Raw genomic sequence first — 60525 nt, forward strand, 5'->3', positions numbered from 1 at the left:
ATGGAGGGCCGCCACCGCCTCCTCTGCATGGAGCACCACCCCGGCACTCTGACTGGAGCATGACCCTGCCTCCAGGGTCAATCGCTCTGACCCGGACCTGAGACCTGCGGTGTAGTTAGGTGGCGGGGGGCAGGATGGACTGCTGCCCATGTGAATCTGGTGGAGGGGCACCTGGTAGACCACAGACAGGCTCTCAGCTGCTGCTTCCTCCCTCAGGGCAGCACCTCTGTCAGTGGACCTGTAGGGCGGGGGCAGAGGAAACAGGCTGGGGCTGGTGGAGACCGCCCGGCTGCACACGTTAGCCACTGCTTGGACCTCCACGTCTTGGCCCTGCTTGCTATGGGTGGGGGTGGCGGTGGGGGTGCGGGTCATGGTGGAGGCCTCCCGGTATAGTTTGCAGTGGGCTTTCTGTTGCATCTCCTCCGAGACCGAGGCAGTCTGGACGGCTTCATCTGTCACCTGTGCTGCATGGTGGGCAGGCTGCTGGTTCTGGCCCTGTTGGGCCTCAGGCTGTTGGTTCTGGCCCTGTTGGGCCTCAGGCTGTTGGTTCAGGCTCTGTTGGGCCTCAGGCTGTTGGTTCCTGTTGGGCCTCGTTGGGTGACGAGGGAGAATCCTTCTGTGATGAAGACTCTGACGATGCCGCCTGCAGGTGTTTATCTAAGCAGATCTCTGTCTTTGCTACTGGAGTAGGTTTTAAATCCTTCTTCCCGGGGGATGCCGGACTTGAGGCCTTATTCCTAAGCCCTACGTTTTCCTTGCTGTCTGAAGATGGAGGCGTGATGGTGATGGCAGCATTGACAGGAGCTACTGCAGTCTCCTTGGTCTGTTCCTGCTGCGATGTAGCTGCCGTTTTGTTATATTCCGTTTGGGAAGGAGGGTTCTGAGAGTTTGTCTTGGGCGTATTTTCTTTAGAGGCCTGTAGAGGACGTTCTGATGGAGTAGGGTTGGTGGCGGTGGCGGTGGCGGTGGCGGTGGCGGTGGCGGGGCTAGGTAAATGTGAGAGACTCTGTGTTGTAGCACTATTATCAGCCTCTTTTGATTTGTAAGGAGGCGGAGCAACCTTGTTTGTAGTCACTGCAGCTCCCTCTGCCTTACCTTGTTTGGGAGTTGTCAGAGACGTCAGCACTTCAGAGGCCGAGGTATGCTTTGGATCACAGGTCTGAGGGGGATGTTGATTTGGTGTGGTTGCGTTTTTGTTGTCCCCTGCTAGTAGTGACTCCTCTTTAGCTACTGCAGAAACTCTGGCTGTAGCACTCTGTACTGCTGTGGGCTCTGGTGATGGTTTGGCTGCACACCCCTCCCCCGCCCCTGCTCCACCAGGCTCTTTCTCTCTGCAGTAATTTGTATGCACGTCAACCTTTGATGATGTAACGGCGGACGACAGGCCGGCCTTACAGATATGCTTCTCCTTCTCCTCGGCGGCGGCTGTGGGGATTAACGCTGTCAAATTGGCGTTGCCGTCCCTACGGCCCTCTGCCGTCGCCTCGGTTACACTCACACCTCCTCGGCATGTCAATACCATCTGCTGCTCTATTCCAATCACATGCTCCGATGGCGATTTCCCTCCATCGCCATTGGTCGAGAAAGGTGTATTGGTGTTGGACCCCACCCCGCCGCCAACCGGTTGTCCATGGCCAGTTGATTGGATCCTGGAGGTTGTGTTGGGGGTTGTCAGACACAGGTTATCCTGTGTGTGTTCTGTAAGGACAGGGTCAGGGGTAGTGGTGGGGGCAGGGCAACCCTGGGTGAGGTTCAGGTTAGGTTCTTTAGCCCAGTTGGCGTTAGACTCCTGGTTTCCCAGAGCTTCCACTCCAGCCAGCTGAGGGACCATTTGGACTGTCACTGTCCTTTTTGGGTTGGTTCCCATCCTGTCTTGAGACAGTCCTCTTAGCCACTTCTACTGTAGGGATCCAAAGTCAACCAGGTGTCCACAATCCTATCCCTGTCTATTTGTGTAATTCCCTATAAAGTAGGAAAATAGAATAGTTTTAGTTTCAGAGAAGAAGTATGAACAATACATTAGATCATTCCATGTAGATAATGATATTATACTATACTTATATAGTATAATATCCTCTAATATAATATAGAATGATGATCTTGGTAATGTCTTTCTCACTCTTGCATTTTACATTCTGACCTCAAAGCTGATATCGAAACACCAAAAAGCTGATATCGAAACACCAAAAAAGACGTGAGACTTTATTACAATTTTTTTTAAACAGAAAGACATTTTAACTTGAAATTAGAAAACTAACACGATGAGCGATGAGGAACAGTTGTACCGCAGTGTAGAGCACTCCAAAAAACATTTATGGATATTTTTCAAACTAGATTTTCATCCTCGAGACCAGACGTCTGATGGAGAAGTGACCAACGAGGCAATACATTAAAACAATGGGAGTTGACACCTTCATTATTTCTGACTCCTAGTATCCATCACAATACAGACTGTGTGCCAACTACCGCATCAGAACTGAATGAATTAACTGAATCTGTAAACAAAGCAACAGATAATAGCAATAACTCCAAATTACTAACAATAAGCCCAAGACAATGCTGCTTCAAAACTGACCTAAACTGTTTTGCTGCTCAGAGGTTGTTGGCCTTTCCGCTTTTCATTCCAGTAAGTACATTTCATTTTAATGTGTCTCTGATGACTGCAAACTGATTTGAAATGATGGACCATGAGCACTCCGAGTCCCTTTGGAGCAGAGAAGATAAAGCAATGCCAAAACTAAGATTAACTATGCCACAAATGATTTTTGCTCAAAAACTGATGGAATTTGAAAGACTACAGCAATCACAAGCACTTACCACACACTTCAACAAGCTTGAGTGAATTAAATAATTCATCTTAACCCTGGAGCAAATCTATTGAATTATCCTTAAGTGGGGACAGAGGCATTGACCTTTGCAATCGCAACAAGTGAAAGCAATAGTGTAGCTTTAGTTCCACGTTTGATTTTACCATTAGAAAAAAATATATATCCCAATGCCCCAGGGCAGTGATTGGGGACATTGCCCTGTGTAGGATGCCGTCTTCCGATGGGACGTTAAACAGTGTCCTGACTCTCTGTGGTTACTAAAGATCCCATGGAACTTATCGTAAGAGTAGGGGTGTTAACCCTGGTGTCCTGGCTAATTCCCAATCTGGCTCTCATACCATCAGGGCCACCTAATCATCCCCAGTTTACAATGGTCTCAATCATCCCCCTCCTCTCCCCTGTAACTATTCCCCAGGTCGTTGCTGTAAATGATCATGTTTTGTAAGTTAATTGACCTGATAAAATAAGGGTTAAATAAAGAGATATCAACACTGCAGCCTACAGATGTAGGATCTTAATTTGAGGCAGTTTCCTACAGTAGGAAAATAGTCCTGCAGTAACAGGAAATGTGAATTATTATGTGGACTAATAAATGGACAGTTTTGTAGGAGTTTTCTCAGCAACAAAAGAGTGGATCAAATTAAGATCCTATATCTGTATGACATAAATCCTTTAAAAAGGTCTGAAATTAGCCATCTGCTAGCCTCAAACACAGACCTCTGTGTGTTTGTTGGTCTCATCTGTTGCAACATCTCCCCTGAAGCTACAGCAACAGAGCTGTTTATTGTGGACATAGATAAGACATTGAACCATTTTGGGGAGATTTCAAATGCACTTCAATTAGCCCATTGGATTTTTCCAATAGCTTCATTCATTATAGAGTCTGTTCATTTTCGACTCTGTGATCTTATTTTCCTCGTCATCATTCTACAGGTTATGGCAATTAAAAAGCAGGCCTATTGTCATTAATAACAAAGTAAATGTCTCAACGGGTTATCCTTATCCTTCTAAATCAGACACTTCTAGTTACTGAATGTCCTAGCCAGGCTACTAAATATTCCATTTGGAATTGTAGGCTCAAATACATCAGAGTGTATTGGCTTATATGTAGGCCAAACGCACACACCCATCCGAAAATAAATCTCAAGCAGTGTCTAAGCCTGCAGCTGCAGACTCCAGACAGAGAGAAATAGAAAGAGTGAGTGAGCAGCGGCCCACTCAAAAAGAAATCCGATTTCTGAAAGGTACGAACTAAATGGCTTTGCCATGGTATTTTTAGTACAGAAGGAAAATAGGATCGCTTGTATAGTCCTGAGTGCTTGAGTTGTGATTTGTCAGATTGGATTTTCCATGCCACACAGTTGGCAAACGTGTACAGTATATTCACACTATAAGAAAAGTGGCCTATTACTACGGCACCACTCTCTGGCTGCCTTGACAAGTGGCTCTGCTGTCGGACGAGATCACATCCAAACCCCTTGGAGGTGTGAAGTGAAACGATGGTTCCCTATGAAATTGTTCTTCAGTGGCCAACCGAGCTTTCAGCAATCAACTCTCCCGCAATAATTGAACCAGGAGTACAGGGGCAAAATGAAGAATCAGAGCAACTCAGCACTCACACAGACACACTGTGTGTGGACTCCTTGAACTGTCATCCGAGGACATTCACATCCTATAAAATGATGTGTTTCCTATGTAGTTAATCTCAATCAAAATTAGATGCTGACTTCCAAGCATCTGTTGTTCTGGAACTTTGTGTCCTAGGGTGTTGTTTTTGGGCCTCACTATTAATCATCCTCATCATTAAGTTTGTTCTCAGCCAAGGAAAGGTTAGTCTTCTTTTTGGGCATATCCAAATAGCCAGAACCTGTGACATTTTATTTTCTGCACAAAACAATGAATAGGCCCAAATTCATAAAGAGTAAGAATGCTGACCTAGGATCAGTTTAGGATCAATATTCCATATAATAGAAATGTGGGTTTAAGTTACTCTGTCAGAGTACATTTTGAGGGGAGAGGCAGAGGGATAGACTAGTCACTCCTTTATTCAGGGCCCGTATTGATTCATAACGCCCCTCAGAATAGGAGTGCTGATCTAGGATCAGGTCCCCTCAGTCCATGTAATCTTATTCATTATGATCTTAAAGACTAAACTGATCCTAGATCAGTTTACTTTCACGCTTACTCTTTATGAATAAAGGGCCTTGGTTACTTGAAGCAGGAGGTGACTGTATCCTACAGGAAGGGGTCAGTGTGTCCTCTGCCTCATGTAGAGTAGCTGTGGGGTCTCCCATCAGGAGTTCCATCACCCCATGCTAATATCGAAGATGAGCGAGAGGCCCCCAAGCTGTTCATTTGAGACACGGGAGCATATAAATACGACTTTGTAATTAGACTTGTCTTGATTCTTACTTCGATGGGAATTCAGTGGAATAAACCAAGCAGATGAATCAACAAGGTGGTAAATAAGATCCAGCGGAGGTACACTATATGTGGACACCTGCTCGTCAAACATCTCATTCCAAAATCATAGGTATTAATATGGAATTGGCCCCCACCTTTGCTGCTATAACAGCCTCCACTCTTCTAGGAAGGATTTCCACTAGATGTTGGAACATTGCTGCGGCGTCTTGCTTCCATTTAGCCACAAGAGCATTAGTGAGTTCGGGCACTCCAATTCATCCCAAAGGTGTTCGATGGGGTTGAGGTCAGGGCTCTGTGCAGGCCAGTCAAGCCTTTCCACACTGATCTCGACAAACCATTTCTGTATGGACCTCGCTTTGTGCACTGTCGTGTTGTCGTGCTGAAACAGGAGGGCCTTCCCCAAACTGTTGCCACAATGTTGGAAGCACAGAATCGTCTGGAATGCCATTGTATGCTGTAGCATTAAGATTTCTCTTCACTGGAACTAAGGGGCCTTGCCCAAATCATGAAAAGCAGCCACAGACCATTATTCCTTCTCCACCAAACTTTACAGTTGGCGCTATGCATTGGGGCAGGTAGCGTTCTCCTGGCATCCGCCAAACCGAGATGGTGAAGCGTGATTCATCACTCCAGAGAACGCGTTTCCACTGCTGCAGAGTCCAATGGCGGTGAGCTTTCCACTACCCCAGCCAATGCGCATGGTGATCTTAGGCTTGTGTGCGGCATCTCGGCCATGGAAACCCATTTCATGAAGCTCCCGACTAACAATTCTTGTGCTGACATTGCGTCCAGAGGTAGTTTGGAATTCTGTAGTGAGTGTTGCAACCGAGGACAGACAATTTTTGTGCACTTCGCACTTCAGCACTCAGCGGTCCCGTTCTGTGAGCTTGTGTGGACTATCACTTCGCGGCTGAGCCATTGTTGCTCCTATACGTTTCCACTTCACAATAACTGCACTTTCAGTTGACCGGGGCAGCTCTAGCAGGGCAGAAATTTGTTGGAAAGGTGGCATCCTATGACGGTGCCTTGTTGAAAGTCACTGAGCTCTTGAGTAAGGCCATTCTACTGCCATTGTTTGTGTATAGAGATTGCATGGCTGTATGTTCGATTTTATACACCTGTCAGCAACGGCTGAGGCTGAAATAGGCAAATCCGTTAATTTGAAGGGGTGTCCACATACTTTTGTATATAGTGTATATTATTGCTAATCAATACAATATAGCGGTCCAAACAGGACATAGATTGTGTGAACACCCGACAACATCATTCATTGGTAATAAATTAGGCTAATACTGATAAAACAGGAGAAATACTGCTTTAAAATCCCAATGCAGTAAAGAAAAGTGACGTTCGTGTGTTTTATATATATTTCCACACTATGAGGTTGGAATAATACTGTGAAATTGCGAAAATTATGATAATGCAATTTTAGTGTAAGAGGTGTTTGAAAAGTCCGCCTGAAATTTCTGCCTGCCTGGTGACATCACCATGGCTAAATTAGTTAATAGACCAATAAGAAAGAGAGTTCCAAACCTCTCTGCCAATAATAGCTAGATTTAAATTTTCCCCTCCCAACTCAGACCACTCCCAGACAGTCCTAACAAAATTATTGCTTTAGAAATGTATCTTTGCTAAGAAGCAATATTTTGTTTATTTTTTACAATTAGAATTGAAGACAATTACAGTGAGGTACTTAAATTATTACCCAGAAATGATTTGATAATTAAATAAAAACTGCATTGGACCTTTATCACAAAATAATTGCACATTCTACATTTGCAAAATAAATACATTAAATAGTTTGAAAACCATTTTCAAAAAGCGTATCGTACAGTAGGATCAAATATATCTAGGAAGTCTGAGGTTTCCCCCCTCTTGAATTGACTGACATATTACATACATATCACAACGAATCACATGATACAATAGGTGAGTTGGGGGAATGGACCCTGACAATTCAATGGTCATATCATATCTCATTCTGAAATAGTCATTCGTAGGTCTGTGTGTTTCCCTGGAGATACCATATATTTAAAATACAATTTTATACAGTCAGTGACCGGTGACTAGAATGCATGGACTTAGCGATGGAGATAATGTAGCCGAGACATACATCTACTTTACCATTATGACATGAATTCCTTTAGACGCATCACATAGTAGAGAATATCCTTCTTTCTCATCTATCTCACGTTTCACTTCTACTACACATTTAGTAGGCCTATAGGCTACCCAATCCGTCTGTAGCTTTGAACGTGTCTATGCATTCGTCATATTAGGGTCTCCTCTCTCGAAAAAAATATCCCCACTGCAATTAGTTTCAACCACAGACAATCATCTTATGCTGTAGCCTACATTGATATAGAAAATACAACAATATCGTAGCCATGACAAAACAAAGGGAAGTGCGGATGAATGCGATGAAAAGATACAGTCAGGTGAGAGAAACAACATCATAACCATGTCAATTGACGATGCACATCCGAACCCCACTCCTAATAACCAACACATCAACACAGAGGAATTTCAGGACCCCCCCTGCGGCTTTACAGTCATATTTGACCTTGCGGAGGAATTCATTATTTGTACACATATTATCTTAACGACACTTTATTCAGACAAAGAGGAGACAGCTTACCTGGTGCGGTGTAGTCCCCGTATCATATCATATTCGGGGGTTGATTACTGCGCTATTTAGCCACTGTTTGTTCCCACAGTGCGGCTGAAGCCCCCGGCTGAATATCAATGAAAGAATTTCAAGCAGGTCTCGGTGACATAAAGCCGCGCCTTCGATCGGAGCGGTTCGGAATACAGGTCTGATCAGAGGTAGCCTAAATGATAATTGGGTCAAGCATGTAATATCGATTTTCTTCCGAGGGTCTAGCGAAGATGTGGCTGTGCGCTATGACTCATGCTTGTTCGGTTGGGTCCTCCTATACAAACAGTTATCATATCAAACTTGCTTTACGCTTCATCGAGCAATAGGCTACATTGTCATTGGAGCTAACAAATCGTGGTGTCACCTCTCTCTTTCTGCGAGATCGTGCTGTCCCGGGGGATGTCCACACTGCATTGTTTTCGGGATGCTCAATGACTGTAAAAGAGAAAAAGAAAAAAGAATGGGGGAAAAAATGGTATGAAAGAGAGGAGGACACAGAATTGCAGGGACATCAAACATAGAGAAAGCAGCATTTAATTACATATGATAGGCTAGTTATTTCCTGCTCTGGTATCATCCATGTTCCACATAAAAAATAAATGATGTTAAGCATTTGGAGCATTGGGCACTATATATCTAATCCCTGTAGACTACATACGGCATTGCTTGCTGAATGGGAACAACAATCTATAGGCTACATAGTGTCACTGCAACCCTGTCTGTAGTGTTGTGTTGAGGCAGTGGCAATACACTATCCATTTCCATCACTGTATGTGGATGTGACTGTGCATGCACTTGCACTGAAGGGGAAAAGCACCATAATTATGCCCTGTACTCAGTGGTGGTTCTAGCTTGTATGGCTCCCTGGGCAAACCCCCCCAACAACAAAAAGCACCATTCTGCACTAACTGTAATTTTTATTCAGACATTTGGAACACAAATAAATAATCATAACATTTAAAACTATATAAATATAAATATATATACAAAAATAAGACTCATAAATATCAAAAAGAAGTAACAAAGACAAATAGAAACAAATTGAAATATATAAATACAAATAAAAAGATAATCGAATTACACTATTACCCTATTCCTAACAAAAAACACACAAATTAAATTAAATTGCACAAATCCGTAAATCACACAAATAGAATAACACACTTATAAAGAAGAGAACCTGATTATTACACTATTGCACTTCAAACAAGAAACACACCAACTAAATTGCACAACTAATTGCATTGCTAATTGCATTAGTACTGTACAAAGTTAGAGGTCCGCTATTTGATAGATTCCCCCGCTCCCCCTACCTTGGGCTTCCAGTGGGGAGACCTGAGGTCCACCTACACCCGCCCCCTCTTGTACTTCTGAGTGGGAGACCTTCCCAGGCAGTAGCCTGCCTAGCTCACAAACTAGAATCAGGACGACCACTCCGACAAGGTTAATTGACCCACAGTCCCACACGGTTGATATCATGATATCATTGACGTGACGTGCAAATGAGCGATAGAAAACCAATCACGCAAATGTCACCATTTTGGAAAAAAACATTTGTGCGCGCCCCCGGCAAGATGCCGCCCCTGTCGGCTTCCCATGTCGCCTAGGCCTAAATCTGCCACTGCCTGTACTGTATGCAGTGGAGATGTGATGTTTCACTGTGACAGTACAGTACATGTGGTGCTGTTCGACAGCAGTGCACTCAGGGGGACAATGACTTTAGTCTAGATTTCCAGGTCAAATTAATCTGATTCAGTATCTCCATGTGTTGTCCCCCCTGTCATGTCCCCAATCCTCACCGCCAAGACACTGTGTTATGGATCATTGCTCCCTGGGAAGTCCAACTATGACATCACCCTGTTGAAGTTGAAATGTAAAATGGTTAAGGTAAGGGTTATTGTAATGAACACGAGGGGAGACAGAGAGCTGGTATCAAGCGCAGGGCGCAGCAGGTGTTTATTGTAAAGGGCCACAGTAGGAGGCAGGTAGCTGGGTCCAGGGGCAGGCAGAAGGTCATACACAAGGGGTCCAAAAGGGCAACAGTACAGGCAGGGAAAAGGCTAGTAACATAGTCCGGGAGATCAGGCAATAGGTTGATAACAGGAAATCCGATAGGCTAAAGTACAGGCAGGGAATAGGCAAAAGGCGTCGTTAGTGAGGCAGGCAAAAACTATCATACACAGGAGGAGTAAGTCACAGGGAAACCCAGTGCTCTGAAAGACATGTGTCAAAAAACAAACAATACCTCACAATGATGGGGTGCAAAGAACTGAACTAAATAGTGTGTTCCTCCTGCAGGCAGAGGAGGGTCGTTAGTGATTGGCACCACCTGGGCTCAGGGTATTTAAGCTGCTTCACTAACCACTTTTGTCTCTCTCTCTCTGCTCCTCCAGGTATGATCCTGTTTTGTTTGTTCCTTTGTAGTTTTACATAGTTTTAACTCAGTCATATTCACACACAGAAGTCTAGGACCAAAAGGCTCCTCAACAGCTTCTACCCCCAAGCCATAAGACTTCTGAACAATTAATAAAATTGCCACCGGACTATTTACATTGACCACCCCTCCCTTTTGTACACTGCTGCTACTCGTTGTTTATTATCTATGCATAGTCACTCCACCCCTATCTACATGTACAAATTATCTCAAATAACCTGTACCCCCACACACTGACTCAGTACCGGTACCCCCTGTATATAGGCTCGTTATTTGTATTCTTATTGTGTTACTTTTTATTCTTATTTTTTACTTTAGTCTATTTGGTAAATATTTTATTAACTCTTCTTGAACTGCACTATTGGTTAAGGGCTTAAGGGCTTGTACGTAAGCATTTCATGGTAAAGTCTACACTTGTTGTATTCGGCACATGTGACAAATAAAGTTGAATTTGATTGATGTGGTCAAATGTGCTATCGGAATCTATTGACATATATAGATACCATATAGATATAGATAAATATATAAAAATATATAATGTATAGATACATTATTGATTAAAATATATAGATAAATAGTTGAAGATACCTAGATTGATAAAGCTATATCATAGGTAAAGTAAAGTATCCATACATGCAATGTTTTTTTTTGCCAAAACATTAGTGTTTAAAAATGGGAGATTGACATGTCTAATTCCATACTTCAATCAAATATGAACACATTACTAATTCAAGGAATTTGTCTAGCTGTTACAATTAATACCTATGAACAGTGACCATGGTGGCTTTAGGGAAGTATTTTCACCATACATCCTATGCAACATCCGCACCTTCGTGTGGCAAGTATAGGAAATGCAGCTATTATAATAGGTTAGTGCCCTCAAATTCAACTCTGGACCTCGAAGCCAGTTCCACTGTTTTTTTCATTGTTCCCATCTAATCGGGGACTGATTTAGACCTGGGACACCAGATGGGTACAATTAATTAGCAGGTAAAGAAGTTTACTCCAAATGTTGTTGAGTTCCGTTTTGTTCTTAAATAGAAGTTGTAGTTCAGTCGTGTCACTCTTAAAAATAAAAATAAGCGTCTGGAAGAAGTTGGAAGGAACCCCACAAACTTCAGTTCACTTTAGAGCAGAATGTATCATTTATAGATGTGCAGCTTGTGCCAAACCCTTAGCAGACTATTCAGATTGAAATGGCAATACGTGGAAACCATACAATTAAAAGGAACTACAACTTCCGTTTAAGAACCCAACAACTTGTATGTCACGTTGAAGAGCGTTTGGAGTACGCGGTTTCTGTTCTGTTGCAAAACATTTTGCAACATAATCTTCGTATTGAATACAACCCAGGATTCCACCAACTCACCATACCCCAACCCAACAGGTGGCGCCAAAGGTAAAGTGGTACACTTGTGCGTCGAGATCCTATTAATCAAAGAAGAGGTTAGCCAAAAGACTTGTCAACATCACTACCTCAGTGGACACATCTCTTTCAGTTTAATCTGAGGAATTTGGCATTGCTAAAGTAAATAACGCTCACCACTAGGTCTATTTCTTGCTATCTTCACTCAAATCAAGGAGAAATTGCTGACATAATCCACCTAATTACTCGAGGTAAATATTGACAACCTGTTGTGATTGTGTAGCTAAGCTAGCTAACGTTAGGTAGCTAGCTAACGCTTCAAAGCCAGGTATAGCTAACTGTTTATTAACATGTAAACTTTCTTTCTGGGGTTAATTATCTAAATCTCTAACTGCAAGTATTTCACAATCATTGCTTTGCTAGCAAGCTATCCGTTGAATGCTGTTCCAGGACAGTCAGTTTGTTTGTTATAGCTAGGCTAGTTAGTGTTGTACCGGTCAATGAAATTACTGTACATTTTTAGTACCCCAACAACTAACTTAGAAACCTGAAGCTACTGTGCTGAAGCTTTACGGTGGAGGCACAGTGGCTGAAATGAGACGATCTACTACGAGTTGACTAGCTAGCTGTTAGTTAGCAGCTAACTAGCTGCTAAACAAAAGACAAGCTGTCAGTCGGCTAACAAAAGCAGTTATTTTGCCAAGCAAAAACCATTTGTGTAAATACACCTGTTAAAATAGGAGCTCAAATTACAATAGAGCCGTTCTGTTCATGTTGCAACGTGATCTCTCATTTCACCTCTACTCACTGGCAATCCTGGTTCAGCAGTGCCACAGCCTGCACCTGATTTCTAGGCTGTACTACTCACTAATTGGCTAAATGAATCACGCCTGGTCTCCTAACTAAGTAAATGACTGTCCTGGAACTGCATTCAACAGATGGCTTGCTAGCAAATCAATGATTGTGAAATACTTGCAGTTAGATTTAGATCATTTAGGATGGGGACACCGTGGAAAGTTACTGCTACGGTAACTTTCCAGTGATTGACTTGACATGACCAACTAGGCCTATCTGATGACATGCCATTTTAAGATTAGCTACGTATCAACCGTTCCTATTGAATATGGGGTTTTGTACAGAGTAGCCAATGATTGTTTTTGGGGAGGTCCTGCAGTACTTTAAAGACTGATAGCTTGAAGGTATCAATAGCTAACTCCTACTACAGAGACATTACCATCGCTGGAAGAAAAAAAAAATCAGCCATTAATTCCATTGCACGGCGTACAACTAAAGGATAAATCGATAGGCTTGTCTGGAGTACACAGGAATCTTTTTGGGTGCTCATTTGTCAATGTCTCGAAGAAGAGGCACGGCTCGCCATTGCAGTCCTACCAGTATGTGTCTTGGTTGACTCTTATGATTATGGTGTTATTCACTTGCCTTGTTGTATTTGGAACTCTTGCTGACATGTTTGTGTTGTAGACCATGTTCGGCAGCATCTGGGGATACTTCTACACGTCCTTCCTTAGATACTGGCTGAAGTGGTTCATCAGACAGGTGACAGGGAAATGCGAGCTGCAAAGGATTTGTGCCGGCTACAAGCCTGGGGCGCCCAGGACAATGAAAGCAGGTGAGGTTACATTCTAGAGCTAAATAGTGTTCATTAGGGTAACAGAACATGTTTTAAAACGTTTTGTTACGGAAAAACAACAATTGGCGTCTCTAATTGGACAAGTCCAGATAGTCCTCCCCGTTTTGCCTCCATTCGACGCCCAATGAACACTACCCAACCCTTACGAAAAGCAAGTTGTCAGTTGTGCTATTCATTATCATTTTGAACTGTTTTTAACCTGTCATTTGATTTTTCTTCATTCAGAATACTCACTCAATAACTCCAAATCTAAGGTAAATGTTGGAAATCATTCCTTTCACTTGATTTTTACTGAAGCAGGAATGCATGGTTGACTAGTTATCATACAGACAACCACAATCAACTGTTACATTTAACCCACTTAAGAAATCCATTGATCAGTACCGCGACGGTTGTTATTCTTGTTATGTTAAGCACATTCTTATCAACAGTTCATGGGCATTTCCATGGTAACAGAGATATGCGGAGACTCTGATTTTTCACTTTTAAAATGAATGGCAAACAAATACCAATGATTGCAAAGTTAAACAAACCATACAACTCTATGCACATGAATACTTTTAACAATTTCCACTGAATATTTTACAAAAACGCATTTAGTTGAACATTGCAGATGCAAAGTTTGTTAATAAAATGGCGGTTTGTGCTGTTGGTGTCGTCATTCACTTACCAAACCTTTGCATCTGCACTGTTGGAAGTCGTCGTTGTGCATAGTTGTATGGTTTTGCTTTACTTTGCAAATATTCGTTTTTGTTTGGCATCCATTTTAAAGGGGACAATGCTGAGTCTCAGCATCACTCTGTTACTATGGCATTTCCCCCATACATAGTCAAGGCAGTAGGTAATACATAATTGGTTGTTCCATCCTCTGACCTCATCGTGCGTGCTCATCGTGCGTGTTATGACAGCATAGTCTGTAGGAGAAGTACTAACACAAACTCTGAGCTATTACCATGGATGAGATAACTAATCACACCATCTCTCTCCTCTGTCCCTCTCTCTTCCTCTCTCCTTCCCTCTCTCCAGCTATTAAGAGCTGCTGTGGACGTGGAGGAGGATGGTTTGGAGAAGTATCTGGATCTTATCATGAGGGAAAAGAATGTCAAAACGCAGAGGGATCCCACGTCAGTCTTGTTACCCTTTACTATTTTATATATATTATTTAATATGATATGTATTGATGACTAATGTGTGTGTCTCTTTGGTCCTAGGTTTAAGGTGAATCTGAAGCTGTGTCTCTTACAAATAACGGGATACAGGAACTTATTCACGTCCGTGGAAGAGTTGAGGAAGGAGACTTTTGACTCGGATAAAGTCCAACACGAGGAAATGCTTTTGAAGGTACTGCGGCCGTTATTTTTTTTATGTCAATGACTAGCATGGAGCAATGGAGTGTTTCTGGATGAGATGGTTCAACATGACTGTTTCAAACTTTTTAATATCATCTCTATTTAAAGGTAAGTGTAAAGTATTAACAGGAATGGACTTGTCTGACTCTACAGTTATGGGACCTGTTGATGCCCGAGGTCAAACTGGAGTCCAGAGTTACCAAACAGTGGGGCGACATTGGTTTCCAAGGCGATGACCCCAAGACTGACTTCCGAGGAATGGGCATGTTGGGCCTAACCAACCTTGTGTGAGTTATGCTGTCTGAATGACTGTCCAGTCCTTAACAATCTAACCTTGCTCATCAGTATTCTGAAAAGTTGTATATTTTTTTTCTCAAGTTTAAGCTAGATTTCGTAACTTTTTTTAAATTCGTTATCTTGTTTATTACAGGTTCTTTAGTGAGAACTACACTGAAGAGGCTCGGCAAGTGCTGTCCCACGCAAGCCATCCCAAACTGGGGTAAGGATTACGTAATTGAACTCTGTTCTTTATATGTCAGCTATGGTTCTGTTGCATATTTCAGTATATTCACTCATCTATCAATAGTTGTGTTTTATTTAGCTTGCCCAATTACTGGGTGGGTGGAGTTTACACATTTGAGACTTTTCCATTATTCCTGAAGTGAAACCTCTGCCCGCCTGGGCACCAAACAAGATAAAACAAGCACACCCAAAGTAAGCCTACTTTGACAACATTTATAGCCTTTTAATGATTATCATATGTGTGTCATGTTTCAGGTACTCCTATGCCATAGTGGGTATCAACCTGACGGAGATGGCGTACAGTTTACTGAAGAGTGGTGCTCTCAAACCCCACTTCTACAACACTGTGTCTGGGAGACCCCAACTGCAGCACCTCCATCAGCTGTTCTGTAAGTGTATGCTAATCGCGCTCAACTCTGTTTGTCAGTAGCATAGGGGATAACTCCCTGCTTCAGGTTACCTAAACCCCTAACTCTGTCTTGGCCTCCCTGCTTTAGGTTACCTGGTGTACAAGTTTGATAAGTTCTGGGTGGAGGAGCAGCCCGAGAGCATCATGGAGTTCAACCACTACAGGGAAAAGTTCCACGACAATATCAAGATTCAACTACTGGACCCTGCCGTGGCCCTCACCATGACGGATAGTCCAAGAAGTAACTGACCAACCGACTGAACGGGTCTCGCTTGGACTTAATTGGGACCACCAGAACCTCGATACACTACAGCGTACTTCCAAATCTATAAGGGACATTTTGAGCTAGCTATCCCTTCGATCTTAGTTTAGACCCAATCTACACACCTTTTCTTTTTTTGTATAAATTAGTGACTTTAGTAGCTTTTAGAAATAAGTAAGACCAGGAGACTGGAATTCAACCCTCTGCCTCAAATAATGACCATTCCAATGCTTAAAATATTAAAAAAGATGAAATAAAATAGTAGGGCACTCGTTCTATGTAGTTGATTGGCTGTGTACTTTTCAGTGGACATGGAAAGGAATTACACAATAGTTTTAGAGGAAATGGAGATTGGTGAATAATATTAACTTGCTGGTAACTAGGTTTGAATTTATTTAACGAAGTCAACAAGTGCCATCTCGCATGTATTCATAATAACTTTGCCTACTCATTCTCGCATTTGTCCTTCTTGCTCAGGAATCAAATATGTGTCCAGAGAGGGAATTTATATCGTAGTAGACTTAAAACTAAGGAATAATTTGTTTACCTAATGCTCAATGGTTGTACTACATACTCAGACACTGAAAGCTCTGTGCATGTTTTAATGCGTTTGAATTGATACCGTCATTGTTGTCAATACATTTCAATAGGTGGTGCTGAGATTACTGGTTATTACGCCGCCGCCTATTCCACACATTCGTACAATATTGTCTTTGTATGGTATTTTGTCTGTTATTTATAGGCTGTGGGCCCTGATTTTTTTTTGAAGATGATTTTACATTTTGTAGACCCAGTATGGATCTTTGTAACGACTGACACATGCCCAGTGTTAATAAATTAAACTTCTAATGTGATGTTTTCGGATGAGTGTGTGATGACTGTCAGGCTGAGATTGAGATTAAATGGAGCGTGTAATGAACAATACAATGAACACAGACAAACAAAATAAGTATATTTATAAAGTTCAATATATTGCAAATTACCAACATCTAATTATTAAACTATAACTTATTAAATGTTTTTTGGGGGGAATGAAGGGAAACGGGGATACCTAGTCAGTTCCACAACTGAATGCATTCAACTGAAATGTGTCTTCCGCATTTAACCCAACCCCTCTAAATCAGAGCGTTGCGGAGGGGGCTGCCTTAACCGACATCCACGTCATCGGCGACCGGGGAGCAGTTCTTGTTGGGGCTTAAATTTAAGCACACAATACAAGGGAAGCCTTTTTCTACCCAGTCCTGGTAGCCTAGCAGTCGTTCCTAGAGTACTGTATCCTAACCCTAGTACACCTGATTTAAAGGAACGGCGGCTTGCTGATTAGTTCACATTTGGCAGGTGTGCTAAATACACTATAGAGAATGGCTAGAGGTCCCCAAGGACTGGTTTGAGACCGTAGGAGAAGTATAGGTCAAAATAAATAAAAATAGAGAAAATAAAACTATTCTCCAAGGTAGATGCACTTCAAATGCACTTTCATAACTCCTTTTTTAACAAAGGATTCCTCATTATTCATACATGCTGACAGTCGAACACATAAGAATCTTAACGTTATGGATCGTGGTCCATAGTATTCCTGTAGTCTACACTACATTGTTGGTCCAACTCAATATGGCTAGGGTTTGTGCGCTTGTCAATCCATCATTGCAAAGGGCTCTTTGCACGTAGGAATGAAGTTAACTTTTGTCCTCCATCTTCTTCTTTCCTACCATCATGACTCTCTTGAGCTGCTCAAACGACACAAACATCACAACGTTCCATGAGCCCAGCCTTAGAAATGAGGGCACAAATCTACAGGGAACAAGAGAGGACAAATGAAACATTAGTTGGCCTGTCTGGGAGAGACTTTCAACTAAAGATCCCTGCGAATGCTCCAAAGTTTTGCTTAGTAGAGTTCAGAGGTGGCTGCTGGGAGGAGCTATAGGAGGACGGGCTCATTGTAACTGCTAGAATGTTATAAATGGAACGTAGTCAAATGTGGTTTAAATATGTTTGATTCCATTCAACATCCAACTGCCTTGTTCTATCAACAGACTGAAGGACACCGGTCTGTTTGTACAGTGTGTGTGACTGTCTGTGAGCTCACCCTTTGTAGAAGGCCGTGGGTCCCTCTTTGGTGGCCATGGTCCAGGCACAGTTGATGGCACTCTTATACTGGCCCGGCGGAGAGTTCATGTATCGTGTCTTCACCACGTCCACCGGAGAGGCAATGCAGGTGGTAACGAAGCCGGCGCCAAACGCAGAAGCAAAATGGCACGGGAGGTTATCTGTGGGAAAACGGTCATCACAAGCCCTTTTGAAACACTCACAAAGATATCAATGGGCACCTATTTTCAGTATGATTAACGATGTTAGATTTTGTGGATACCATGTTTGTAAAAGTTGACTAGCCAGCTAACTAATTCGACCAAAAAGTGCAATTCGTTTCAATAGCCTGTATTTCAAACTCAACTTGCTAGCAAGCTAGCAATGACCAGTGCTAATTTGTTTACATAGAAATAGAATGACAACATATTGCTATGGTGAATCCATTATGACACGTATAACTAATCATAGTTTAAAGATTGAACCTTAGATGAACTAGTTGATAAACACTGATGTATAACAGAAATGCTGACACTAAAGTTAATGTTCAAGTAGTGCCATGCAGATACACTGTACTGTATAAGGCCTCTGTCTCAAGGCCTGCAGGAAACCCATATCTCTGTTTTATACCGCTTTGTTGTGAAAGGTGCAATAAAAATCAATTAGATAAATGTTAGCTCCCTGTTATTCCATAGCTGGACAGAATATTATGTACCAATATGTATACTGTTATCAGGCTTTCAAGACACATGAAGGACAAAAGAGCGAGCGGGCATGTGGACTTCTGCCCAGTCAGCTGTCTCGCTGTGACTGTATGCACCAATAGCACCCACTCACCTGACAACAGGTTGTGCCTAAGAATGGCCTCCTTGATGAGGTCATAGGTCACAAGCTCTGTGCAGTTGACCAGAGCGTTCCTAGTGATGTTGGGTAGACAGCCTGGAGTGAACAAGAAGCAGGTCGGTTGGTTAATAACCCCAATAGTTATACCAGAATTAAACCACTAGTCTATCATTAGTAAAATGCCCTAGAAAACTCAACAACCTTCAAAGCCAAGCTTTATTTTCAGATGCACTCAAGTTCTGTCCTATGGGATCATCAACTTTGCAGCATCTGCTCCAATCAATATCTGTACACTCCTGACATTGGATGACAGTGACATACTGCCATAGACAACAATCTTTGGTCTTTTCTATGCAAACAGTTCCACTACGGACAAACACAATCAATGGGGCTCAAGGTTAGCAGCAACACAACCAATGGAGATTGGTGTTACTGGCAAATCAACCGATGGGGCCCAGGGTTGTACTGACTAACCTTTCCAGAGCCCGCGGATGCCCTCGTGGTTGAAAATGTGTTTGTAGGCCTGCATGGTGCCCGTGTAGCGACGAGCCACCCCGGTCAGGTTGACCTGGGCCTGGAAGCGGACTTTCACCACGTCAGTGGGCTGGGCGAAAGACACAGCCATGGCCCCTGTGGTGCAGCCGGCCATGATACGGATACCAATATTTGCAGCTGGGATAGGACAGGGGCAGAGGGGGTAAGAGGGTTTGTTAAGTAATGAAAGGATGATGATTGAGGTACTATATGATGCTTCTTCTCTTGGTACAAAATATGTAACATATCACAGATTATTATCTCCGATGAATAATTGTTATCCTAATTTACTGTCTGCTCCGCCAGAGTAGAAGTTTTTGACGTTGTCATAGAAGCCGATCCTGATGGAGGCAAAGCACATCTGTCTCTGTAAGCCTGCCACCAGACCGTTATACAGCGACCTGGGCCCCTCCGTCCGGATCATGGTACTGATTGTCCCAAACACCCCCCTGTAGCGAATGCCCTTGGTAGCTTCCGACGCCACCTTCTCTCCCTGAATCTGGGGTTCACAAGTGTCAGTGTTAACGGAGGTCCCCACAAGAATCAGTGTTACAGGAGGTGCCAGTAAAATTCAGTGTTACAGGAGGTCAGACTCAAGTCTTCAGGGCTGGAGGTGGACAGTGAACCATTACCTGGAGTCTGACTTTGGCTGTATCCAGGGGAAAGGTGACCAGGTCAGCGATGCAGGCCGCTGAGCCAGCACTCAGCAGCTTCACCCCCAGGGTAGGGGGTGTATCGGAGGGCTTCATTCCCACCATGGTCCCTGGTACTGCAGACAGTGAAAGAGGAAGAGGGAAGGATGTCAACACTGCCACATCTATTCTCTCTTACCATCCTTGGAATTTAGGAAAATGCTGTGCATACTTAGGAAATTGTTGGGTAAATATGCCGGTCAATTTGTTGATTCGTATTCAAAAGTACAATAGCCTGTGCAGTGTGTAGACTATTGTTGTGGCAGGAGGGATTTTGTGATATTTGAAAAGACATTACATCATAATAACAACTGAACAGCATTGATTATAATAATCTATACAATCAACCAGATCAAATAAACATCAGTTATATATAGGGGTGGGTTGCACCAACATGGATTAACTCAAACTGGGTTTAATCAAGGTTTAAACTGGGTTAAATCAAGGTCCTTAACTGGGTTAAATCAAGGTTTAAGTATTAATCTTGTTGCACCACATTTTAAACCTAGTTTTAAATTAATCTTAGTTCAATTTAAACCTTCTTCTAAACTAAGTTTAATTTTGTTCTTAGTTTAAATCTTCTTGCTCCATTGTTTTAAAATCAAATTAAACTGTAGATAAGGGATTATTCTAAACTGCTCCGGCAGGAGGTTTAAATTGATAAAATGTCAGTGTATGTGCTTTATTATCAGTGTGATTAATGCTCTTGTGGATACCATGATTGCAAAAGTCAACTAGCCAGCTAACTAATTTGACCAAAAAGTATAGTTTTAATAGCCTGTATTTCAAACTTAATTTGCTAGCTAGCTAGCTAGCAAACTAGCAATGACCAGTGCAAATTTGTTTCCATAGAAATAGAATGAGAACATATTGCTATGGTGAATCCATTATGACATGTGTAACTAATCATAGTTTAAAGATTGAACCTTAGATGAACTAATCCAGGTTTAAAATTAAATGGTGCAACACATCTCAAAAAGAAACCAAGATTTACAAAACCTATATTAGGTCTAATCAACAACAACAAAAACTTAAACCATGTTGGTCAAATCAAATCAAATTGTTTTGGTCACATACACATGGTTAGCAGATAACAGGTAATATCTGAGAGTACTTACATTGTTATTAATCCAGTGGATTAAATTCCGTTTGACTAGCTATTGGTTTACTGCAGGACGTGAGAGCCCAAACTACAGTCCCAGGGAGCCAGCCCTAACCCTGAAACAAGGAGTTGTGCATCCTCGTATTTATTCGATTTTTTACTGACTTGCCACAGAGAGAGGCGTTACTGTGTACAGCAGCACGGGCCAAACCAAAGTCCACTCACTGTCAAGAAAGTCAACGTCCAAATCAACCCTACAGCAGCACACAGTTTCTAACATTTGTGAAAAACAACACATTTACCGGTACATTACGTTGTAACTACAATGCAACATTTAATGGGAATATTTCATTAATCCCAGTGCAATGTGGCAATATTCACCACTCATTGTGTAATGGTACCTTTTGGTACCTTTTGTCATAAACTCAGCAAAAAAAAAAACGTCCTCTCACTGTCAACTGCATTTATTTTCAGCAAACTTAACATGTGTAAATATTTGTATGATCATAACAAGATTCAACAACTGAGACATAAACTGAACAAGTTCCACAGACATGTGACTAACATAAATGGAATAATGTGTCCCTGAACAAAAGGGGGGTCAAAATCAAAAGTAACAGTCAGTATCTAGTGTGGCCACCAGCTGCATTAAGTACTGCAGTGCATCTCCTCCTCATGGACTGCACCAGATTTACCAGTTCTTGCTGTGAGATGTTACCCCACTCTTCCACCAAGGCACCTGTAAGTTCCCGGACATTTCTGCGCGGAATGGCCCTAGCCCTCACCCTCCGATCCAACAGGTCCCAGACGTGCTCAATGGGATTGAGATCTGGGCTCTTTGCTGGCCATGGCAGAACCCTGACATTCCTGTCTTGCAGGAAATCACGCACAGAATGAGCAGTATGGCTGGTGAAATTGTCATGCTGGAGGGTCATGTCAGGATGAGCCTGCAGGAAGGGTACCACATGAGGGAGGAGGATGTTTTCCCTGTAACGCACAGCGTTGAGATCGCCTGCAATGACAACAAGCTCAGTCCGATGATGCTGTGACACACCGCCCCAGACCATGACAGAACCTCCACTTCCAAATCACTCCCGCCCCAGAGTATAGGCCTCGGTGTAACGCTCATTCCTTCTACTATAAACTCGAATCAGACCATCACCCCTGGTGAGACTAAACTGCAACTCGTCAGTGAAGAGCACTTTTTGCCAGTCCTGTCTGGTCCAGCGATGGTGGGTTTGTGCCCATAGGCGACGTTGTTGCCGGTGATGTCTGGTGAGGACCTGCCTTACAACAGGCCTACAAGCCCTCAGCCCAGCCTCTCTCAGCCTATTGCGGACAGTCTGAGCACTGATGGAGGGATTGTGCATTCCTTGTGTAACTCGGGCAGTTGTTGTTGCCATCCTGTACCTGTCCCGCAGGTGTGATGTTCGGATGTACCGATCTTGTGCAGGTGTTGTTACACGTGCTCCGCCACTGCGAGGACGATCAGCTGTCCGTCCTGTAGTGCTGTCTTAGACGTCTCACAGTACGGACATTGCAATCTATTGCCCTGGCCACATCTGCAGTCCTCATGCCTCCTTGCAGCATGCCTAAGGCACGTTCACGCAGATGAGCAGGGACCCTGGGCATCTTTATGTTGGTGTTTTTCAGAGTCAGTAGAAAGGCCTCTTTAGTGTCCTACGTTTTCATAACTGTGACCTTAATTGCCTACCGTCTGTAAGCTGTTAGTGTCTTAACGACCGTTCCACAGGTGCATGTTCATTAATTGTTTATGGTTCATTGAACAAGCATGGGAAACTGTGTTATTTGGATTTTTACGAATTATCTTTGAAAGACAGGGTCCTGAAAAATTGATGTTTCTTTTTTTGCTGAGTTTACATAGCTATCTACCACAGAGTATTTGGAACCACTGGGGCTCTTTTACTCTGTTCACCACACAGCTACCAGCAGACCTATATGAATAGCAGAAGTATCAGTAACACGAAGATGGGTTTACTGAATGTAATCATTCACTTCATTACACCAATATGTTGCTTATCTACAACATGTCTACCAATAACATCAGTAACGTGCAGGGGACCCATCGTACCAGCTGTCGAGAGGCTTGTCTAAGCTCTCAGCCAATAGGAGTTAGGGTGTGAAGGACAGGGGCTTAAGGTGGGAGAGTTTAATTGACTAACAGCCAGATTCATGACAGTCTGTCAAAAGGTAACTGGTGTTCCTGATGAAATTGTGACAGACCAGGTGAGATAGTTGGCTTAATTTCGATTGGCTGCCTATTGATAAAGAGGTTTAAACATACCAGGCTGTAGTGTTCAGTCTGGTTTAACCAACCACTATGAACAATTTTTTATTTTTAGGGGGACAAAATGTTTGAGCACATGTTGGAATGGACTGATGTCCCAGAACCGTTCAAATCGTAATGCTGGTACATGTGGAGTGAAGAGTTTGCCTCTCGGTCAATATGCAGAGGTGACAGAAGTGGGAGGGTTGTGACGTGAACTAGGGACTAAAGGTCAAAGGGACTGATAAGAGTATTGCCTTACAGCAGGGTGTTTTCCAGCTCTCCCTCTTCAGCTCAGCTACCTAGAAACACCCCCTTCTTATGTAAAAGACTTAGAAAAAATGACCCTGGGGCTCCCGAGTGGCGCAGCGGTCTAAGGCACTGCATCGCAGTACTAGAGGCGTCACTACAGACCCGGGTTCGATTCCGGGCTGTATCACAACCGGCCATGATCAGGAGTCCCATAGGGCGGCACAAAATTGGGCCAGCATCATCCGGGTTTGGCCGGGGGGGGGGCGGGGGGGGGGGCTTTACTTGGCTCATCGCGCTCTAGCGACTACTTGTGGCGGGCTGAGCGCCCCCATGCTGACCTCGGTCGTCTGTTGAACAGTTTCCTCAGGCACATTGGTGCGGCTAGCTTCCGGGTGTTAAGAAGCGCGGTTAGGCTGACCACCCAGATTCATGGTAAACACACAGGAATGAGAACTTGATAAACAGAACATTATTGGTTAACGTATTACCCCTGTTGAAAAAGAGGAAAAACCGGTGGAGTATAAACAGAAAACAATCTTGAAAGCAAGAGGGAATTGAGGACATTGTTTGCTACCATACATAAGACTATGCACCTACCGTATAGGCTCTGGGATGAATGGTAAAACCCCCCCCGCTATAATTCAGCATCATACATTATGATTAATTAGATGTTTATGATTTAATAGATCAAATTCTTTATCCTAACAACAGAGAACATTATTTAAAATCCAGTGTTCTACATCAGTTTCCCAAAGTCGGTCCTGAATCAAGTGTGTAGTGCAAGAGAAAACAGGTGTACCCAGGGGGGCCCCAGGACCGAGTTTGGGAAACCCTGTTCTACATTCTAATGACCTTTGAATCCATAATTTAGGGACATGATGCGTTTGCTCAGGTCCTGGGATGAACAATATTACATAACTGCAGTAAAAGGAGGACAGAGAATGACGTATTAGCAGACCAGTTACAACTAGACGTCAGTTAAACACTTCAACCCAATCCATTACTACGTTAATGGATTAATCATTGCTAGAGAATGTGCCCATATGCATTACAATGGCAAGCTCTTATTGGTCAACCCGAACCACACCCCCAAGCGTCTGCAGAGCAGCACAGCAATAAGAAGAAAGCGAGAGATTTCACAAACCACCTTTGTGTGACAAAGTCTCTATTTCAGCATGTCTCCCACGCTGACACTGCGCACCATTGTCAAAGCTAGAGAACTGCAAAGATGTTTGCCATTAACCCATCGCTTCCTTTTACTGAAAGGTTGAAAAGAGAAAGGTATTTGCAGTGGTGGCATCAGAGATGGAAGAGATATTCTACTCCCTTATTTTTGTTTCATATGGAAGTCAATGAGCTGAGTAGACCAGACCCAAATGCTATCGCATTGGTGTCTATGGGAGAGCCACCCCCTTAAGTAGACAGGAACTGACCATTCTTTCAATGGTAAACAGCCTGAGTGAAGCATCTTTATTTATCCTCATCTTTGGAGGCATTACAGGATATTGGGTCTGATTCTGGAACATCCTCTTCTTCACTAGAGGGTGCTCTGTCTCCATCTCTGTATAGATATGTCTTCCCCTCTCAATGTTGAAACTGAGTTTATCAATATTTATCCCAGGCAACCCTAATTGATGAATCCCATAAAGAGACATGAGACATTTTTAATATGTAGCGTAGGACCGTTCATTCTACACTTTTTAATTAGTTGAAGTGGTACACTTAAAATCATGACCTTTGTACATGACAAAATCCTTCACATTGGAACAAAAAATATATAAAAACAGCGTAAAAATATACAGAGCAAAAAGTTCTAAACATTGTTAAAAAAAAAGAAGCTTTTGGAGTGTGCTGACGATGAGTGCAGGAGTGGCACAGAAAAAAGGCAGACAACATGCTTATGGAATTAAAAAGGGAAGATGTTGTAAATGTAATTTGTTCCTGATAAAACAAAGTGCGTGTGCTCTACAGTTCAGTATGCAGGCTAAGCTACCACACAAATTAAATCTAAACAGTGCTTTCCTTAGTGAATTTACAGAAGTACATCTAGTCAGATAAAGCTTTCACCACCATTCATATTTCATTCCAGTGCAAGTGTGGGTTATCCTGAAGAGGCTGCAACTAATCTTTCCAACTCTAGAAGTACAGTCACTTCTTCATTGTAGCTAACAGATGCTACCTGTCTTACCCATTGTTTCTAGTGTAAATTAGCGGCTAATAGATTAGCAGCGAGTAACACTGCACCACAGATTGCTGTTAGTCCATTAGCCTAGCGGCTAATGAGTTAGAGGCTAACAGAACTCTACAACGACTGAGCAGTGTTTTCCTCGGGGACTGTGACAGGCCACTCCTGGACTGGGCTGGTGGTCTGTAAGACTTAAACATCATGATACGTAGTAGTCTAACTGGTTTAGCGATTATTAGTAACATGTATACATGACTTCATATAAAGTACAGCAAGCTCAGCTAATACATGTACAGTACACACCACATCTCTGCCTGAATTCCTTTTGAGGTCAAAGGTCAATAAAGCCCTTTTTGTCCTTCCCTGGTCCCTCTGCTGAACAGAATCTTCTAACCCTAAAGATAAAACAGGTTGTTGACATCTGGTAAAATACATTGCTAAGAGCAGTTTTTTTTTCTTTTTTTCTTTTTTAACTCTTTCAGTATGCACACAAATGTTAGACTTTTCAGTTCTAGCAGACTGTCATTCTTGTCACCCAACAAAGAGGAGAAGACTGGGTTCTCACGTACATTTACATGACATGTTTCCCTGTTTTCCGAAGCAGTCAACCTACAGAGCAAGAGTCAGTCTCTAAATTCTCTCTTTTCCATTGAGGCATTAGTTACCCAGACAGGGAGATCTCATAGTCGCTAGGGAACAGTAGGGAGCACCCCACTTTCCTCACATTCTTGGCATTGGTGATACGTGCGGTCACCTCCACTGGCTTCTCAAAGTAAAGCACCAGGGCCTGCTCAGTGAGCACCGATGCCAAGAACTGCTCAAAGGTGATGGCCCAGTCTTTATCTATGCTGGTGCTGTGAGGCAGCCCCCCATCTCTGCCATGGGGCCCACCTTCACCGTGAGGCCCGTTCCCTCCCCCTCCACCATGGGGCCTGTTCTCGCTGCGCACCAGGACCGTGTCGTCATTAATGTCCTCGCAGTGAAGCTTGTCGTCGAGCTCATGGGAGCCGCCGCTGAGCACAGAGTAGGACGACATGGACGTGTCGTCTTTGGTCTCGTCATCTGAGATGAGCATGGAGGACGATGTCCCTGTGTCCTTCGGGGACGAGTCCTCCAGCTTAATGTCCTCCATGGCAGACAGCTGCTCGCCCCTGCCGTCCCTCTTCGCAGGGCCACACGGCCTGGCCTGGCTCTCCTCCCCCTCTCCCTGGCCCCTCTGCTGGAAGACACCCCCAGGCTTGGTCCCTCCATCGTGGGCTGGCCCACTGGTTTTGGCCTCCTCTGGATCGTCTTGGTCCTGCTCCTCCTGGTCCTTGGAATGGCAGAAGAGCTTGCCCACCTCGCCCATCTCCAGCAGCAGGCTGGTGACGGTGGCCGTGGCGTGGTACAGCTCCTGCTCCTGGGCGTCCTCGCTGAACATGTTGTACAGTGTCTTGCACAGCTCTATGAACTGGCTCTGAAGGAGAGAGAGGGGAAGACATACAGGTTAGACTGGGAAGGAAGATGAGGTAGATTCATTGGCAAGACACACACAACTTCATACACAGCCACATTGATCAAGTGGACTCCAATGACTCCCCCTGAGGAGGTGGAGTGGTTGTTAATGCTTTTACCTGGTTGAGTTTGGGCAGATCCTTCATGTTGTCCAGCTTGTTCTTGGTGCCCTGGTTCCACAGCCTCAGGTAGTGGCGGTAGTCAGGGGTGTGCAGTTTCTTCACTGTAGAAACAGAGGTGGCCGTTAAGAGTTAAAGCTAGCAGCCTGGCACGCTTTGACTATTTATAGGAGGCCATAACAACTAATGTATGTGTTGTTGTCAAGGAGACAGTGTTGAATGAATAAGAGAACATGCACCAATAATGCCCTCAATAAACTGAAGTGGCATGCAGGCCTAGCTTGGGGACCATTTAACATGCGACACTCCCAGTTGCACTTTGAAACTGTTCAATTCTATTAGGAATCTATTGCTTTAATGGGAATGTTATTGTCTGGAAAATCAGTAAGTATATCGTCCCTAATCAGCAACCGTAGACAATTTTTGCTCCAAGAAAACATGATACATAGAAAAGTAACAGTGCTTCCCCTTTTCATCCCAGAGTTTTGGGATGTGTGCACACACACGTGTGTGTGTGTGTGGAGTCAAATATGGTTTGAAATCATTTCAAATAGGAGGGAGATGAGAGAGAGGTGAGATGAGGGAGAGGGAGAAGGTGAGCTGAAGGAGGTGAGCTGAAGGAGAGGGAGGAGGGAGAGGAGGAAGATGTGAGGAGGGAGAAAGAGGTAGGAGCCAAGATGAAGGTGGAAGGGGACTGCACCAGCAGAGGCCATACCACTGCCCCAGCCCTAAAGACCAACAGTGGTGCAAGTGTCTGGGCCTGTTGAGACACCAACAGGGACTGTACCTGAATGATCAGCTGAGAGCCCACCCCTCCTTGCCCTCTCTGTGAGTAGTAGCACCAGGTTTGGAGTCAATTCCATTTCAGTGTAGTCAATTCAGGAAGTATTTTTTTCTCATAGGAGGAAATTAGGAAATTGGAATTGATATTGGAATTTTTGTTTACTTCCTGTATTGACTGAGTTTAAATGGAATTGACCCCAACCCTGTTAGGTACAGCTAACTTCCTTACAGTGAGATGAGTGTTCTTGAGGTACAGTAAATAAAGGCCTTTGCAACAAAAAAAAGGAACATGAACAGTAGACCTTGTGGCTTAAGGTACTATCATTTAGATTGGAGCATTTACAAACTAGCGATAGATACGCATGTCTCATAACTGTTTTATAGCAGTGCGTACCTTTCTCAGTCTTGAACGTGACCCTGACAAAGCCATCATCCTTCTCGCTCTTGCACTTGGGGTCAAGGCCTGGAGGAAGGGAAAGGTCAAGAGTGCAAAGGTCAAAGGACACATTAGGAAGTTATCTGAAGAAGAAAAAAAAAAGGTGAGCGCCATGAGTGTGACTGATTTTGGGCACATAAGGCTCTGGTCAACATTAGTGGACTATATAGGGAAAAGGGTGCAATTTGGGGTGCAAACATTGTGTAACCTCTGGCGTGTTGATGAGGACATGGCCTACCATTGGAAGTTTCCGGGGTGATGTCCTCAAAGAAGTACTGGGTGGCCTCGAAGGCAGAGTCTGGCTCCTCCTGCTCATGGGTCACCTCTGGGAGGGGACAGGAAGATACAACATTTTGGGCCTTATCATTTTTATTATAATTGATAGCATTTATATAGTGCCTTTCCAGATGCTCAAAGTGCTGTAAGGGGCGTTATCATAACGCCTCAAACACTGCAGTTGAAAAAGTGTAATATAAATTGTATCCATTTATCATTATCTTTCCATCGAGGCCTCACATCCCAATGTTTGATCATAAGTCTGAAATGAATGTCTTTATCAGTCATTTCTGTATCCTCTTCTTGCTAAACATCTGTTAGTTCTCAACATATATTATTCTGCCAGAGACCATATTTCCATGTTTCCTTGTGGCTGGCAAAGGAAAAAAGCTAACCCCATCATTACAAGAACCAAAACAATAGCTGCTTCAGGCTTTGCTGTTATACAGGGAATTAACGGGAGCTGAGCCAGAGAGCCATGAAAGCTCTTCTGATTGAGAGGTAGATTTCCAGCCGAGTTAAAATACTGCTGTGTGAGTCTTGAGAAGGGAAGCTGCGGTTGGTGCTCCATATGCTCAACCAAGCGAGGGAGAGAACAAAATAATTCATCTTTCCTCCTTTACAGTAAATAAATCCAATCCCCTATCCTTAAAACAGCCTCCCCCTCACTCAGTTATGACAGCATATAAGGAGTATAGATTTCCCTCTGGACTTCTTTCCCTCTCTGTGAACAGTACACACACACACACACACACACACACACACACATACTTACCAGGAATCACATGCATCTTGTACAGGAGCTTCAGTTTCTCAGTCAGATCCCCATGGCATAAAACACCTGAAATACACCATAGATGCGATAATTTGTCATAACATTTCATTATGTCTATATAGACTTAATATCCATTTTGACCATTTGCTACAATCATTTGTTAACTTCTATTTGATACACCCCCTCACCCACCTCCACCAATACTCACTCAGTCCACTAATAAACTCCCGGAAATTAATCAGAGAGTCTCCGTTATGGTCCAGGAGCCTGAAGAAGCGCAGGGCCAGGGGGTCTGCGTGGGCCCCGTTGACAGGGGCCCAGGGGAAGAGCAGGGAGAACAGCCCGCTGAACTGCTCCAGGTCGATGCGGTACTGCTCCAGGTAGGGCAGGCTGGGGTCGTGGCGCTCCGTGGGGTTGCTGCCACCCGTTCCGCCCCAATAGCAGCTGGTCAGGTGTTCCGCCTGGAGAATGAAGATGGTAGAAATAGATTTGATAGATTCAATTATAGAAATAGATTCAACAGGGTTTTATGTGAATGAAATAAATATATTACATTTATATAGCAGTTTTCTAGAAAATGTTGAAGTATAAAGAAGCGAGGTGGAATGAGACCAAATGGTGATACCTATGCTAAATGTGGGAAAATGTGGTCGCCCACGGTGAGGAAATGCATATAGGTAACGCTGAATTGCTTTGCACAATGTTTCTAATGGATAAGTACTTGATATCAACAGAGAACAATGTGAACATTGCACAACATTGGGTATTAAAAGTTCTCTACTTCTCACATCTTATACCAGCACCCTTGACCATTAGAACTGTGCTGAAGACTCATCCGTCTTTCTCCATGTCCTCTAACAGGACTGAGCAGTGAGCATCCGTTGTGTTAATGGATGAAGAGTAAAATGCTGTTGCCAGGGTTTTAGGTCTGTCTCTATGGATATTAAGTCCCGGCTCCAATTATAGCCCATAATTCAGCGTTGCCGTGGCAGCAGGGCACTATGTGAGAGCTAGGAGAACTGAGACTCCCTTCCAAAGAGAAAGGGAGGCTGAGGAAAAGCAATACAGGAAGAGATGAGTTCCTTTAAGTTCCTATTGGTTAGAGGTCAGTTCCTTTAAGTTCCTATTGGCTACAGCATGGCTGTCACTCACCTTGAACAGAACGTAGAGCTCCTCCAGTTCGTCGATGTTGAAGGCAGTCTCCGTGACAATGGTTCTGACCTGAAAGAGAACAGTGGATTTAGGAGCTGTGTGAGGAGATCAGAACTAACCAGCATTGAATACAATCAGTAACACACACTCCTAAACCTCTAAAGAACATCCCTGAGTGCAGAAACAATGGCTTAAAATGACTTGAAATCCTCCACACCCAACATCTGGTGTACCATACAGTGTGTGTAATAGCAGGGGTCGTTACCACATTGCGTTTGGTGGTGTCCTCGATGGTCTGGATGACCCTTAGCCTCTGTTTGAAGCGCATCTGCTCGATCACGTCTGCCCGGATGGAGCCAAACTTCTACAAACAGCCACACGGGACCCAGAGAGAGAGGTCAACACTGCTGCTATCCTACGGCTGGGAGATTCACTGAGACTGCATAATCACCAGCCAGAGTAAAGGTCAAAACAGAGTGACAGTTCTACCAGTGAATACATATGGGTCTAGGAAGCAGGGTTGGGCTGAATTCCATTTCAACTTAATTGACTGAATTGAAATGGAATTGACCCCATCTCTGACAGATTGAAGGAATGATTGAATGACGGGTGGATGGACAGTGCCCTGGTCATGGTGCGAAGACTCACCTCGTAGGAGCTGCGGACCAGCTTGAAGATGTCCACCTCCGGGTGGGGATCCCCATCGTCTGTCAGCAGGGAGTGCAGGTGGGGGATGGGAGGCAGGGTGCTGTCCTTATTGGTCACGCTGTCCAGGTACCTACACACAAATGTGTCACACATCCAAATCCTTTATACTGACAGCTTATCAATATCAAGCTTTAATTGAATTAAGAAGTGTTCTTATTGCAGTGTTTCAAAACAAGATGATCTCTCGTGTCACTTCCGCCAACACAATTTGACCTTTGACCCGACTCATGGGGTCTGCTCTGAGTGAAAAACTAAAGTAGCATGACTGACCAGCAAACCCGTGTTGAATGACCTAATTGGTTATGGTTAGGATTAAGGTCAGGGCAAAGGCTAGGGTTTTAGTTTAGGTTAGGTTCAGTGTTCCAGTCATGAGTTTGCCTACCAGTCATGTCCCTTTAGTCCAGGGCTGTTACAATTCTGGTACTGCAGTGCTAAAACCCTTCTGGTTTCATCAGACCTGGTGCACCAGGTGAATACAATTAACTACCAGGTAGAAACAAATCAAGAAGTGTTTCTGCCCTCCAGGACCGAAATTGAAAAGCCCTGTTTTAGTATCTTTGGCCCCTTGTCAGTCTTCCACCCCCACCCGTCCTCACTTTCCCAGCACGGTCATGGCCTCTCCATCGTCCTTGGCCCCTAGCAGCTGGTGGATGTTGGCGTGCAGCACGCTGAGCGCCAGCTGGAAGATGACCTTGATGCCCTCGTAGAAGAAGCAGTCGACCACCACCACAGCACTCTCGAAGGGCATGACACTGAGGAACAGGGTGAGGAACCAGGAGAGGGAAATGGTAGAGATGACTCCCAGGTCCTGCATGCAGTCGTAGAGTTCAGGGACGTACTCCCTGGCCAGCTCCTCAAAAACACCCTGGTCTACCAGAGCTCCTGGAGAAGAGGAAGTGGGAGGTTAGCAAGACAGAAAAAAGAGGCCTATGCGGACACTGATACAGTAAGAGGGAGAACGATGCCAACACAAAGACTGAGGGACACATACCTGAACACAAAACATAAAATAGAGACACTGAGACCAAGTTAAAAATGCAGAGGCAAACACACCAGTCGACCACAAAGCCACCCATTGCCCTACTACAGCCTCATTCCAGAAGTTTCCAACTGACCTACGACCCTGGTGTTGTAGTAGTCAGGCAGCATCCGCTCACACAGAGCCACCAGCAGCCAGAAGGCCTCCTCCTCTTTAGCATACAGCAGCAGCACCGACGTCACAATGTTCATGGCCTAGGAAGAACCACCAAGATTATTCAGAATAATACATTCAACTTCTATAGCGTTTTTCTTTACAGAATCTCAAAGCCCTTCAAAAAGCAAAACAAGAATCAAAATAAACAGCTGTGACAGTAGGTATTTTCAGCCTGAGTTAAACGTCTTCAGAGTTTCAAGCTGCCAACAGATGGACCGGCAGTCAAGAGGGAATCGCATTGGCTTCGACCCGCAGGGGGAACCAAGATTAGGGACCCGCAGGGGAGTCAGGACAGCTATAGAAGTGGCAAACTACTATGTGACTTAACCCTTTATAAACTGAAGCGCAGTGTGAATGATTGTGTTGTAAAATAAGTGTGTGTGTGTGTAACAAGCTCTCACGGTCTCACTGCAGAATCAGATGTTTGTCCACAAACATAACATTTTGAAGATTAGGCATTCATTCCGAATGGTTAAGTTAAGGGTTAAGGTTTGGGATAGACAAAAATAGTGCTTAGCACTGGGATTGAACACGTGACTTTCAGAGCCGGAGCTAACAGTTTATGCCCATCCGCCATCCCTGTCCACAGGACTTAAAGGTAATAGCGCCAACATTGCCCCTAGAGGCCGGTTTTGAAGTAATCTCGTGACGTCCTGCTTACCTGGACGGACGTCTAATTTGGCAGTGGATCTTGAGCAACAGGACTGGTGCGTCTGTGTGCGTATACTATATACCATGTGTGTATACTATATACCATGTGTGTACCTGGCAGTAGCCTATGTTGGGGTTTCTGAAGGCGTAGGCAGTAAGGACCCTTCGTAGGGCAGCGATCCCCATCTCGTTCTGGAAGGCTGGGTGTTCAGGGAGGGAGCGGTGCAGGTCTCTCTCGATCTCCTCCGTGGCCAGGTTGTACTTCCCCATAGACTTCTCTACCAGGTCCTCATAGTAGCCAGGGTGGGTCGCCATCTCATTGATCGCCCCTGGGGGGGGGGGGGGGGGGGGGATATAGTGACCACAGTTAGTATAGCGTTAAACGAGGCCCATTGGCACCAGAACATCAGCCAATTGCTGTTTAAAAAAATTGGTCTGGTGAAACAAAGTTAATGTCAGGCCCACCTTTCAACCAACAGCCTTAGGAGAATTGCTAACAACCGGATGTTCCAGTTTTCAGGGGGAAATGGAAAGAGAGCTTGTGATGCGACTTCCGCATTTGGACGTTAACAAGGCAACGCTCCATCTGAACTCCTCCACATTCACTGGATTGGTTGAACAGTGCAGAAGAGAACCTCCCCCCAACAGTTATGTTTTGATTCTCTTCAAGACCATATAGGGGATCTAGTTTCAGGCGTTTATTTTACATCTGGCTAAGTTAGGCTAGCATTGCAATGGCATTGCATATTCAATGTAATCAGTTTCAGAAATGGTTAGAGTGATGAAACCAGAACTCAAGACATGCCATTGCTCATTCCATCTCTACTAACGGACGGATGTAGCAAGCAGCCAGTAGACATGCAGTTGTAAGCCTTCCACTCTGACTTTAGGCAGAATCCCTTCTACACTGAAACCTTAGTGCCTTTATAGCCCTCCCCCTCCCGTACTCCCAGCTGTGGGAGCAGCAACAACAACACAGGCTAAACCATTAGGGGGGGGGGGGGGGGGGGGGGTGATCCTGGGTAAAAGTCTGTTGAATCAGAACACCCTCAAACTCACTCTTCTAGCGCAGTCAAACTCAGGCTTATCAACTGTTCCCACTGTGACAGTGAGTGGGAGTAGAGGGACAAGTATAGAGGTGTCATTCAAATGCTGCATCTTCTTCCACATAAAACACAGCTAGCGAGCTTTGCCAACAGAGACGCTAGGCTAACATGTAAACACACCAGTCCCTCCAGGAAGTGCAGATGTATGGCTGCCATGGCGACTGCGGAAGGTACCACAAGTAGGTCACTAGGGGACGGAAAGAGCAGGTAGATAGTCACTAATTGTTAGTGACTGTCGCGTGGGTGCAAGGCATTTCCTCCAGGAAGAAGAGGCTGAAGTATAAAACATTGTTTGGTGATCTCCGCAGTGACTCTCCCTGTAGGCCAACTGGTTCTTCAGGTTTATTTATATAGGTCAGCTTTTCACAGCTACGGTGGTCACAATGTAGGCCTACGTCTCTAACACAACCCCTACATAAGCTGCTGTGTTTGTAAAGCCTGGTTAAACCAGACTGACAGTGTTCAGTTTGGCGTACAATAAGCAGACTATAGAATGTGTGCTCTCACTGTAATATGCTGTAGCAGTGGACGTGAAGCACGCAGCCCAGTTACAGGTTAGATACAGTAAGATACTGCTGCTCAGGCAGGAGATGGGAATGGAATGCGTTGCCAAGGCCAAGCTAATGCATGTTTAATGAGGCTACCCAAATCCATATGTACACTGAAAGAATAGCTAATATTTGACTGTCAATACTTCTAATACACCTGGATGATGAACCATTCTGTGCTCATACCACAAAGGGGGGTTTGGGAAAACCCAAAACCTGATGTGTTTTTACTGTTGTTTTTCCTCCTGTGGTAACAATAACTATAGTAATGAGATGTGTGGTCCCACCACACGATGCTGAATGCAGGTTAGGAGTTGGTGTATGAGCACGTAGTACTGTCTATCTGTGGTCTTTGAGTGTGTGTATCAGCACGGCTTGTGGAGATACAGAATGAGTGAAAGTCGAGTATATGAATGTCAAGAACCGGGGGGCATAATGTCATATACAAATGACTATGTACAATGAATGTGAGAGTGTATTGCGAGATCATGCCCACGTCTGACTGTTTGTGAGAACGCGTGCAACTGTTGGCCTCACCAGAGAAGAGCAGCCACAGCTCTCCCCTCATGTTCTCTGGGATGCCTTTAAGCACCAGGTCCTTGGTCTTCTCTGTACGGTACATACACACCCCCTGGCCGTACTCGGTGAAGTGGTTCTTCCACGCCTGTTCCTTCAGGAACTCCTTGGCCTGGGGAAAAATACAAATTGACAGTTAATAATCTTGCATGTGTTAGAAAAAGAAAAAAAGAGAAATGTCATAAGAGACACATTTCATGCCAGTAAAGCTCCCCTTAGAGAGAACTACAGAATGTTCAAGGACAGAGAGAGCGAGAGAAAGAAAGTAGACACCCTTGTAACAGCTGAGCCAACAACCCGACTTCTTTGCAGAAAGCAAAAAAAAATAAAAATTACTAGCCTCGTATGAACCATCCTAATCTGGCACGCTTACATTGTTTCAATACACGCAGAATGTAAGCTCGAGAGATCAGAATGGTTCGTAGGAGTCAAAAAAAAAATCCCACCTCATTAAATAACGAGCCAGAGAGCCTTCAAAGCCTAAACAATATTTCTAACTTTGGACACAGACGTATGTAGCACAAATACTCCCCAAGAGGTCTCTGAGGAACTTCATTAAGGCTTTATTTACTTCAATTAACTCAGATCTAATATACTTTCCACACACTCCCCCTCCATTGGTCTACATCAGCAACTTCCCTGCAGGCCTTTGAACTGTGCAATGCAAAGCCAGCTGGAGGTTAGAGCAGGAACAGAACACACTGACTGCAAGCCAAGCATTGTTTTAGATCAAGGTTGAGGCACTGATGGCGCCGATAGACATGGCCGCTCTGTTTCTGGCTCCTAAGCAACTTTGTTTTGTATTGTTAGATATTACCGCACTGTTGGAGCTCGGATCACAAGCACTTCGCTATACCCACAATCACATCTGGTAAATAGGTGTACGCAAGCAAAACAATTTGATTTGAAGCTTGGGAAAAGCCTCAGGTTATTACATGCAGAAAACTGGATTCCCAATGGCTTATTCAGCATGCAGGTATATACACGCAATTACAGTTTGTTACAATATTTTGTCACTGTAAATAAGAGTTTAACTCAATTCATTTAGTCCCAGTTCAGTTCCATCAATCATGTGCAATCTTTCCAATTCTCTACTATAGCAATAGAGCATCTTCTTGTGTTCGACCACATGTTTATTTAACTAAGCAAGTCAGTTAAGAACAAATTCGTATTTACAATGACATTCCTACCCCGACCAAACCCTAACCCGGACGACGCTGGGCCAATTGTGCACCGCCCTATGGGACTCCCAATCACAGCCGGTTGTGATACAGCCTGGAATCGAACCAGGGTCTGTAGTGACACCTCTAGCACTGAGATGCAGTGCCTTAGACCGCTCGCCACTCGGGAGCCCCCAACATGTGAACAGAACTGCATATTCCGTGACCATTCAATGACCGTACCAGTTTGGGGTTGAACTCCTCCGGCGAGCGGCGGCGGTACATGGTCATGAGGGCCTGGGTGGCGGTGGGCACGCTGTTGTCATTGAGGTTAAACTGGCGCTCACCCTCGGAGGAGCCCTCTGAGCCCAGACTGCTGCGCTGGGGACTGCTGGAGAGGAGAGAGCCCTGCTGGGAGTACACCTAGAGGAGAGAGAGAGACAGATTCAGGATCAGAATTAAGAGATTGTTAATGCAGCCAATTATCATGAGTTTATCATAACAACTGTTCCGTGACCTGTGATGAGATGCCAAACTAATATTACTGAGAATACACCTGGTGGAGAGCAGAACAAGTCCAGGATCAGGGTAAGGACAGTTAATGCAGTGTTCTTTATGATAAGAGCTGATCAGAGACCTGTGACAATAATCATGCTAAGTATTTACTGAAGACCTGGAGTAGAGGGAGACTTATCAGCAAACTTGGGGAGCAGTTGTGGAAGAGTATAGACCTAAATGATGTACAACATCCTAGATATATAATGACATAGATGTGCCCTCACCTCATCGTCGGAGCTGTTCACACTCCCGGTGATCTCCCTCTCGAAGTAGATCTTGGAGGTGGTCTGCTGCAGGAAGTCAGAGATCCTCTGGACCAGGAAGTCCCGGTCCTTGAGGTTGGCGAACAGGAAAGTCATCCTGTTCTTGGTGCTGATGGACACTGAGCTGGGCAAAAAGTTGGAGCTGTCCGCCTTCTCCACTATCGTCACCTGGGAGGGACAGAGACACAGAGGTCTGTCACAACAGGTATGTCATTTATGTATCAGTCACAACAGGTATGTCAGTCACAATAGATGTCAGTCATATGTCAGACAACAGATATGCCAGTCATAACAAATCAAATGTTATTGGTCACATACACATAATTAGCAGATGTTATTGCGGGTGTAGCACAATGCTTGTGTTCCTAGCTCCAACAGTGCAGTAGTATCTAACAATTCACAAGAACACACACAAATCTAAAGTAAAAGAATGGAGTTAAGAAAAAACAAATATTAGGACGAGCAATGGCGGAGTGGCATTGACTAAAATACTAGTAAATTGAATACAGTATAAAATATATTATATGAAATGAGTAACGCAGTAAGTAAACATTATTAAAGTGACCAGTGATTCCATGTATATTGGGCAGCAGCCTCTAAGGTGCAGGGTTGAGTAATCAAGGTGCAGGGTTGTGTCAGACAACAGACATGCCAGTCACAACAGATATGCCAGTCACATGTCAGTCATAAGATATGGGGATGCAACACAAAATATAAATCTCCTATGTCATATGAGAAAGTGTTCGATGTAGAACACGAATTACAGTAACCCATCGCATGTGTATTGATTTATTTCACCATCTAACCACTTAGGCCAATATTCTCATGTGCAATGACCAAAGGCCAACATACCATACCAAGCACACAATAGGTCTCACCATATCAACAGTTCAACCCACATACTAGGTGACTGAATTGATTCAGTGCCACACATCGTAACACTAGACACTAGTAGTTGATCCACATTCTGCCCTGCCAGCGATTGGTAGTTTAAGATGGCTGATGGGGATAGGATTTGACAGGGGGGGGGGTCCTGATCGACAAGGCAATGGCTGGGCGAGGGGCAGCCAGTGACTAAAGCAGATTGGGAGTGACAGCCCCTACCAGAGTGTTAAGCAGGCTGCTGCTCTTTCTAACTGCCCTGCTAGTACACCCCCTACAGCAGCACACAGCACAACTTGTCAAAGGTAACCTTTCTTTCCTGATGGAAAATCTCAAATCTATAGTGGTCCCACATTGACTTATGTCTTAGCATCATCCAACATTGTCACAAAACTCTAGCTCAACAGTCACCAACCCGAAATCCCAGAGAGCTCCAGTCAGTGCAGACTACTGCTCCGGGTCAACACTAAGCTCCAGGACTACGGTCAATCACCAGAGTCTGTACCCAGCCAGACTCACCTCTCTTAGGGGGATGATGAGGCTGCACAGGGTCTCCTCCTTGGAAGTGAAGCAGATGTAGTTAGTGGAGACAAACATCTGGCCCAGGATGTGCATCTTGTTGAAGGGGGTCCAAAGGGTGCAGCCCGTGTGTCCGTCCAGCTTCTCATCCTTGGGCAGACGGAACAAGGCCCGGTAACGCTCGCTCTTAGCCCTGGCATCCAGGTCCCTGGGTGAGACAACAAGGTTCAAGAGATTGTCTAGTCTAGAGACTGTCAAGAATCTAATTCGGAACATAATCTGTTGTCTTTAAATAGCAGCAGTAAATTGAGACTAACTGTCGGTGCAGTTCTTGACACAAACCGGTGCGCCTGGCACCTACTACCATAACCTGTTCAAAAGGCACTTAAATCTATTGTCTTCCCCATTCACCCTGTGAATAGCACACATACACAATCTATGACTCAACTGTCTCAAGGCTTGAAAATCCTTCTTTAACCTTTCTCCTCCACTTCAGTCTATATCATGGAAAGAGCAGGCATTCTTAATGTTTTGTACCCAGTGTATTTCCATACACATTTATGTATTCCAAATACATTTACAAATGTATGTCACACATTAAAATACATTCGGCCAATGTTTTATATTTCCCATGTATCCTAAAATACATCCCAAAAACTATTTACATTTTTTTTTTTTTTTTGTATGAAAAATAAAATAAAAATCAGGTCAATGGAGTGAAAGAGCAATTTGCAAACAAGTATGACAGTATAATACTACAATAGACATCTAGATGGGGCAACAGCTACTACTACAATAGACATCTATATAGGGCAACAGTTACTACTACAATAGACATCTAGATGGGGCAACAGCTACTACTACAATAGACATCTAGATGGGGCAACAGCTACTACTACAATAGACATCTAGATGGGGCAACAGCTACTACTACAATAGACATCTATATACGGCAACAGCTACTACTACAATAGACATCTAGATGGGGCAACAGTTACTACTACAATAGACATCTAGATGGGGCAACAGTTACTACTACAATAGACATCTAGATGGGGCAACTGCTACTACTACAATAGACATCTATATGGGGCAACAGCTACTACTACAATAGACATCTAGATGGGGCAACAGCTACTACTACAATAGACATCTAGATGGGGCAACAGCTACTACTACAATAGACATCTATATACGGCAACAGCTACTACTACAATAGACATCTAGATGGGGCAACAGTTACTACTACAATAGACATCTAGATGGGGCAACAGTTACTACTACAATAGACATCTAGATGGGGCAACAGTTACTACTACAATAGACATCTAGATGGGGCAACAGTTACTACTACAATAGATATCTATATAGGGCAACAGTTACTACTACAATAGACATCTAGATGGGGCAACAGTTACTACTACAATAGACATCTAGATGGGGCAACAGTTACTACTACAATAGACATCCAGATGGGGCAACAGTTACTACTACAATAGACATCCAGATGGGGCAACAGCTACTACTACAATAGACATCTAGATGGGGCAACAGCTACTACTACAATAGACATCTAGATGGGGCAACAGCTACTACTACAATAGACATCTAGATGGGGCAACAGCTACTACTACAATAGACATCTAGATGGGGCAACAGCTACTACTACAATAGACATCTAGATGGGGCAACAGCTACTACTACAATAGACATCTGGATGGGGCAACAGCTACTACTACAATAGACATCTGGATGGGGCAACAGCTACTACTACAATAGACATCCATATAGGGCAACAGTTACTACTACAATAGACATCCATATAGGGCAACAGTTACTACTACAATAGACATCTAGATGGGGCAACAGTTACTACTACAATAGACATCTAGATGGGGCAACAGTTACTACTACAATAGACATCTATATAGGGCAACAGTTACTACTACAATAGACATCTATATAGGGCAACAGCTACTACTACAATAGACATCTATATAGGGCAACAGTTACTACTACAATAGACATCTAGATGGGGCAACAGCTACTACTACAATAGACATCTAGATGGGGCAACAGTTACTACTACAATAGACATCTAGATGGGGCAACAGTTACTACTACAATAGATATCCATATAGGGCAACAGCTACTACTACAATAGACATCTGGATGGGGCAACAGCTACTACTACAATAGACATCTATATGGGGCAACAGTTACTACTACAATAGACATCTGGATGGGGCAACAGTTACTACTACAATAGACATCTAGATGGGGCAACAGTTACTACTACAATAGACATCTAGATGGGGCAACAGTTACTACTACAATAGACATCCATATAGGGCAACAGTTACTACTACAATAGACATCCATATAGGGCAACAGTTACTACTACAATAGACATCCATATAGGGCAACAGTTACTACTACAATAGACATCTAGATGGGGCAACAGCTACTACTACAATAGACATCTATATAGGCCAACAGCTACTACTACAATAGACATCTATATAGGCCAACAGCTACTACTACAATAGACATCTAGATAGGCCAACAGCTACTACTACAATAGACATCTAGATGGGGCAACAGCTACTACTACAATAGACATCTAGATGGGGCAACAGTTACTACTACAATAGATATCCATATAGGGCAACAGCTACTACTACAATAGACATCTGGATGGGGCAACAGCTACTACTACAATAGACATCTATATGGGGCAACAGTTACTACTACAATAGACATCTAGATGGGGCAACAGTTACTACTACAATAGACATCCATATAGGGCAACAGTTACTACTACAATAGACATCCATATAGGGCAACAGTTACTACTACAATAGACATCCATATAGGGCAACAGTTACTACTACAATAGACATCTAGATGGGGCAACAGCTACTACTACAATAGACATCTATATAGGGCAACAGTTACTACTACAATAGACATCTAGATGGGGCAACAGCTACTACTACAATAGACATCTAGATGGGGCAACAGCTACTACTACAATAGACATCTAGATGGGGAAACAGCTACTACTACAATAGACATCTAGATGGGGCAACAGCTACTACTACAATAGACATCTAGATGGGGCAACAGCTACTACTACAATAGACATCTATATACGGCAACAGCTACTACTACAATAGACATCTAGATGGGGCAACAGTTACTACTACAATAGACATCTAGATGGGGCAACAGTTACTACTACAATAGACATCTAGATGGGGCAACAGTTACTACTACAATAGACATCTAGATGGGGCAACAGTTACTACTACAATAGATATCTATATAGGGCAACAGTTACTACTACAATAGACATCTAGATGGGGCAACAGTTACTACTACAATAGACATCTAGATGGGGCAACAGTTACTACTACAATAGACATCTAGATGGCGCAACAGTTACTACTACAATAGACATCTAGATGGGGCAACAGTTACTACTACAATAGACATCCAGATGGGGCAACAGTTACTACTACAATAGACATCTAGATGGGGCAACAGCTACTACTACAATAGACATCTAGATGGGGCAACAGCTACTACTACAATAGACATCTAGATGGGGCAACAGCTACTACTACAATAGACATCTGGATGGGGCAACAGCTACTACTACAATAGACATCTGGATGGGGCAACAGCTACTACTACAATAGACATCCATATAGGGCAACAGTTACTACTACAATAGACATCCATATAGGGCAACAGTTACTACTACAATAGACATCTAGATGGGGCAACAGTTACTACTACAATAGACATCTAGATGGGGCAACAGTTACTACTACAATAGATATCCATATAGGGCAACAGCTACTACTACAATAGACATCTGGATGGGGCAACAGCTACTACTACAATAGACATCTATATGGGGCAACAGTTACTACTACAATAGACATCTGGATGGGGCAACAGTTACTACTACAATAGACATCTAGATGGGGCAACAGTTACTACTACAATAGACATCTAGATGGGGCAACAGTTACTACTACAATAGACATCCATATAGGGCAACAGTTACTACTACAATAGACATCCATATAGGGCAACAGTTACTACTACAATAGACATCCATATAGGGCAACAGTTACTACTACAATAGACATCTAGATGGGGCAACAGCTACTACTACAATAGACATCTGGATGGGCCAACAGTTACTACTACAATAGACATCTGGATGGGCCAACAGTTACTACTACAATAGACATCTGGATGGGCCAACAGTTACTACTACAATAGACATCTATATAGGGCAACAGTTACTACTACAATAGACATCTGGATGGGCCAACAGTTACTACTACAATAGACATCTGGATGGGCCAACAGTTACTACTACAATAGACATCTGGATGGGCCAACAGTTACTACTACAATAGACATCTATATAGGGCAACAGCTACTACTACAATAGACATCTATATAGGGCAACAGCTACTACTACAATAGACATCTATATAGGGCAACAGTTACTACTACAATAGACATCTGGATGGGTCAACAGTTACTACTACAATAGACATCTATATGGGGCAACAGTTACTACTACAATAGACATCTATATAGGGCAACAGTTACTACTACAATAGACATCTATATAGGGCAACAGCTACTACTACAATAGACATCTATATAGGGCAACAGTTACTACTACAATAGACATCTAGATGGGGCAACAGCTACTACTACAATAGACATCTAGATGGGGCAACAGTTACTACTACAATAGACATCTAGATGGGGCAACAGTTACTACTACAATAGATATCCATATAGGGCAACAGCTACTACTACAATAGACATCTGGATGGGGCAACAGCTACTACTACAATAGACATCTATATGGGGCAACAGTTACTACTACAATAGACATCTAGATGGGGCAACAGTTACTACTACAATAGACATCCATATAGGGCAACAGTTACTACTACAATAGACATCCATATAGGGCAACAGTTACTACTACAATAGACATCTAGATGGGGCAACAGTTACTACTACAATAGACATCTAGATGGGGCAACAGTTACTACTACAATAGACATCTAGATGGGGCAACAGTTACTACTACAATAGACATCTAGATGGGGCAACAGCTACTACTACAATAGACATCTGGATGGGGCAACAGCTACTACTACAATAGACATCTAGATGGGGCAACAGCTACTACTACAATAGACATCTAGATGGGGCAACAGCTACTACTACAATAGACATCTAGATGGGGCAACAGCTACTACTACAATAGACATCTAGATGGGGCAACAGTTACGACTACAATAGACATCTAGATGGGGCAACAGTTACGACTACAATAGACATCTATATAGGGCAACAGTTACGACTACAATAGACATTCGGATGGGGCAACAGTTACTACTACAATAGACATTCGGATGGGGCAACAGTTACTACTACAATAGACATCCATATAGGGCAACAGTTACTACTACAATAGACATCTATATAGGGCAACAGTTACTACTACAATAGACATCTATATAGGGAAACAGTTACTACTACAATAGACATCTATATAGGGCAACAGCTACTACTACAATAGACATCTGGATGGGGCAACAGCTACTACTACAATAGACATCTGGATGGGGCAACAGTTACTACTACAATAGACATCTCTATGGGGCAACAGTTACTACTACAATAGACATCTAGATGGGGCAACAGTTACTACTACAATAGACATCTAGATGGGGCAACAGTTACTACTACAATAGACATCTAGATGGGGCAACAGTTACTACTACAATAGACATTCGGATGGGGCAACAGTTACTACTACAATAGACATCCATATAGGGCAACAGTTACTACTACAATAGACATCTATATAGGGCAACAGTTACTACTACAATAGACATCTGGATGGGCCAACAGTTACTACTACAATAGACATCTGGATGGGCCAACAGTTACTACTACAATAGACATCTGGATGGGCCAACAGTTACTACTACAATAGACATCTATATAGGGCAACAGCTACTACTACAATAGACATCTATATAGGGCAACAGCTACTACTACAATAGACATCTATATAGGGCAACAGTTACTACTACAATAGACATCTGGATGGGTCAACAGTTACTACTACAATAGACATCTATATGGGGCAACAGTTACTACTACAATAGACATCTATATAGGGCAACAGTTACTACTACAATAGACATCTATATAGGGCAACAGTTACTACTACAATAGACATCTAGATGGGGCAACAGCTACTACTACAATAGACATCTAGATGGGGCAACAGCTACTACTACAATAGACATCTAGATGGGGCAACAGTTACTACTACAATAGACATCTAGATGGGGCAACAGTTACTACTACAATAGACATCTATATAGGGCAACAGCTACTACTACAATAGACATCTATATAGGGCAACAGCTACTACTACAATAGACATCTAGATGGGGCAACAGTTACTACTACAATAGACATCTAGATGGGGCAACAGTTACTACTACAATAGACATCTATATAGGGCAACAGCTACTACTACAATAGACATCTATATAGGCAACAGCTACTACTACAATAGACATCTAGATGGGGCAACAGTTACTACTACAATAGACATCTAGATGGGGCAACAGCTACTACTACAATAGACATCTAGATGGGGCAACAGCTACTACTACAATAGACATCTATATAGGGCAACAGCTACTACTACAATAGACATCTATATAGGGCAACAGCTACTACTACAATAGACATCTGGATGGGGCAACAGTTACTACTACAATAGACATCTGGATGGGGCAACAGCTACTACTACAATAGACATCTGGATGGGGCAACAGCTACTACTACAATAGACATCTGGATGGGGCAACAGCTACTACTACAATAGACATATATATGGGGCAACAGTTACTACTACAATAGACATATATATGGGGCAACAGTTACTACTACAATAGACATATATATGGGGCAACAGTTACTACTACAATAGACATCTAGATGGGGCAACAGTTGCCACTTCAATAGACATCTGGATGGGGCAACAGTTACTACTACAATAGACATCTAGATGGGGCAACAGTTGCCACTACAATAGACATCTAGATGGGGCAACAGTTACTACTACAATAGACATATATATGGGGCAACAGTTGCCACTACAATAGACATCTGGATGGGGCAACAGTTGCCACTACAATAGACATCTGGATGGGGCAACAGTATGGGTAGTGGTTATAAAGTTGGAATCTGTCTTGAGGGAAATACATTTGAAAGTCTTGGGCCAATGACGCAAGCTTGGGTGTTCAAAATTAATAGCGTCAGTAAAAGTTCAGCTGTACCTAAAAGGATTATGACAAAGTCGTGCTGTAGATTTAAAGAATGCAAAAGTGGCTGTGAGCCAAACTACTAGAAAGGAACCACGTTTTAATATACTACCAACACCTCCTCAGCTGGTTTTCCTTCAGGCACGTTGGAACAAGACTATACATGTCTTTCCTCTGAAGTCATTTTAGTTGTTTGTTGGTGGTCTTATGTAGTCATTGAGTTAAGTCTTGGTATATTGTTTATTAAACTGTGTAAAACTTACAACGCCATGCAACCACATGGAATGGTTGTGAATGGTTATAGGTCACCCGCAGCAAAGAATGTTGTGCAGCATTATAAATGACTACATCATGACTAAACCTACTGCATCACCCCAGAAACCAATCCTCCTCAACTATCAACCGAACCTATTGAGGGGAGACCAACAAAAATCTCTCAACTACAACATCCAGCCTCACCAAACCTTCCCAGAACCTCCCCAGAACCCCCTCCATCAAACCTCACCTCTTGAGGGCAGACACCTTTTTGGGTGTCTTCCTCTTGAGTTTGGGCAGAGAGCGGTCCTGCTCAAAGCCCTTGTTGTCAAGGAGCTGTCTCATGGCGATGTTGGCCAGTTGCTCCATCAGCTTGAAGGTCTCGTTGATGTTGAGGAAGACCGAGAAGATGTGCTCAGCCACCCGAGTGCTCACCTTGGCCCGAGGAATGGAAGCATGAATGAAGGTTAGAGGGGTGTATGGATGGACAAAAGAGACGTTAAAGCGATGGTAACATGCAGTATAGTTGATATGATTTACAAGGCTCACCTTGACTGCATCGGGGAGGAGGAGGGTGGCGCTTTTCTCCAGCTGGGTGATGTCGGCCCAGCGGATCACCAGCTTGGCTGAGGGGGGAAGAAAGAGGGCGAGAGAGACAGAGAAAGATAGATGGTTGCCTTTATTCATTTTTTTGGTTGTCTTAAAAAATACATTGTATCCACCCAGAAAAATATCAAGGGGTTGTACTATTTTTGGGACTTCTGAAGGGTCTTCAAAAGCTATGCATAATCGGTATGTAGTACCCACCAGTTATGCAGTGGTGTGTGTACCTGTGCCAGCATGCCAGTGGTCCCTACCTTCTTTCCCCAGCAGGTAAGAGTAGAAGCAGATGTGGTTGATGCTGAGGTAGAGCCAGCCCTGCCGGGGCACACGGCCCTTCCAGTAGCTACAGGAGTAGTAGTTGACCAGCTTCTCCTCTTCAGGCATGCCAAACAGCTTACGGAACGTACAGATGGCCTCCTTGAATTTGTCAGTGTCATCGTCCTCCTTCACGTCGTGGTTCTTGTTGTACTCGGCGATAATACCCTGGGGCAAGAGAGAAATAGAGGGAGTGAAGGACTTTGAGAGAGAATCAATAAAAGTTCAACAATTCATTTTAAAATAGAGATAGCAAGAAAGTGAGAGAGTGAGTGGCAGACAAAGTGAGAGAACAAAATAAATATTATCTGGCTAGCTTTTGTAATCTATTCATTGAGTAAGAACGACTTTATCTCCATACAGATAAATACAGAAACTGATTTAGAGGCTGTGTCAGTAGCTGGGCCTGTTTTTAGGTTACAATAGTAAATACAGCCGGGCTTCGTTATTTTGCCCCTGGCAGGAGTTATTTTTGACAATACTAGTTTGACTACATGCTAGGCTAATATTACACCTGGCATGACAAACATTTCACAGGTAAATGTCATACGTTTCAATGTCCAAACTGTCAAAATGAATTGCTAACAACCACCATTACTATTGTCACAAACACCATCACAAAGATTTGTGAAATTCCAAACCCCACCCTCTAAACACAAAACACAACCAACCTTCCAAATCCCAGAGAAGTCCATACTGTTTCTTTAGAGACAAGCATCTGCTAAGTGACTCATATATACACTAAACAGTACCTGAACTTTGCCCTTGACAAAGGTAGTGATGTCATTCTCGTTCTCAAAGATGGACAGTGTCTGTAGGAGGTTCTGCTCCAGCCACTCCCAGTGCTCTGTGATCTCCTTACGGGAACACCCTATGGAACGAGGGAGGGGAGAAGAGACGGAGGAGGAGACGGGTGCATCAGGGAACTTGATTACAAGAGGCTCCCAGGAGAATGTGGAAGCATGGAGATTCACCCATTCCTCATTTTCTTTGAGACATTACAGCATGTCGTCTGATACGCTCTTCATCATTCTTACAATTGTATGCAAATTGAACATGTTTATCATACTTGGAATCCTAACCTACTCTTCTGGATACTAAGTAGTATGGAAGTACATGATTCAGGACCAGTGACAGACAGACAAGGGGAAAGACAGTACAGACAGCAGTAACAAGCTGTTCAGACGGCTAATCAAGACTACTAGACACAACCCACCAGGCTATAAACCAAGGTGTTATTTTAGACTGACCTAAAAAAAATATATATATATATATATATATATATTTTTTTTTTTTTAACCAGGGAAGTCAGTTAAGAACAAATTCTTATTTACAATGACGGCCTACCAACAGTGGGTTAACTGCCTTGTTCAGGGGCAGAACAACAGATTTTTACCCTGTCAGCTCGGGGATTCAATCTAGCAACCTTTCGTTTACTGGCCCAACGCTCTAACCACTAGGCTAGAGCGTTGGGCCAGTGAAGGCCCACATCAGAAATGTGACCAAATCAGCTATTTAATTACCTTAGAAATATTGTCAAAGTGTGACCATTCCTCTGTCAAGTCCACACTGACTAATGCATGTCTTTATTACTGACAGGCTTGATTATTGCAATGCACTCCTGTCTGGTCTACCCCCTAAAAAAAAAACATTGGCCAGCTTTAATTCATTCAGAATGCAGCAGCACGTGTGCTTCCAAAGGCCAGGAGGAGAGCACAGTCACTGCATTGGTTGCCTGTTCGTTTTAGAGCGGATTTTAAAATGGCTTTATTGATTTTTAAAGCACTACGTGGGTTTGCACCTGAATACATGTCTGATATCTTAAAAGCATATGTGCCAGGTTGTCCCTCAGATCCTCTATCACTGGCCTTTCAGCTGTTCCAAAGGTCACTCAGAACCACAACGTTTGGTGAGGCTGCCTTCAGCCACTATGGTCCTGGCCTTTAGAACAGCCTCTAGACATGCTTTTACTTAGGGTTCTTTTTAATCATATTCCCATATATAATCACATTTATTTTAATGCATTAGCCTCATGTGTACTGTTATTTTACTATTTTAAGTTGTCTCTTACATTTTTTTATTGTCTTAGTCATTTATATAGAAAACTTTGTTTTTATCTTTCTCACCTTTTATTTTATTTGTTAAGCACTTTAAAACGCATCCTCTAAGAAATGTGCTATATAAATAAAGTTTGATTAAATCTAGACAGCCCAGCCACTGAGATTACTTGGCCATCCCCTCTGCTCGGCCTTGATTTACTACCACACATATGGCGATAAGCTCATGGCTAGAGCGCTATTGGCTAATTAGCTTCAGATAGGTTACGATCCTACTTAAAAAGGTGAAATAATAATGCCCTGTGATACAGCACACCTTAAATTCAGGGAGAATTTTGAATAGTATTGGCAGGCAAATCCCTATTGGTGCTACTGTGGCTACTTGTTAGCAGCTACTTAGCGCTAGTGAAATCTGAGAGCCAGTCAAGGCAGAGCCTGCTAGCACAGAAACCTCAGTGCAGTGTCCACTATCGTTAGAGGCCTCATCCGTCATCCGTCTCCCCTGTAAGTAGCCCACTGCTGCTCATCTCTTAGCTACATTAGTGATGACGTCTGGCAGACAGACTGCTCCACTCTCCCTCTGTGCTGGAGGATGGGCAGATAGGGAGAGGAAGGAGTGGTTGCCAGCCCTCAGGAGTCTCCTTCTCTGGGCTTCCATTTCAGAGAGGTTGAGGGTCTTCTCTCCTGTTTCTTTCCCCTACTCCTTTTTCCATATGGGAGCACTTACTAAGGCAAATACACATGCGCGTAGTCACACACTATTCAAAGTCCTCCAACACAACACAGACTTTTCGATCCACCACCTCCGTCTTCCCCCCATAAAGCCAGATTGAGCTACAGACCTTTCTATTGTATCATGGATGCTGTGTGTGTGCAGGACTTACCTAAGTCAACTTATTATTTTGTGACTAAAAAAGTCAAATTGTTGTGATGCAATGTGTTTTGATCTTATTATTTCCGTGATCATTTCATTTTGGGTAATACAATGCAAAATAACTAAGTTATTTCTATCAATGTTATAAGGACTTAGGAAAAGTTTACATTCTAATACCGACTTTGTCATCAATCCTTTGTATTGGTCTACACTATGTCTGACAGATGAGACTGACTCACAAACAAAAAGGAGAAATCAAAACATTACCGGTAGGCATGACCTACCTGGCACCCGTGACCCCCTAACTAAAACTAAACTCAAGAGTCATAGTCAAAAGGGTTGCAGTGTGGGTGTGTCTCTCCGCTCTCGCCGTTCATTTAACAACAGAGCCATTGTTCAGTACGTCTGGGGAGTATAGTTCTGAAGCCTCTCCTTACTTACACAATGATCCCTCTTTAAAAATAAATCTTTCCTTTCCCGCCCGCTTGTCATGTTGGGTCCGTGTGATTGCATCATGGCTCCTCTGCAGTAATAAATGATTTGTGTGACATAACTGCTCAAGGAAAGAGGCAGGTGAAGATTGGGGTTTCTGTGATGTCACAAACCATTGTAATGAGATAGGTGTGATGAGATAGCCCATTTGGTTGAGATCATCTCAGTATCTTACATTTACAGCCCTGAGTTAACCTTTTAGCTTTTCCATATAGGACATTAGGGTGGTTAACCCTTTAACATGCAAAGAGAGAGTGTTAACGGATGAAGTCAGCAGATGTAATGTAAGATTTACCATGCTAGCTAATTAACAAAAATAAATCATGACAGCCCCTCATATTTTAAGCGAATCACCATCAATTCCCATTCCTGGTATCCGTTTCCCCCCAGTCTAGCCCTTTAAGAGCAGTGGGCCATGACGTGATGCTTGGCATTAGCAGGAAGTGAGAACATGGTGCAGGAAGAGAGGACCTTGTGTGCAAGGGGGAGGGGGGAGAGAAAGAAAGAGCGAGAGAGAACTATACACAGACACACACAGTACACACCATGCGCAATGATCCAGTAGATTAGGGAGTCAGGTGTCTGGTAAAGGATTCTGTAGGGGGCCACTCGAGCACTGGAGTCCAGCACCACGTCCAGTGTTCCCACCAACAGACCTGCGGTGGGAGGAGCAGGGAATACCGTGGGTTAGGGAGGGAGACACTGTGGGAATATCATTATCGTGTATACAACATTGTTTGGAAATTGAATAGATAAATGCATTGATTGTCTTGAGGATGGAAAATAAAACCTGTAAGTGATCCAAGAACTTAAAAGCAAATACAAACAAGTCATGAATCCTCCCCCTAAAAAATGACTTCAAAGCAAAACTCAACAAAAGAGTTTCTGTTTTAGCCCATTTCGGACACGTAACAAAGCACCCCCCTCCACCATGTGAGACAGCAGACCGTTCTGGTACATTAACCCTTGTTAGACCACTTATGCGCTCCTCGAAAGGCCCTTGATGGAGCCCTCCGGCTATGAGATCACCACTTATGAAATAGAGGGAGGAGGAAGGGGCATTTAGGGCTGACGGGCAGCTGTGGCTTTCCTGTCTTGACTGCTTCATGCCCAATTTATATTATAGGACCAAACCGAGCCACACAAACCAGGGCTGTGCCCGTATCTACAAAGCATCTCAGAGTAGGAGTGCTGAACTCAGATCGGTTTAGCCTTTTAGATCGTAATTAGATACGTTTATATGGACAGGTGGGGACCTGATCTTAGATCAGCACTCCTACTCTGAGACATTTAGTGGATGGGGTCTGGGCTGGCCTGGTTACACATCCACCCTAGTTGCTGGAACTGTGCTGGAAAATAAATGTTAAAAATATCCCAGCCAGCACAGTTCGGTTCAGGTTGGCACTAATGTGTGAATCTGGTATCAATGTTCTTGTATGGAGAAGTGGGGTGGATGGGCAGATGGCACAGAGCTCAGATTTCCCATGTGACAGATCGATGCGGAGAGAAGGTGAGAGTAAAGTCACCTGGAATAAAAAGGACGAATCCCCTATAATCTAATGGAGATGGGATGAATCCCCTATAATCTAATGGAGAAGGGATGAATCCCCTATAATCTAGTGAACGAGGGAAGTGGAGAGATAGATGGACAGATTATGGACTTATGACAGCTGAAAGAAGCCAATAACTCCTGTCTCTAAGAGTTGTTTTATCACTCTAATGCTTCTTATCTCTGATACAGTAATAATACATGACTAGTGTCTAGCTACTGTCTATTGTAAACCACAAGATCAGAAAATCAGAAGAAACTGGTACCACAATTCCAAAAAAAGTCTCGTTTTTTTTATGCCTTGGGGTCTACACTAACATGTTGTCATCAAAGTTTGAGTGGAAATGACACTCCAACAAACTCAACCTTTGATAGAAAGAAGCTTTTTGACTGCCATATTCCACAGTCGCCCCGAAACTTTATTCCCTGTTGGGAATTTTACCATTGCCACGACAGCTTTTTGCCAGTGGCGCATCAGACGCATACAATTCTATGAGTCACACAGACCGAGATAGACGAAAAGAGCAATATGGGGAGAGAGGGGGACAGAGACAGACACAGACATGCAGAAAGGGAGCAAGAGAAACCAAAACAGCCAGTCTGGATGATATTCTTCCCTCTATACATAATGTCTGCTGGACGACTTCTGGGACACCACTCATCTCCACTAGCTGCTCTAATGAAGACATCTGAATACAATTACATCTCTGGGGCTCCATTTCTCCCTCCCTCTATTCTCCTCTCTCCTGTTTTCTCTCTTTTAATCCTATGCAGGGCACAATAAAAGGTTAGGACGAATTCAATGAGAAGTGCTTAAATAATGATTAAAGGCAAATAGATAATTAATATATCATTAACATATTAATTGAATATGATCAAAAACGGCTGTAAATATCACAGAGTGGGCCTTTAAGAGGCAGTAAGGGCAATTCAGGTTTCACACTGGATGGTCGTAAACAATATGGCCGTCGGTTCTGACAAGTGTTAAGGGCTTGAGATTTCCCATCTGAACTAGGCCTATACCTGTAGTTGCACTCACCGTGAACAAAACCCAACAGACAAACTTTCAACTGTATCTTCACATTAGTCACCATTGATAAGGTTACTGTACAGTTATAATATTTATTTGTTTCAAGTGTTAACTACAATGGCAAAGCAGAACAAAAATAGAGCTACAGTAGGAAATCACAGGGAAACAGAAAATAAACTAGATGGGAGAGAACAGAACAGCTTGGCCGATATTCAAAAGGTTTGTGTGTTAGCTTCCATTTCAAAGGGTTAGCACAGACACCGAAGCTGTTGTTGTTACTTGGGGCTGGCTAATGACAGGATCTGGGCCTTTCTGACAAACATGTTGTGGGCATAAAATGACATTTTCAGTTTCAAACGCTTGTTTCTGTTGAACAGTGTTAAGTCCAGTTCTGCACCCCCAAGGTTGCACATTTTTGGTCTAGCCCAGCACTAACACCACATTCAACTAAGAACATGAGTTGACTAGTTGAATTGAATGTGCTTGTGCTGGGCTGGAACAAATGTGCAACCATGGGGGTTACCTCAAGACATGGACTTGCAGAACACTGAACCAATACCTGTGAAGCACCTCTCAGTTGGATAGGCAGGGCATGACCTGAACCCAGCGGTGTTGCAGGGATGTGTGTTAGGGGTTAACACAGGAAATACAGGTGTCAAGCACAACAAAAGAGACCACTGACGAGTGAGACCCACTGAAGGATGACACCCACAACATCCTGTGACTTCTACGACTGCATGCAACCTACAGCTCACACCGCGCACTCCAAATAATCTACACAGTTAAGATAAACAGCAATGGAGAGGATTAGTATGCATGGTATTTTATGAAGAATGAATTAGTGCACCCTACATCATCGTGACAATATTATTTGTTTTGATCAGAGGGCTACTTTCCCCTCAGAACACATGATCCTACACCATGCTATAATAACAAGAGTTAACATGAGCTACTGTACTGTGGTGTTTTGTATATGGTGAAGAGAAGGCGGACCCCAGACCTATAGCCTAGTGTTGACCCTTTAATCCATAACATGAACTTTGGGAAACCACACAATTGTCTGTGACTATATGTTCCTATACATTTGATTGTACTTTCAACACCCCCCACGTAACTAACACACACACACCACACACACACACACGACCAAAGAAAAACAAGATGTACAGAAACTAAGCTCCAATGATGAGAAATGCTTCCTTTGTTGTGGGTGGGGATGGAAAGAAACGAGCCCGAGTCTACATACAGTAGACTGGAGAGCAGACCAGCATCATGTGATGTTTTGGACTTTTTATAGATTGGAGAAGCCAGGAAACAAGGTCAGAAGCTGGGCTGCCTATTGTTACTTAGCAAAGCTCCATTCTCTGTTCAGCTGAGACGGCTAGTTCCTAATTTCCACTCAAGATTGGGGAAAAAAACATATTTGAGCAAAAGCAATCGGTTTTCCTCTCCTTTTCATCGGTCTCCATCCTGATTTCTGTTGGGTCTATTTCAGTGTTTCATCTGGAAAAATGTACACCAGTGGAGGGGAAGTTCCGATGGGGAATGAAGGAAGGGTCCCTCCCTACCCTTGCTTTGGGGGTCTGGGTTCCCTGCCAGATCATTTTTATGGAGAAGGACTGAGAAGCTCAGTACTGGTGACTTATTAAAAAAATGACTTTCTACTCCAAAAATGGACAAAAATACAATTATGCTGACACCATCTAAAATATAATTTCCACCTCCAGAAATGAGCGCACTAACACATTTATAAAAATATTTTGAAAAAAATATTTTAACATATTGGATTATTCATATAGTCTATGCATGGTCCATATTATCAGGTATGCCATTAGCAATAAGCATTATCACCTGTAGCCCAACTGATGCAGAGAAGTGCTAATAAATTGGCTGAAGCATGGGACTACCTGTCTGCAGTTACCCTTTTGGGCTAATCATTAGCCAATTATTTTAACTAGTTATTATGCATAAACACAGTGAATATAATGTAGAGCTAGCTACCTGTTAGGGTAACACACCCCCTGCCTGTACTTGAAGTAGGGTGGTGTTTTACCTCAAAGTTATCCTACAATTGACCAGTGTTACATTTAATCACAAATATCCCCAATGCACTAAAAACTGCCTGGTGCAGTTCGTGCATATTTAAGAGTTGAGAAATATGCATGCATCGACTGCTTGTCAGAATGCATGTTTCCCTCCTTATGGCACTTGAATGTGCCACGAGAATAATATTTATCTTGCATAGAACACACAAAAACAAGCTGACTATAAAAGATTAATATTTTTATATTCATTACTTGTTTGTTTGCAGAGGAAAAGTAAATGTGGACTGTTCTAGCATCGGCAGAAATATTTTGTCATGTTCAATATTTTTTGGGACGTGGCGGTAATGATTTTGCTGTGGAGCAGCACCACCAGCAGCGGAAACACTGGTCTATATTCTCCCAAGTACTGACACAGCACCTAATCACCCCACTGGCTGAGAATCAATGTTGTTTCAAATAACAAGAACCTGATACGAAGTCACACCATACATGTTATTTTAAGTCATGTTTCTCTAACCGAACCCCCTGTAACACAACTGTAGTGTTATTCCTTTTCTTCTTTCCCAAGCCTCAATGTGTACCTCCAGGTCAGAGGTCACCAGATAAAACAGATATGTGATGTAAAGCAGCAGATGATTGTGTGGGTAATGATCGATGGTTAAAGAGGTCGATGGTTAGAAGTCTAGTCCAAGTGTCTATTGAGGGCGATGTCATCATGTGTACGTGATGTTAGTCACCCAACACATGTAGGCCTAGTAGAGTTTCAGGTCATAACGACTCCAAAATGTCACACTATTGTGAAATGTTAGGTAATATAGGTTAGCTTATTGTCCCTTGGATAGTGTCATTTTTGCATTGAAAGTATCATATGGTGAATAAGCTACAATCCAACATTTGGGGTGGAAGGTAGCCTAGTGGTTAGAGCATTGGACCAGTACCCGAAAGGTCGCTAGTTCTAACTCCCGAACCGACAAGGTGAAAAATCTGCCCACGTGCCCTTGAGCAAAGCACTTAACCCAAATTGCTCCAGCGTCGCCGAAGATAATGGCAGACCCTGGCAGAGTCACCACTCTCCGAGGGTGTCTCAAGGAGAGTGGGGATATGCAAAAACAAACATTTCCAATTCACATGCGTATTAATACACAATTGTACAAGTGGGAAATAGAACAAATATAAGCACCTACCAAATTATTATCGTCAACATTTCACAATTGAAGCTTGACATTTTTCAAATCTTATGACTTAAGATTGATTATGGGGAACTAGTCGTCTATAATGAAACTGTATATTCACATGCGTATTTCTGTATAAATCAATTAAATCAAAACAATGATAATGTTGACTTTTCCTCATATCAAGTAGCCTCATAAATATGGCTATAAGTCAAAAAGCGTTGGCCCTGGTGCCCTTCCATATGCCCCAGCACGACCAGGTGCTCGCTTGGCTTTCTCTGCCCGCTGAAAGGGGGTGTTTACTGGGCAGTGCCAGTCATTGTGCCCGGGCTCTCTCCTCTCCTCAGCAGGCCAACTGGCACACCACACGGTCCGCTCAGTATTCACATAACAATGACATCATCACATATCGCCACCGCACGCTTTGTGTCGCTATTGTCGCTGCCCCGAGACAATAGGGAGAGGCAGAGTGTTGGTTCGGGGGCTAACTTTCAGTCGCTGGCATGCAGGAAAAATAATGGCTCCGTCCTTCAGTAAAATGTCGGCGAAATGTCTTGTTGCTGACCAATGAAGTGAGATACTTGCAGGCCATTTTGGCTCCCCTTGTCATATTCATTACTGGCTGGCTGACACTGAAGAGGGAGTGACTGACTGGCACTGAGGACAGCAGCACACAGTTCAACTCTCTTTGACCCACCATGACTGCGACGGCCAGTCTAGTCAAAGCAGGGCTACATAGATACTGTATAGAGAGGGCTATAGATATATCCATACAGAGTCATCTCTATGGCTCGGAGTCAAAGACTTGGACTGAATCTACTGTACCTTTAATGAACCTGACTGACTTTAACTGATCATGTTCTATCCCTTTTCTTTTTTAAACAAGGTAGCATCATTCGTAACCCATTTTCATCTTTTTGGATTCTCAGAGTTGCGATGAATTAAACAGACAGACTGAATCCAGGTCAGCCTATGCCCTACATAATGCACTACCTTTGACCAGATCCCCATGAGCCCTGGTCAAAAGTAGTGCACTACATAGGAAATAGTGCACCATTTTAGATGCAGACACAGTCGCCACCACCTATGGTCCTTAAAATTATTGCTCCTCCCTGATGTAGCAGTCCTCCTAGTGACTGTGGACTAATTTGGATGGAGTGAGTGAAGTAGAAGAGGAATAGAGGAGAGGAGTAGAGAAAGGAGAGGGAGAGATGATTCAGCATGTACTACTCCTGCCGGGAAGAAAGAGTGTGCCTTTGCTCTGCATGTCTCCTTGTGTATGGGTTGTCTCAGTGGCATTCAAAATTCAGTACGGGGAATGACACATCACCAGCCATTTTAACATTCCCTGGGCGTGCTGGGCTCTAATCAATCACAGGTTTATTTACATTTATTGGAGCCTTTTAACAGTCCCAAGTGCTGGAATATGTCTTCGCTGTCAGGGGAGATGTGTCCAGCCTTACGTTAGCTAGCTAGTAGCCTAATGAGATTACAATTGGAGTGAACTAAGCACAGTCAATGATTATCTATTTAACAAATCTATGCATTTCTTTCCTTGTTTTGTTAATGGTTTAAAGGGTCTATAGAAGGCTTACTCTTTGCAACAATATTAGTTACAATTTTCCAGGATCACCTAAAGTACAAGGCCTACATAAATAGCCCAGATCTTGGGATGCTGATCAATAGGGTACATTAGCTGCTGAATGCCCACTAACTCCATAAGGGTACAACTCCATGTAGTTCTATGGGGGGTGGTCCATAAGCATACAACAATAGCCCTGTGACTATTCTGAGCCTAAAACCTCATTCAGATAAAATCACACCTGCATTTGTCTAGTTATAGTAGCTCCCGAGTGGCACAGCAGCCTAAGGCACTGCATCTTAATGCTAGCGGCGTCACTACAGACCCTGGTTCGATCCCGGGCTGTATCACAACCGGCTGTGTATCGGGAGTCCCATAGGGCGGCGCGCAATTGGCCCAGCGTCATCCGGGTTAGGGGAGGGTTTGGCCATAATTGTAAAATAAGAATTTGTTATTAACTGACATGCCTAGTTAAATAAATAAAATATAGTAGTAGGGGCTATTAGGGTCACGTGTCTATTCATTCATACAGGTCTACATCCCCTCATGCCATTGTCACCCCTTTGATACCCGAGTGACCTGACCTCTATCCCTCACTACGCATGCAATCTTCTCTCCATCACTAAACATCTGTGAGGCATGAATAATCTCCCAAACCAAGCGAGAGACCCGGCCAGGGGACAATCATTTGATTTGGCATTGCTTGCATCACAGCTGTAATAGCGTTAAATAATCCTAGCCAAGTATATCTTAACTCGACGACAGAGCATTCGTGGAGTTGAGCTATGCTTGGCTACAATAATCCATGATTTAGAGACGGAGAGAGAGACGCAGAGCAGAGACAGTTATATGTATCTCACCCGCTAGTCCTCCTCTGCCGTCCCCGTGCCCCTTGCGTTTCTGGAGGATGAAATAGGGATTTGCTCGCTCGGTTATCCACAACGCACCCGCTTGCAACACCTCTTCAGGGTGCACCCACATCTTCGTCTTGTTGATTCTAAAAGCACATCAAATCCAGCTGATTCAGGCGGTGCCTGTCAAATGAACTGGAATGCTGGTTTGGTCTCTCCAGTGGCTGAGGTTCGATGCAGGTCCACCGAATAACACGTACAATTGGACAAGGACAACTTGGTTACAGGGTAGGTATAGAACTATGACAGCATGAAGGCCCTATTTATTCGCTAAAAACACGCAAAAATAAAATACTCTCCAAACTTCCATTCACGGCTGCGTGAGAGGTGATTGGATTCCAGCCGTGCACGCCAAATATGCAAAAAAAAAGGTGTGCAATACATTCAGTGGAACTCAATTACTAGGTGGCACAATAAAGCGGTTTTCGCATTAAAACAACCGAATCTGACAGATTTCTGTAGGGATGGATCTGAGAGCGACACTTCGGTTCGGTCTTTGTTGTTTATCATCTGTGTTGTAACCGCTGTCAGGTGGATATCGATGCCGCCGACGAGTCCTCGTTCATCGGTCGTCAGATATTTCAGAATGAGCGATGGTTGGACGCAAAATAATGTGCCCACAAGCACGTTATGTCCATTAGGCTATTTACAACCTACTATCCAACATATATGTATGCTGCCTGCCTCCACATCGAACAACAATGTCATTTAATGCAACCCACTCTCTAGCGCCGCTACGGCACAGCTCGGTATCAACAACACGCGTCATAGAGTGGCCACATCACTACGTCAACTTTGTGGGAGGTGGTTGCATGATTATAGCCTAGGCCCTACGTGGTAATAAAGTATGAATTCAAATGACTAAAGTTGTTCATCGATATGACTTGGCTACTGTTTACAAATATCAGGTGCCGAAGCTGTCTTCAGGCGCAAAGCTGTCACTGCTGGCTCTTGCTGTTTTGCATTTGTTGTTTTTGCCACCTGGTACCAATTAGTGGATAAATTGTAACGGTTTCCTTCATCTGTACTTTATTCTTTAATGCAAATATAATCAAAGCAATATTATAAGCAAATACAATTGCCATAACTTACACCTATGTCCAGTGGGTTTTACAATGACATGCCACACACATTTGGGATTTCTTAAAAACTTGAGAA

At 43.4% G+C, this 60525-nt stretch overlaps 3 protein-coding genes across 3 annotated transcripts; 1 reads left to right on the forward strand and 2 right to left on the reverse strand.

Annotated features, from left to right (window-relative positions):
• Nucleotides 1-11772: 11772 nt before the first annotated feature.
• On the forward strand, nucleotides 11773-16758 carry LOC120034973 (ELMO domain-containing protein 2-like). Its single transcript, XM_038981696.1, has 9 exons — nucleotides 11773-11962; nucleotides 13194-13341; nucleotides 13588-13616; nucleotides 14389-14486; nucleotides 14574-14703; nucleotides 14865-14998; nucleotides 15142-15210; nucleotides 15489-15622; nucleotides 15731-16758. The coding sequence occupies exons 2-9, from the start codon at nucleotides 13197-13199 to the stop codon at nucleotides 15889-15891; spliced, it is 900 nt and encodes a 299-aa protein (XP_038837624.1). The 5' UTR covers nucleotides 11773-11962; nucleotides 13194-13196; the 3' UTR covers nucleotides 15892-16758.
• Nucleotides 16759-16835: 77 nt separating this feature from the next.
• LOC120034972 (mitochondrial uncoupling protein 2-like) lies at nucleotides 16836-21310 on the reverse strand. Its single transcript, XM_038981695.1, has 7 exons — nucleotides 21177-21310; nucleotides 19999-20135; nucleotides 19658-19865; nucleotides 19307-19504; nucleotides 18827-18928; nucleotides 17991-18171; nucleotides 16836-17695 (listed from the first exon to the last, which is right to left on the reverse strand). The coding sequence occupies exons 2-7, from the start codon at nucleotides 20122-20124 to the stop codon at nucleotides 17581-17583; spliced, it is 930 nt and encodes a 309-aa protein (XP_038837623.1). The 5' UTR covers nucleotides 20125-20135; nucleotides 21177-21310; the 3' UTR covers nucleotides 16836-17580.
• Nucleotides 21311-25366: 4056 nt separating this feature from the next.
• On the reverse strand, nucleotides 25367-60008 carry LOC120035130 (TBC1 domain family member 9-like). Its single transcript, XM_038981924.1, has 22 exons — nucleotides 59317-60008; nucleotides 51624-51734; nucleotides 48408-48526; nucleotides 47595-47823; nucleotides 47287-47363; nucleotides 46988-47172; nucleotides 39086-39293; nucleotides 37646-37852; nucleotides 37107-37286; nucleotides 35665-35815; nucleotides 33588-33802; nucleotides 32743-32860; nucleotides 32224-32509; nucleotides 31568-31697; nucleotides 31185-31283; nucleotides 30920-30988; nucleotides 29976-30228; nucleotides 29768-29833; nucleotides 28955-29041; nucleotides 28675-28743; nucleotides 27498-27601; nucleotides 25367-27340 (listed from the first exon to the last, which is right to left on the reverse strand). Exons 1-22 carry the CDS (start codon nucleotides 59435-59437, stop codon nucleotides 26546-26548), a joined length of 3879 nt encoding a protein of 1292 aa, XP_038837852.1. The 5' UTR covers nucleotides 59438-60008; the 3' UTR covers nucleotides 25367-26545.
• Nucleotides 60009-60525: the final 517 nt, after the last annotated feature.

This window comes from Salvelinus namaycush, chromosome 42, assembly GCF_016432855.1.
Source record: "Salvelinus namaycush isolate Seneca chromosome 42, SaNama_1.0, whole genome shotgun sequence".
Taxonomy (NCBI): Eukaryota; Metazoa; Chordata; class Actinopteri; order Salmoniformes; family Salmonidae; genus Salvelinus; species Salvelinus namaycush.

What these genes read in the sequence shown, in the direction of transcription:
- LOC120034973 (XM_038981696.1), top strand. Translation starts at nt 13,197, where the DNA reads ATGTTCGGCAGCATCTGGGGATACTTCTACACGTCCTTCCTTAGATAC. An exon ending in AAAACGCAGAGGGATCCCAC is followed by an intron (nt 14,487 to 14,573) that starts GTCAGTCTTGTT and finishes CTTTGGTCCTAG; the next exon opens with GTTTAAGGTGAATCTGAAGC. An exon ending in TTGGGCCTAACCAACCTTGT is followed by an intron (nt 14,999 to 15,141) that starts GTGAGTTATGCT and finishes TGTTTATTACAG; the next exon opens with GTTCTTTAGTGAGAACTACA.
- LOC120034972 (XM_038981695.1), bottom strand. Translation starts at nt 20,124, where the DNA reads ATGGTGGGAATGAAGCCCTCCGATACACCCCCTACCCTGGGGGTGAAG. An exon ending in CTACTCTGGCGGAGCAGACA is followed by an intron (nt 19,505 to 19,657) that starts GTAAATTAGGAT and finishes GTCCTATCCCAG; the next exon opens with CTGCAAATATTGGTATCCGT. An exon ending in TAGGCACAACCTGTTGTCAG is followed by an intron (nt 18,172 to 18,826) that starts GTGAGTGGGTGC and finishes GTTTTCCCACAG; the next exon opens with ATAACCTCCCGTGCCATTTT.
- LOC120035130 (XM_038981924.1), bottom strand. Translation starts at nt 59,437, where the DNA reads ATGTGGGTGCACCCTGAAGAGGTGTTGCAAGCGGGTGCGTTGTGGATA. An exon ending in CCAACATAGGCTACTGCCAG is followed by an intron (nt 32,861 to 33,587) that starts GTACACACATGG and finishes GGTTCTTCCTAG; the next exon opens with GCCATGAACATTGTGACGTC. An exon ending in ATCTGCCCAAACTCAACCAG is followed by an intron (nt 27,341 to 27,497) that starts GTAAAAGCATTA and finishes TCTCTCCTTCAG; the next exon opens with AGCCAGTTCATAGAGCTGTG.